Below are 72089 nucleotides of genomic sequence, written 5' to 3'. Positions count from 1 at the left end.
TCGAGTTACTAACACTTAGCAACTGAACCGGTATCTAATACCCTGGTGCTACTAGGAGTACTAGTAAAGTACACATTAACACAATGTATATCCAATATACTTCTATCGACCTTGCCAGCCTTCTCATCTACCAAGTATCTAGGGTAATTCTGCTCCAGTGGCTGTTCCCCTTATTACAGAAGCACTCAGTCTCGGGTTTGGGTTCAACCTTGGGTTTCTTCACTAGAGCAGCAACTGAATTGCCGTTTCATGAAGTATCCCTTTGTTCCCTTGCCCTTCTTGAAACTAGTGGTTTCACCAACCATCAACAATTGACGCTCCTTCTTGATTTCTACTTTCGCGGTGTCAAACATCGCGAATATCTCAAGGATCATCATATATGTCCCTGATATATCATAGTTCATCACGAAGCTCTAGCAGCTTGGTGGTAATGACTTCAGAGAACCATCACTATTTCATCTGGAAGATCAACTCCCACTCGATTCAAGCGATTGTTGTACTCAGACAATCTGAGCACAAGCACAACAATTGAGCTTTTCTCCTTAGTTTGCAGGCTAAGAAAATCGTCGGAGGTCTTATACCTCTTGACATGGGCACGAGCCTGAAATCCCAATTTCAGCCCTCGAAACATCTCATATGTTTTGCGACGTTTCAAAAACCGTCTTCGGTGCCTCAACTCTAAACCGTTTAACTGAACTATCACGTAGTTATCAAAACGTGTATGTCAGATGTTCGCAACATCCACAGACGACGTTCGAGGTTCAGCACACTGAGCGGTGCATTAAGGACATAAGCCTTCTATGAAGCAATGAGGACAATCCTCAGTTTACGGACCTAGTCCGCATAATTGCTACTATCAACTTTCAACTAAATTTTCTCTAGGAACATATCTAAACAGTAGAACTGAAGCGCGAGCTACGACATAATTTGCGAAGACCTTTTGACTATGTTCAGGATAATTAAGTTCATCTTATGAACTCCCACTCAGATAGACATCCCTCTAGTCATCTAAGTGATTACATGATCCGAGTCAACTAGGCCGTGTCCGATCATCACGTGAGACGGACTAGTCATCATCGGTGAACATCTTCATGTTGATCGTATCTACCATACGACTCATGCTCGACCTTTCGGTCTTCTGTGTTCCGAGGCCATGTCTGTACACATGCTAGGCTCGTCAAGTCAACCTAAGTGTTTCGCGTGTGTAAATCTGTCTTACACCCGTTGTATGTGAACGTTAGAATCTATCACACCCGATCATCACGTGGTGCTTCGAAACAACGAACTGTCGCAACGGTGCACAGTTAGGGGGAACACTTTCTTGAAATTTTTAATGAGGGCTCATCTTATTTACTACCGTCGTTCTAAGTAAACAAGATGTATAAACATGATAAACATCACATGCAATCAAATAATAGTGACATGATATGGCCAATATCATATAGCTCCTTTGATCTCCATCTTGGGGCTCCATGATCATCTTGTCACCGGCATGACACCATGATCTCCATCATCGTGTCTCCATGAAGTTGTCACGTCATCTATTACTTCTACTACTACAACTAACGGTTAGCAATAAAGTAAAGTAATTACATGACGTTTATGTTGACACGCAGGTCATAAATAAATTAAGACAACTCCTATGGCTCCTGCCGGTTGTCATACTCATCGACATGCAAGTCATGATTCCTATTACAAGAACTTGATCAATCTCATACATCACATATATCATTCATCACATCCTTTTGGCCATATCACATCACAAGGCATACCCTGCAAAAACAAGTTAGACGTCCTCTAATTGTTGTTTGCATGTTTTACGTGGCTGCTATGGGTTTCTAGCAAGAACGTTTCTTACCTACGCAAAACCACAACGTGATATGCCAATTTCTATTTACCCTTCATAAGGACCCTGTTCATCGAATCCGATCCGACTAAAGTGGGAGAGACAGGCACCCGCTAGCCACCTTATGCAACTAGTGCATGTCAGTCGGTGGAACCAGTCTCACGTAAGAGTACGTGTAAGATCGGTCCGGGCCGCTTCATCCCACGATGCCGCCGAATCAAGATTGGACTAGTAACGGTAAGCATATTGAAAAAAATCAACGCCCACAACTACTTTGTGTTCTACTCGTGCATAGAAACTACGCAATAGACCTAGTTCTGATACCACTGTTGGGGAACGTAGCAGAAATTCAAAATTTTCCTACGTGTCACCAAGATCTATCTATGGAGAGACCAGCAACGAGGGGAAGGAGAGTGCATCTACATACCCTTGTAGATCGCTAAGTGGAAGCGTTCAAGAGAACGGGGTTGATGGAGTCGTACTCGTCGTGATCAAAATCACCGGAGATCCTAGTGCCGAACGGACGGCACCTCCGCGTTCAACACACGTACAGCCTGACGATGTCTCCCACGCCTTGATCCAGCAAGGAGAGAGGGAGAGGTTGAGGAAGACTCCATCCAGCAGCAGCACAACGGCGTGGTGGTGGTGGAGGAGTGTGGCAATCCTGCAGGGCTTCGCCAAGCACCACGGGATATGAGGAGAAAGAGAGGGAGGGCTGCACCAACAAGAGAGATCAAATCGCGTGTATTGGGCAGCCCCATAGGCCTCATATATATAGGGGAAGGGGAGGAGGGTGCGCCCCCTCTAGGGTTCCCACCCCTAGAGGGGCGGCAGCCCTAGATGGGTCTTGGGGTGGCGGCCAAGAGGGGGCGCCCCCTAGGGTGGGCCTTAGGGCCCATCTAAGCCTAGGGTTTCCCCTTCTCCTCCTTTGCTGCGCCTTGGGCCTTGTGGGAGGCGCACCAGCCCACTCAGGGGCTGGTCCCTCCACCACTCTTGGCCCACGCAAGCCTCCGGCACTGGTGGCCCCACTTGTTGGACCCCCGGGACCCTCCCGGTGGTCCCGGTACGTTACCGATAAACCTCGAAACTTTTCCGGTGACCAAAACAGGACTTCCCATATATAAATCTTTACCTCCGGACCATTCCGGAACTCCTCGTGACGTCCGGGATCTCATCCGGGACTCCGAACAACATTCGGTAACCACATACAAACTTCCTTTATAACCCTAGCGTCATCGAACCTTAAGTGTGTAGACCCTACGGGTTCGGGAGACATGCAGACATGACCGAGACGTTCTCTGGTCAATAACCAACAGCGGGATCTGGATACCCATGTTGGCTCCCACATGTTCCACGATGATCTCATCGGATGAACCACGATGTCAAGGACTTAATCAATCCCGTATGCAATTCCCTTTGTCTAGCGGTACGATACTTGCCCGAGATTCGATCGTCGGTATCCCGATACCTTGTTCAATCTCGTTACCGGCAAGTCTCTTTACTCGTTCCGTAACACATCATCCCGTGATCAACTCCTTGGTCACATTGTGCACATTATGATGATGTCCTACCGAGTGGGCCCAGAGATACCTCTCCGTCACACGGAGTGACAAATCCCAGTCTCGATTCGTGCCAACCCAACAGACACTTTCGGAGATACCCGTAGTGTACCTTTATAGCCACCCAGTTACGTTGGGACGTTTGGCACACCCAAAGCACTCCTACGGTATCCGGGAGTTGCACAATCTCATGGTCTAAGGAAATGATACTTGACATTAGAAAAGCTTTAGCATACGAACTACACGATCTAGTGCTATGCTTAGGATTGGGTCTTGTCCATCACATCATTCTCCTAATGATGTGATCCCGTTATCAATGGCATCCAATGTCCATGGTCAGGAAACCGTAACCATCTATTGATCAACGAGCTAGTCAACTAGAGGCTTACTAGGGACATGGTGTTGTCTATGTATCCACACATGTATCTGAGTTTCCTATCAATACAATTCTAGCATGGATAATAAACGATTATCAAGAACAAGGAAATATAATAATAATCAATTTATTATTGCCTCTAGGGCATATTTCCAACACCAACATGGGTATCCAGATCCCGCTGTTGGTTATTGACCAGAGAGCGATCTCGGTCATGTCTACATGTCTCCCGAACCCGTAGGGTCTACACACTTAAGGTTCGGTGACGCTAGGGTTGTAGGGATATGTATATGCAGTAACCCGAATGTTGTTCGGAGTCCCGGATGAGATCTCGGACGTCACGAGGAGTTCCGGGATGGTCCGGAGGTAAAGAATTATATATAGGAAGTGCTATTTCGGCCGTCGGGACAAGTTTCGGGGTCACCGGTATTGTATCGGGACCACCGGAAGGGTCCCGGGGGTCCACCGGGTGGGACCACCTATCCCGGAGGGCCCCATGGGCTAAAGTGGGAAGGGATCCAGCCCAAAGTGGGCTGGGGCGCCACTTACCCTAGGGCCCATGCGCCTAGGGTGGGGGAAACCCTAAAGGGGGGGCGCTCCCTTGCTTGGGGGGCAAGCCCCCCACCCCTTGGTCGCCGCCCCCCTAGGAGATTGCATCTCCTAGGGCCGGCGCCCCCCCTAGGCCCCCCTATATATAGTGGGGGGGAAGGAGGATCTCTCAGCTTTGCCTTTGGTGCCTCCCTCTCCCTCTCCAACACCTCCTCCTCCTCCATAGAGCTTGGCGAAGCCCTGCCGGAGTACTGCAGCTCCATCACCACCACGCCGTCATGCTGCTGCTGGAGCCATCTTCCTCAATCTCTCCTTCCCCTTGCTGGATCAAGAAGGAGGAGACGTTACGCTGACCGTACGTGTGTTGAACGCGGAGGTGCCGTCCGTTCGGCGCTAGGATCTCCGGTGATTTGGATCACGTCGAGTACGACTTCCTCATCCCCGTTCTTTGAACGCTTCCGCGCGTGATCTACAAAGGTATGTAGATGCAATCCAATCACTCATTGCTAGATGAACTCCTAGATGGATCTTGGTGAAACCGTAGGAAATTTTTTGTTTTCTGCAACGTTCCCCAACAGTGGCATCATGAGCTAGGTCTATGCGTAGTTCTCTTGCACGAGTAGAACACAATTTGTTGTGGGCGTTGATGTTGTCAACTTTCTTGCCGCTACTAGTCTTATCTTGCTTCAACGGTATTGTGGGATGAAGCGGCCCGGACCAACCTTACACGTACGCTTACGTGAGACCGGTTCCACCGACTGACATGCACTAGTTACATAAGGTGGCTGGTGGGTGTCTGTCTCTCCCACCTTAGTTGGAGCGGATTCGATGAAAACGGTCCTTATGAAGGGTAAATAGAAGTTGACAAATCACGTTGTGGCTTTCACGTAGGTAAGAAAACGTTCTTGCTAGAACCCTATTTCAGCCACGTAAAACTTGCAACAACAATTAGAGGACGTCTAACTTGTTTTTGCAGCAAGTGCTTTGTGATATGATATGGCCAAAGTTGTGATGAATGATGAATGATATATATGTGATGTATGAGATGTTCATGCTATTGTAATAGGAATCACGACTTGCATGTCGATGAGTATGACAACCGGCAGGAGCCATAGGAGTTGTCTTTATTTTTTTGTATGACCTGCGTGTCATTGAGAAACGCCATGTAAATTACTTTACTTTATTGTTAAACGTGTTAGCCCTAGTAGTAGAAGTAATAGTTGGCGAGCAACTTCATGGAGACACGATGATGGAGATCATGATGATGGAGGTCATGGTGTCATGCCGGTGACAAGATGATCATGGAGCCCCAAGATGGAGATCAAAGGAGCTATGTGATATTGGCCATATCATGTCACTATTATTATTTGATTGCATGTGATGTTTATCATGTTTCTGCATCTTGTTTACTTAGAACGACGGTAGTAAATAAGATGATCCCTCATAATAATTTCAAGAAAGTGTTCCCCCTAACTGTGCACCGTTGCGACAGATCGTTGTTTCGAAGCACCACGTGATGATCGGGTGTTATATTCCAACGTTCACATACAACGGGTGTAAGACATATTTACACATGCAAACACTTAGGTTGACTTGACGAGCCTAGCATGTGTACAGACATGGCCTCGGAACACAGAAGACCGAAAGGTCGAGCATGAGTCGTATAGAAGATATGATCAACATGAAGATGTTCACCGATGTTGACTAGTCCGTCTCACGTAATGATCGGACACGGCCTAGTTAACTCGGATCATGTTATACTTAGATTACTGGAGGGATGTCTATCTAAGTGGGAGTTCATTGAATAATTTGATTAGATGAACTTAATTTTCATGAACTTAGTCTAATTTTTTTTACAATATGTCTTGTAGATCAAATGGCCAACGTTGTCCTCAACTTCAACGCGTTCCTAGAGAAAACCAAGCTGAAAGATGATGGCAGCAACTACATGGACTGGGTCCGGAACCTGAGGATCATCCTCATAGCTGCCAAGAAAGATTATGTCCTACAAGCACCGCTAGGTGACGCACCTGTTCTCCCTGTAGAACAAGACGTTATGAACGCTTGGCAGGCACGTACCGATGACTACTCCCTCGTTCAGTGCGGCATGCTTTACAGCTTAGAGCCGGGGCTCCAAAAGCGTTTTGAGAGACACGGAGCATATGAGATGTTCGAAGAGCTGAAAATGGTTTTCCAAGCTCATGCCCGGGTCGAGAGATATCAAGTCTCCAACAAGTTCTTCAGCTGTAAGATGGAGGGAAACAGTTCTGTCAGTGAGCACATACTCACTATGTCTGGGTTGCATAACCGCTTGACTCACCTGGGAGTTAATCTCCCGGATGACGCGGTCATTGACAGAATCCTTCAGTCGCTTCCACCGAGCTACAAGAGCTTTGTGATGAACTTCAATATGCAGGGGATGGAAAAGACCATTCCTGAAGTATTTGCAATGCTGAAATCAGCAGAGGTAGAAGTCAAAAAGGAACATCAAGTGTTGATGGTGAATAAAACCACTAAGTTCAAGAAGGGCAAGGGTAAGAAAGCCTTCAAGAAGGACGGCAAGGGAGTTGCTGCGCCCGGCAAGCAAGCTGCCGGGAAGAAGCCAAAGAATGGACCCAAGCCCGAGACTGAATGCTTTTATTGCAAGGGAAGTGGTCACTGGAAGCGGAACTGCCCCAAATACTTAGCGGACAAGAAGGCCGGCATCACAAAAGGTATATGTGATATACATGTAATTGATGTGTACCTTACCAGTACTCGTAGTAGCTCCTGGGTATTTGATACCGGTGCGGTTGCTCACATTTGTAACTCAAAATAGGAGCTGCGGAATAAGCGGGGACTGGCGAAGGACGAGGTGACGATGCGCGTCGGGAATGGTTCCAAGGTCAATGTGATCGCCGTCGGCACGCTACCTCTACATTTACCTTCGGGATTAGTTTTAAACCTTAATAATTGTTATTTAGTGCCAGCTTTGAGCATGAACATTGTATCAGGATCTCGTTTAATTTGAGATGGCTACTCATTTAAATCCGAGAATAATGGTTGTTCTATTTATATGAGAGATATGTTTTATGGTCATGCTCCGATGGTGAATGGTTTATTCTTAATGAATCTCGAGCGTAATGCTACACATATTCATAGTGTGAGTACCAAAAGATGTAAGATTGATAATGATAGTCCCACATACTTGTGGCACTGCCGCCTTGGTCACATAGGTGTCAAACGCATGAAGAAGCTCCATGCTGATGGACTTTTAGAGTCTCTTGATTACGAATCATTTGACACGTGCGAACCATGCCTCATGGGTAAAATGACCAAGACTCTGTTCTCAGGAACAATGGAGCGAGCAACCAACTTATTGGAAATCATACATACTGATGTGTGCGGTCCAATGAGTGTTGAGGCTCGCGGTGGCTATCGTTATGTTCTCACCCTCACTGATGACTTGAGTAGATATGGGTATATCTATTTAATGAAACACAAGTCTGAGACCTTTGAAAAGTTCAAGGAATTTCAGAGTGAGGTTGAAAATCAACGTGACCGGAAAATCAAGTTCCTACGATCAGATCGTGGAGGAGAATACTTGAGTCACGAATTTGGCACACACTTAAGAAAATGTGGAATAGTTTCACAACTCACGCCGCCTAGAACACCTCAGCATAATGGTGTGTCCGAACGTCGTAATCGCACTCTATTAGATATGGTGCGATCTATGATGTCTCTTACCGATTTACCGCTATCTTTTTGGGGCTATGCTTTAGAGACTGCCGCATTCATTTTAAATAGGGCTCCGTCGAAATCCGTTGAGACGACACCGTATGAATTATGGTTTGGGAAGAAACCTAAGCTGTCGTTTCTAAAAGTTTGGGGATGCGATGCTTATGTCAAGAAACTTCAACCTGAAAAGCTCGAACCCAAGTCGGAAAAATGTGTCTTCATAGGATACCCTAAAGAGACTATTGGGTATACCTTCTACCTCAGATCCGAAGGCAAGATCTTTGTTGCCAAGAATGGATCCTTTCTAGAGAAAGAGTTTCTCTCGAAAGAAGTAAGTGGGAGGAAAGTAGAACTTGATGAAGTATTACCTCTTGAACCGGAAAATGGCGCAACTCAAGAAAATGTTCCTAAGGTGCCTACACCGACTAGGGAGGAAGTTAATGATCAAGATACTTCTGATCAAGCTCTTATTGAAATTCGAAGGTCCACAAGGACACGTTCCGCACCAGGTTGGTACGGCAACCCTGTCTTGGAAATCATGTTGTTAGACAACGGTGAACCTTCGAACTATGAAGAAGCGATGGCGGGCCCGGATTCCGACAAATGGCTGGAAGCCATGAAATCCGAGATAGGATCCATGTATGAAAACGAAGTATGGACTTTGACTGACTTGCCCGTAGAACAGCGAGCCATAGAAAATAAATGGATCTTTAAGAAGAAGACAGACGCGGATGGTAATGTGACCATCTATAAAGCTCGGCTTGTCGCTAAGGGTTATCGACAAGTTCAAGGGGTTGACTACGATGAGACTTTCTCACCGGTAGCGAAGCTAAAGTCCGTTCGAATCATGTTAGCAATTGCCGCATTCTATGATTATGAAATATGGCAAATGGACGTCAAAACGGCATTCCTTAATGGTTCCCTTAAGGAAGAATTGTATATGATGCAGCCGGAAGGCTTTGTCGATCCTAAGTATGCTGACAAGGTGTGCAAGCTCCAACGCTCGATTTATGGGCTGGTGCAAGCATCTCGGAGTTGGAACATTTGCTTTGATGAGATGATCAAAGCGTTTGGGTTTACGCAAACTTATGGAGAAGCCTGTGTTTACAAGAAAGTGAGTGGGAGCTCTGTAGCATTTCTCATATTATATGTAGATGACATACTTTTGATGGGAAATGATATAGAACTTTTGGACAGCATTAAGGCCTACTTGAATAAGAGTTTTTCAATGAAGGACCTTGGAGAAGCTGCTTATATATTAGGCATCAAGATCTATAGAGATAGATCAAGACGCCTCATAGGTCTTTCACAAAGCACATACCTTGATAAGATATTGAAGAAGTTCAATATGGACCAGTCTAAGAAGGGGTTCTTGCCTATATTGCAAGGTGTGAAATTGAGCTCAGCTCAATGTCCGACCACGGCAGAAGATATAGAAGAGATGAGTGTCATCCCCTATGCCTCAGCCATAGGTTCTACTATGTATGCCATGCTGTGTACCAGACCTGATGTAAACCTTGCCGTAAGTTTGGTAGGAAGGTACCAAAGTAATCCCGGCAAGGAACACTGGACAGCGGTCAAGAATATCCTGAAGTACCTGAAAAGGACTAAGGAAATGTTTCTCGTTTATGGGGGTGACAAAGAGCTCGTCGTAAAAGGTTACGTCGACGCTAGCTTCGACACAGATCTGGATGACTCTAAGTCACAAAGCGGATACGTGTATATTTTGAATGGTGGGGCAGTAAGCTGGTGCAGTTGCAAGCAGAGCATCGTGGCGGGATCTACATGTGAAGCGGAGTACATGGCAGCCTCGGAGGCAGTGCATGAAGCAATTTGGGTGAAGGAGTTCATCACCGACCTAGGAGTCATACCCAATGCGTCGGGGCAAATCAAGCTCTTCTGTGACAACACTGGAGCTATTGCTCTTGCCAAGGAGCCCAGGTTTCACAAGAAGACAAGGCACATCAAGCGTCGCTTCAACTCCATTCGTGAAAATGTTCAAGATGGAGACATAGATATTTGTAAAGTACATACGGACCTGAATGTAGCAGATCCGTTGACTAAACCTCTCCCTAGAGCAAAACATGATCAACACCAGAATTCCATGGGTGTTCGATTCATCACAATGTAACTAGATTATTGACTCTAGTGCAAGTGGGAGACTGTTGGAAATATGCCCTAGAGGCAATAATAAAAGCATTATTATTATATTTCCTTGTTCATGATAATTGTCTTTATTCATGCTATAATTGTGTTATCCGGAAATCGTAATACATGTGTGAATAATAGACACCAACATGTCCCTAGTAAGCCTCTAGTTGACTAGCTCGTTGATCAACAAATAGTCATGGTTTCCTGACTATGGACATTGGATGTCATTGATAACGAGATCACATCATTAGGAGAATGATGTGATGGACAAGACCCAATCCTAAACATAGCACAAGATCGTATAGTTCGTTTGCTAGAGTTTTCCAATGTCAAGTATCTTTTCCTTAGACCATGAGATCGTGTAACTCCCGGATACCGTAGGAGTGCTTTGGGTGTACCAAACGTCACAACGTAACTGGGTGACCATAAAGGTATACTACGGGTATCTCCAAAAGTGTCTGTTGGGTTGACACGGATCAAGACTGGGATTTGTCACTCCGTATGACGGAGAGGTATCACTGGGCCCACTCGGTAATGCATCATCATAATGAGCTCAAAGTGACCAAGTGTCTGGTCACGGGATCATGCATTACGGTACGAGTAAAGTGACTTGCCGGTAACGAGATTGAACGAGGTATTGGGATACCGACGATCGAATCTCGGGCAAGTAACATACCGATTGACGAAGGGAATTGTATACGGGGTTGCTTGAATCCTCGACATCGTGGTTCATCCGATGAGATCATCGAGGAGCATGTGGGAGCCAACATGGGTATCCAGATCCCGCTGTTGGTTATTGACCGGAGAGCGATCTCGGTCATGTCTACATGTCTCCCGAACCCGTATGGTCTACACACTTAAGGTTCGGTGACGCTAGGGTTGTAGGGATATGTATATGCAGTAACCCGAATGTTGTTCGAAGTCCCGGATGAGATCCCGGACGTCACAAGGAGTTCCGGGATGGTCCGGAGGTAAAGAATTATATATAGGAAGTGCTATTTCGGCCGTCGGGACAAGTTTCGGGGTCACCGGTATTGTACCGGGACCACCGGAAGGGTCCCGGGGGTCCACCGGGTGGGGCCACCTATCCCGGAGGGCCCCATGGGCTGAAGTGGGAAGGGATCCAGCCCAAAGTGGGCTGGGGCGCCACTTCCCCTAGGGCCCATGCGCCTAGGGTGAGGGAAACCCTAAAGGGGGGCGCCCCCTTGCTTGGGGGGCAAGCCCCCCACCCCTTGGCCGCCGCCCCCCTAGGAGATTGCATCTCCTAGGGCCAGCGCCCCCCCCTAGGCCCCCCTATATATAGTGGGGGGGAAGGAGGATCTCTCAGCTTTGCCTTTGGTGCCTCCCTCTCCCTCTCCAACACCTCCTCCTCCTCCATAGAGCTTGGCGAAGCCCTGCCGGAGTACTGCAGCTCCATCACCACCACGCCGTCGTGCTGCTGCTGGAGCCATCTTCCTCAATCTCTCCTTCCCCTTGCTGGATCAAGAAGGAGGAGACGTTACGCTGACCGTACGTGTGTTGAACGCGGAGGTGCCGTCCGTTCGGCGCTAGGATCTCCGGTGATTTGGATCACGTCGAGTACGACTTCCTCATCCCCGTTCTTTGAACGCTTCCGCGCGTGATCTACAAAGGTATGTAGGTGCAATCCAATCACTCGTTGCTAGATGAACTCCTAGATGGATCTTGGTGAAACCGTAGGAAAATTTTTGTTTTCTGCAACGTTCCCCAACACCATGACGTTCAAAACGTCTTTGAAGTCCCGATTCTAAGTCGTTAAGCATGGTGCACTAAACTATCAAGTAGTCATCATATTGAGCTAGCCAAACGTTCATAACGTCTGCATCTGCTCCTACAATAGGTCTGTCACCTAGCAGTGCGTCAAGGACATAATTCTTCTGTGCAGCAATGAGGATAAACCTCAGATCACGGATCCAATCCGCATCATTGCTACTAACATTTTTCAACACAATTTTCTCTAGGAACATATCAAAATAATCACATAAAAGCAACAACGCGAGCTATTGATCTACAACATAATTTGCAAAATACTACCAGGACTAAGTTCATGATAAATTTAAAGTTCAATTAATCATATTACTTAAGAACTCCCATTTAGAAAGACATCCCTCTAATCTTCTAAGTGATCACGTGATCCAAATCAACTAAACCATGTCCGATCATCACGTGAGATGGAGTAGTTTCAATGGTGAACATCACTATGTTGATCATATCTACTATATGATTCACGCTCGACCTTTCGGTCTCCGTGTTCCGAGGCCATATCTGTATATGCTTGGCTCGTCAAGTATAACCTGAGTATTCTGCGTGTGCAACTGTTTTGCACCCGTTGTATTTGAACGTAGAGCCTATCACACCCGATCATCACGTGGTGTCTCAGCACGAAGAACTTTCGCAACGGTGCATACTCAGGGAGAACACTTCTTGATAATTAATGAGAGATCATCTTAAAATGCTACCGTCAATCAAAGCAAGATAAGATGCATAAAAGATAAACATCACATGCAATCAATATAAGTGATATGATATGGCCATCATCATCTTGTGCTTGTGATCTCCATCTTCGAAGCACTGTCGTGATCACCATTGTCACTGGCGCGACACCTTGATCACCATCGTAGCATCGTTGTCGTCTCGCCAATTCTATGCTTCCACGACTATCGCTACCGTTTAGTGATAGAGTAAAGCCTTACAGCGCAATTGCATTGCATACAATAAAGCGACAACCATATGGCTCCTGCCGGTTGCCGATAACTCGGTTACAAAACATGATCATCTCATACAATAAAATTTAGCATCATGTCTTGACCATATCACATCACAACATGCCCTGCAAAAACAAGTAAGACATCCTCTACTTTGCTGTTGCAAGTTTTACGTGGCTGCTACGGGCTTAAGCAAGAACCAATCTTACCTACGCATCAAAACCACAACGATAGTTTGTCAAGTTGGTGTTGTTTTAACCTTCGCAAGCACCGGGCGTAGCCATACTCGGTTCAACTAAAGTTGGAGAAACTGTCACCCGCTAGCCACCTTTGTGCAAAGCACGTCGGGAGATCCGGTCTCACGTAAGCGTACGCGTAATGTCGGTCCGGGCCGCTTCGTCCAACAATAACGCCGAACCAAAGTATGACATGCTGGTAAGCAGTATGACTTATATCGCCCACAACTCACTTGTGTTCTACTCGTGCATATAACATCAACACATAAAACCTAGGCTCGGATGCCACTGTTGGGGAACGTAGTAATTTCAAAAAAATTCCTAGGCACATGCAAGATCATGGTGATGCATAGCAATGAGAGGGGAGAGTGTGATCTACGTACCCTTGTAGACCGACAGCGGAAGCGTTAGCACAACGCGGTTGATGTAGTCGTACGTCTCCATGGCCCGACCGATCAAGCACCGAAACTACGACACCTCCGAGTTCTAGCACACGTTCAGCTCGATGACGATCCCCGGACTCCAATCCAGCAAAGTGTCGGGGAAGAGTTCCGTCAGCACGACGGCGTAGTGACGATCTTGATGTACTACCGTCGCAGGGCTTCGCCTAAGCACCGCTACAATATAATCGAGGATTATGGTGGAAGGGGGCACCGCACACGGCTAAGAATATGATCACGTGGATCAACTTGTGTCTAGAGGTGCCCCCTGCCCCCGTATATAAAGGAGAAAGGGAGGAGGAGGCCGGCCCTAGGAGGGGGTGCGCCAAGTGTGGAGTCCTACTAGGACTCCCTAGTCCTAGTAGGATTCCACCTCCCATATGGAATAGGAAAAGAGGAAGGGAAAAGGAGAAGGAAGGAAGGGGGCGCCCCCCTTCCCTAGTCCAATTCGGACCAGACCAAGGGGAGGGGTGCGGCCACCCTTGAGGCCCTTTTTCTTCTTTCCCGTATGGCCCAATAAGGCCCAATACGTATTCCCGTAACTCTCCGGTACTCCGAAAAATACCCGAATCACTTGGAACCTTTCCGATGTCCGAATATAGTCGTCCAATATATCAATCTTTACGTCTCGACCATTTCGAGACTCCTCGTCATGTCCCCGATCTCATCCGGGACTCCGAACTCCTTCGGTACATCAAAACTCATAAACTCATAATATAACTGTCATCGAAACCTTAAGCGTGCGGACCCTATGGGTTCGAGAACAATGTAGACATGACCGAGACACGTCTCCGGTTAATAACCAATAGCGGAACCTGGATGCTCATATTGGCTCCTACATATTCTACGAAGATCTTTATTGGTCAGACCGCATAACAACATACGTTGTTCCCTTTGTCATCGGTATGTTACTTGCCCGAGATTCGATCATCGGTATCTCAATACCTAGTTCAATCTCGTTACCGGCAAGTCTCTTTACTCGTTTCGTAATAAATCATCTGCAACTAACTCATTAGTTGTAATGCTTGCAAGGCTTATGTGATGTGCATTACCGAGAGGGCCCAGAGATACCTCTCCGACAATCGGAGTGACAAATCCTAATCTCGAAATACGCCAACCCAACATTCACCTTTGGAGACACCTGTAGAGCTCCTTTATAATCACCCAGTTACGTTGTGACGTTTGGTAGCACACAAAGTGTTCCTCCGGCAAACGGGAGTTGCATAATTTCATAGTCATAGGAACATGTATAAGTCATGAAGAAAGCAATAGCAACATACTAAACGATCGGGTGCTAAGCTAATGGAATGGGTCATGTCAATCACATCATTCTTTTAATGATGTGATCTCGTTAATCAAATAACAACTCTTTTGTTCATGGTTAGGAAACATAACCATCTTCGATTAACGAGCTAGTCAAGTAGAGGCATACTAGTGACACTCTGTTTGTCTATGTATTCACACATGTATTATGTTTCCGGTTAATACAATTCTAGCATGAATAATAAACATTTATCATGATATAAGGAAATAAATAATAACTTTATTATTGCCTCTAGGGCATATTTCCTTCAACATCATGAATGAATTCAACAATATAACCAGAACCTAAAGCATTCTTTTCATGATCTACAAGCATAGAAATTTTATTACTCTCCACATAAGCAAAATTCTTCTCATTCGAAATAGTGGGAGTATCATAAGAGACTTTAATACTATAAATTGTTTCCACGTTAAAGGAGTAATGTTCATAAAAGGGGTAACCATAATCATGACAAGTTTTATAAATATAATCACTACTTTTTATAGCATAAGTATCATCACAATAATCATCATAAGTAGGAGGCATGCTATCATCATTATAAACTTGCATATCAAAACTTGGGAGACTAAAAATATCATCTTCATTAATCATAGCTTCCCCAAGCTTGGGTCAAACATTAATTGCAGCAAATATATTCTCAAATATGTCATCCTCATCAAACATAGCTTCCCCAAGCTTGGGCCTTTTCATATCATAAGCACAATCACTCTCATCATTAATAGTATAGATAGCACCGATAGTATAGCAATTATTATATTCTTCCAAGCAAGTACCAAAAAGATTTTCAAGATCATAAGAAGTATCATTATCTTCCACAATTATATTTTCATGAGGCACAATAGTAATAGGGGCAGCATTATTTGGGAGAGACATCTTTTTACCTCTCCTCCTTTTTCTTTTCTTCTTCTTCACCACATCATGTGTGGGTTCAATCCTCTTTTTGGAGCTCCTTATTAATGAGATTGGTTGAATAGGAGGCTCCTCCTCGTTATCTGATTCATCATAAGAAATAATAGGAGGATATTGGGAAGTCTCTTCCCTTTCATTAGTATTCTCTTCATCTTCTATTTGTTTTCTTTTCTTTATGTAATTGGCAATATAAGGATTTTCAATGCAATTCACCGCACAAAACATATAAATCCTCTCTAGATCAAAATGAAGAACTTTATCAAGATTAAACTTTGGAATACCCTCAGTTATACGTTTCATTTCTTCATAACCCAAAAGAAGGCTAAGCTCTTTATGATGCTCAAGGGTAATCAAATTATCACAATGTTTGGACACGACTTGATCATGAAACAAATAGCATTGGAGCTTTAAATGACCATGTTCATTGCAAAGTTCACAAGGGGCACGAAAAATGTTGAATTTTTCAGCACATTCATCTAGCTCTTCTTGCAACAATTTGGTTTCTAAGTACTTATGCCTCTTGCAATATCTATCTTCCCTATTTGGTGTGTACTTGCATACCCAGTCTACTCCACAAAAATTGACATGTTTATAGGAGGCATTTTCATCATAACTAGTGCAATCGTCATTAGTATCATGGATATTCAAAGAATTCGTACTAACAACATTGCAATCATGCTCATCATTCAAAGATTTAGTGCCAAACATTTTGTAGATTTCTTCTTATAGCACTTGAGCACAATTATCCTTTCCATCATACTCACGAAAGATATTAAAAAGGTGAAGCGTATGAGACAAACGCAATTCCATTTTTTTATAGTTTTCTTTTATAAACTAAACTAGTGATAAAACAAGAAACTAAAAAGACTCGATTGCAAGATCTAAAGATATACCTTCAAGCGCTAACCTCCCCGGCAACGGCGCCAGAAAAGAGCTTGATGTCTACTACACAACCTTCTTCTTGTAGACGTTGTTGGGCCTCCAAGTGCAGAGGTTTGTAGGACAGTAGCAAATTTCCCTCAAGTGGATGACCTAAGGTTTATCAATCCGTAGGAGGCATAGGATGAAGATGGTCTCTCTCAAGCAACCCTGCAACCAAATAACAAAAAGTCTCTTGTGTCCCCAACACACCCAATACAATGGTAAATTGTATAGGTGCACTAGTTCGGCGAAGAGATGGTGATACAAGTGGTATATGGATAGTAGATATGAGTATTTGTAATCTGAAATTATAAAAACAGCAAGGTAGCAAGTGATAAAAGTGAGCGTAAACGGTATTGCAATGATGGTAAACAAGGCCTAGGGTTCATACTTTCGCTAGTGTAAGTTCCCTCAACAATACTAACATAATTGGATCACATACTATCCCTCAACATGCAACAAAGAGTCACTCCAAAGTCACTAATAGCGGAGAACGAACGAAGAGATTATGGTAGGGTACGAAACCACCTCAAAGTTATTCTTTCCAATCAATCCGTTGGGCTATTCCTATAAGTGTCACAAACATCCCTAGAGTTCGTACTAGAATAACACCTTAAGACACAAATCAACCAAAACCCTAATGTCACCTAGATACTCCAATGTCACCTCAAGTATCTGTGGGCATGATTATACGATATGCATCACACAATCTCAGATTCATCTATTCAACCAACACAAAGGACCTCAAAGAGTGCCCCAAAGTTCCTACCGGAGAATCACGATGAAAACATGTGCCAACCCCTATGCATAGGTTCATGGGCGGAATCCGCAAGTTGATCACCAAAACATACATCAAGTGAATCACGTGATATCCCATTCTCACCACAGATATCCACGGCAAGACATACATCAAGTGTTCTCAAATCTTTAAAGACTCAATCCGATAAGATTACTTCAAAGGGGAAACTCAATTCATTACAAGAGAGAAGAGGGGGAGGAGAAACATAAGATCCAACTATAATAGAAAAGCTCGCGATACATCAAGATCGTAACATCTCAAGAACACGGGAGAGAGAGAGAGATCAAACACATAGCTACTGGTACATACCCTCAGCCCCGAGGGAGAACTACTCCCTCCTCGTCATGGAGAGCGTCGGGATGATGAAGATGGCCACCGGTAAGGGTTCCCCCCTCCGGCAGGGTGTCGGAACAGGGTCCGTGACTTTTGGTGGCTACGGAGGCTTCTGGCGGCGGAACTCCCGATCTATCTTGCGTGCTGGAAGTTTTAGGTCATGTAGGTATATATGAGTGGAGGAGGTACGTCAGGGGAGCCACGAGGGCCCCACGAGACAGGGGTGCGCGCCCTAGGGGGGTCCACCCTCGTGAGCACCTCGTTCCTTCCTTGACGTGGGGTCCAAGTCCATCAGGTGTGTTTCGTTCCAAAAATAACTTCTCTAGTTGATTTCATTCCGTTTCGATTCCGTCTGATATTCCTTTTCTTCAAAACACTGAAATAGGCATAAAACAGCAAATCTGGGTTGGGCCTCCGGTTAATTGTTAGTCCCAAAAATAATATAAAAGTGGAAAATAAAGCCCAATATTGCCCAAAACAGTAGATAATATAGCATGGAGCAATCAAAAATTATAGATACGTTGGAGACGTATCAGTCAGCGGCGCTGCTCTAAGTCCCGCCAAGTCAAAAGTGGTGATACCGACACCGGAGATAATAGCACTCCGTACAGTGCCGAAGACAACAACAATCCCCTCCAGCAAGATTTTGAGCAGGAGGATGGAGAAGCCAGCCCTCCTGAGAGAGAGCGGTAGATGGGGAGGCGGAGGATGATAATTACATGCCTCCCTCCGAAGACGAGGCAAGCCTCGACGATGACGAATTCGTCGTGCCAAAGGATCCCGTCGAACAAGAGCGCTTCAAGCGCCGGCTTATAGCCACGGCGAATAGCCTTAAGAAAAAGCAGCAGCAGCTTCAAGCTGATCAAGATTTGCTAGCTGACAGATGGACTAAAGTCCTAGCAGCCGAGGAATATAAACTCGAGCACCCCTCCAAGAGTTACCCAAAGTGCAGGTTGCTACCCCGACTGGAGGAGGAAGCACCGAAACCTACATCCCCAACGTACAACGCGGCTGATCGGCTACCTCATGGCAATGGCAGAGAGGCATTCCAGCAAAAAGCTCAGCCTACACCCCGACGCCATTCAAATAAAAAGGCATGGGGAAATACGCCAGACCTATGAGACGTATTGGAGGACAAAGCAAAACATGCAAGATCGAGCTACGGATCACGAGAGCGCGCCGCGAGACGATAATCGTCACGCCGGATACAGTAAAAGTAAGTCCGGCTGGGCTGAACACAACGGGCAAGACTCATTTGAGCTGCGTCGCGATATAGCCCAATACAGAGGCGCCGCACACCCCTTATGCTTCATAGACGAAGTAATGGATCATCAAATCCCAGAGGGTTTTAAACACGTAAATATAGAATCATACGACGGCACAACAGATCCTGCGGTATGGATCGAGGATTTCCTCCTGCACATCCACATGGCCCGCGGTGATGACCTACACGCCATCAAATACCTCCCACTCAAACTCAAAGGACCAGCTCGGCATTGGCTCAACAGCTTGCCAGCAGAGTCCATTTGCTAGGAAGATCTGGAAATCGCATTCCTCGACAACTTTCAGGGCACTTATGTGCGACCACCAGATGCCGATGACTTGAGCCACATAATTCAGCAGCCAGAGGAATCGGCCAGGCAATTCTGGACACGGTTCCTAACAAAGAAAAATCAAATCGTTGATTGTCCGGATGCAGAGGCCCTAGCAGCTTTTAAGCACAACATCCGCGACGAATGGCTCGCCCGGCACCTTGGCCAGGAAAAGCCGAAATCTATGGCAGCCCTCACGACACTCATGACCCGCTTTTGTGCGGGAGAGGACAGCTGGTTGGCTCGCAGCAATAACATATCAAAGAACCATGGTACTTCGGATACCAAGGACGGCAACGACATGTCACGTCGCAACAAACATAAGTGCCGCATTAACAGTGACAATATCGAGGATACGACAGTCAATGCCGGATTCAAAGGCTCCAAACCCGGTCAGCAGAAAAAGACATTCAAAAGAAGCACTCCGGGCCTGTCCAGTTTGGACCGTATACTCGATCGCTCGTGCCAAATACACGTCACCCCCGACAAGCCAGCCAACCACACCAACAGGGATTGTTGGGTGTTCAAGCAGGCCGGCAAGTTAAATGCTGAAAACAAAGATAAGGGATCACATAGCGATACGAGGAGGAGCCCCGGCAGCTGAACGCCGGAGGACAGAAGAGGTCTCCCCCACAAGTGCGGACAGTGAACATGATATACGCAACCCACATCCCCAAGAGGGAGCGGAAGCGTGCGCTCAGGGACGTATATGCGTTGGAGCCAGTCGCCCCAAAGTTCAACCCATGGTCCTCCTGTCCGATCACCTTCGATTGCAGGGACCACCACACTAGTATCCATCATGGCGGATTCGCCGCACTGGTCTTAGACCCAATCATTGACAGATTTCACCTCACACGAGTCCTTATGGATGGCGGCAGCAGCCTGAACCTGCTTTATCAGGACACGGTGCGCAAAATAGGTATAGACCCCTCAAGGATCAAACCCACAAAAACGACCTTTAAAGGCGTCATACCAGGTGTAGAGGCCCATTGTACAGACTCAGTCACACTGGAAGTGGTCTTCGGATCCCCGGATAACTTCCGAAGCAAAGAGTTAATCTTCGACATAGTCCCGTTCCACAGTGCCTACCATGCACTGCTCGGGCGAACCGCATTTGCAAGATTCAATGCGGTACCGCATTATGCATATCTCAAGCTCAAGATGCCAGGACCTCGGGGGGTCATCACAGTCAATGGAAACACAGAGCGCTCTCTCCGCACGGAGGAGCACACCGCGGCCCTTGCAGCAGAAGCACAAAGCAGCCTCTTAAGGCAATCCACTAGTTTGGCGATTAAGGACCCGGACACCTTCAAGCGCGCCCGGAGTAATCGGCAACTGGACCGGCTGGCACGTTCCGAGCTCGCATAGCAATGCGGCCCCCACCCCGGTCCTAGCCGAACGGCGAAATCCGTGCCACACGTACATAATTACGCATTAAAAATACCATGGGCATAGGTGGGGATGGGGGCACGACTATGGCACGCTCCAAGACGCGGCTTAAACCGCACTAGGGGCTTCCCGCTTTGTTATTTTTCTCTTTTAGGACGTTAATCTATGGAAACCTTGTCCGGCAGCATGATTGCCGAACACATGATGCAACAACCAAGGAGGCAGAAAGCTACGTCACACCGCAAAACTCCCAGGTGGATTACGATAACGAGTGAAATACTTGCTTTAATACTAATCCTCAGCTTGCCCTTGGAAGGGACATGTCAAATAGTCCTACTTTCTGCTTATCGCACTACTTGTATCATTCCGCTTTAACGCACCTTTTTGAATAAACAATCATAGCATTAAGACTATTATTGCATTCTTCCTTATATATGTATATATATATATATGTTCATTCATGACATCTAGCACCCGTACACTCTGGTATGGCCAATACGCTAGGGGCTTAAGCATACCCCATAATACGGCGTGAGAAGTCCGAACACTTTCGATAGTGCGGCACCCCGAACTTATAGCATTATATGCATCAGCTCTGAATCATGTCTTGGGTCAATATTTGGGTTTGCCCGGCTCCCATGTTTTGGTACCTTACGTTCCGCTATATCGGCTAAGGTAGCACTAGAAGAACTACTGCGATTGTGCCCCGGTTCTGTTGGGCTAAGCACCTCAGTAGAGAAAGCTAAAACTGACTGTCATGATAAGGCGAGAGATTGGTCGCTATTCGAGAGGTTTCAAGTCCCTAAAGACTTATGCCGCTTAGAGCGAGGAGTCGGCCCTGTCCGGCTTAAGGCGTGTATAGCGCCCCGAATTCAGCCTTCCGAATACTAGGGGCTTCGCCGAAATTTTAAATTATAGAATTCTATGGCTAAGTGAGAGTGATAACACATTATAGTCCGATTGTCTTGTTCGTTGTGCTGAGCACCTCCCTCGAAGGACCAAAAAATGGGAACAAGAGTGCTCAGGTTTATCCCGAACACCCCAGCACTCGTGGCATGGGGGCAGAAGCCGACGACTAGTCATCTCTCAGATTTGATAAACAACCAAACAGAAGGTAATATTTTAAATTCCAACAAGCGTTGCATAGTGCATATGAACAAGTTTTCATAATACAGGATTACACGAGCAAGTTTACTCAAATATTACATCTTTCGTACACTCGTCCGCTATGAGACGGGCACCCTTCAGGACACCCTCATAGTACATCTCGGGGTGGCGATGCTCCTTGCCCGCTAGCGGCCCTTCCTTCACCAGCTTCATGGCGTCCATCTTGGCCCATTGCACCTTCAGACGGGCGAAAGCCCGGCATGCACCTTCGATGCAGATGGACCGCTTGATGACTTCCAGCCGTGGGCAGGCATCCACAAGCTGCCTCACCAGGCCGAAGTAGCTATTGGGAAGGGCGTCGCCAGGCCACATCTATACTATAAAGCCCTTCAAGGCCTGTTCGGCCGCCTTGTGCAGCTCGACCAGTTGCTTCAGCTGGTCGCTCATAGGCATTGGGTGTTCGGTCCCAGTATACTGAGACCGGAACAACTTCTCCTTTGAGCTTTCCTCCTCGGCCTGGTAGAACTTGGCGGCATCCGACACACTGCGGGGCAAATCTACGAATGCTCCTGGAGAGCTCCGGACTCGGGTAAGTAACAAGTAATTTACATTCACATGCTTGCCTTTGCATATTGAATGCCTTACCTGCCGCTATCTCCCTCATCGCCTCAATCTCCTGGAGGGCCTTTTGGGCTTTAGCCTTGGCATTCTTTGCGCTCTCGAGGGCCGCAGCAAGCTCGGACTCTCGCGTCTTCGAGTCAAGCTCCAAAGCCTCGTGCTTCGACATGAGAGCTTGGAGCTCTTGCTGCACCTCGCCCACCCGGGCCTCTTGTTTCTCCCGCTAGGTGCGCTCCTTGACCACTTTATCTTCGGCTTTGGATAGCGCTTGCTTCAGGGTTGCCACTTCGGTCGTGGCCCCTAGCAAATTAAAGATGATCCTGTCATTTTGCAATCGCATCCTTTTTGTATATATACATATCTATAGACTAGGTACTACTTACCTTTGTTCTCCTCGAGCTGCCTCTTTGTAAGGCCGAGCTCCTTCTGGGACCCTTCGAGGTCCTGCTTCAGTGCGGTAACCTCCGCAGTCAGTGCGGCAGAGGCCAGCAGCGAAGCCTGCATACGCATATAGACATACTTATGTTAGACTCCTGCGATATTGTTTGATCCTCTATTCGGCTTTTCTTTGTGAACACCGAACAAAGCATCAGGGGCTACTGTCTATGCGGTAATATTTTTTCTATATACTTACCTCAAAGCCTGTTAGAAGGCTGGTACAAGCTTCAGTCAGTCCGCTCTTGGCGGACTGAACCTTCTTGATCACCGCACTCATAATAGTACGGTGCTCTTCGTCGATGGAAGCGCCGTGAAGCGCTCCCAGCAGGTTGTCCGGTGCCTCTGGATGGACAGAGGTCACCGGCACGGGCATCTTACCCCTTTTGGAAGGGGGCCGCCTGCCCGAGTCCGGAACCACTGGAGGTTCCGGCACAGTGTCCGGCTGAGTGCCGGACTTGGAGCCCCCGGGAGCCTTGCTCCCTTTGCTCCTGGAGTCTGAAAGGTCACCTTGAGGCGCCTCCGAGACTGCCTCTCCCCGGCTCGGCGCCCCTTGGGACAATACCTCGGCATTGTCCGCAGGGCAAGGGGAGGAGGTGGTCGGAAGTGGATCGCTATCCATATCCGATGAATCCAAGGAGCCGTCCGATGAACATACGTCGATGCGGGCTTGGGGCGGTCTGCATAATTATATCCGGCGTTAGGAGAAGCAGCGCGACGACGGTATGCTATGAGTTACTCTGGTAACAAACACTTACGATTTTGCCAGGGGCTTGGCCCTGAGCAGCCACTCGTCTTCGCCGTCGGCGGCGGTGGTGGAGCAGTCCGGAAGGAGAGTCCCTCCCTTCTTGGACCGTTCGGCCTCCCCGGTTGGGGAGGCCTTCCTTTTCTTGTCTCCCTCGACTGGAGGGGGAGCATCTTCATCTTCCTCCTCGTCTTCGGGGGAGGAGTGCGTCGCGGAGTTATCGAACGATGAATCCGATACCACCTGGCGCCGGGAACTCTTTCGGGTTCCCTTGGCCTTCTTGGTATTCTCCGGCACCTTATAAGGAGTCGGAGTCAGCATCTTTGTCAGGAGAGCGTCCACGGTGTTTTCGGGCAGGGGGGCGGATAGTTGATCTTCTCCGATGCCCCCACCCAGTCCTGTCAAAGGCATGGGAGCTCAGACCCCGCGCGTGGTTAAGCTATGGGAAGTAAAAATCCTACCAGATGTACAAAACTTACCGGATTCGCAGGGTGCTTCGCGCTTAGCCCGCGGTCCTCGGTGAGAGAGGGAGGGACCTCGGCACCCTTGAACAGCACCCTCCAGACGTCCTTGTGCATCATGTCGAAGAGCTCGCTCAGAGTCTGGTGCTGGGCCGGGTCGAAATCCCACAAGTTGAAATCCCGTTGTTGACGCGGGAGGATCCGGCGGAAGAGCATGACCTGGACTATGTTGACAAGCTTGAGCTTCTTGCTTGCCATATTCCGAATACATTTCTGGAGTCCGTCCAGCTCCACCGATGAACCCCAGGATAGGCCCTTCTCTTTCCAGGAGGTGAGCCGCGTGGGGATTCCGGATCGAAACTCGGGGGCCGCCACCCAGTTGGTGTCACGCGGCTCGGTGATGTAGAACCACGCCGATTGCCACCCCTTTATGGTCTCCACGAAGGAGCCTTCAAACCATATAGCATTGGGCATCTTGCCCACCATGGCTCCACCGCACTCTGCTTGTTGGCCTCCCACCACCTTCGGCTTGATATTGAAGGTCTTCAGCCACAGGCCGAAGTGGGACCGGATGCGGAGGAAAGCCTCACACACGACGATGAACGCCGAAATGTTGAGGATGAAGTTTGGGGCTAGATCATGAAAGTCCAGCCCGTAGTAGAACATAAGACCACGGGCGAATGGATGGAGGGGAAACCCCAGTCCGCGGAGGAAGTGGTGGAGGAAGACTACCCTCTCGTGAGGTTCCGGGGTTGGGACGATCTGCCCTGCGGCGGGCAGCCGATGCGCGATATTCGCAGATAAGTATCCGGCTCCGCGCAGCTTTTTGATGTGTCCCTCCGTGACGGAGGAAGCCATCCACTTGCCTCCCGCTCCGGACATGTTTGGAGAAGGTTGAGGAGAAGGATGTGGACTTGGGCGTTGGAGCTCGAGTGCGCGAGAATGAATGAGGAAGGAGGAAGAAGGCGTCGGTAGAAAAAGGATAAACCTCATCCCTTTATAAGGGCGGTCGAAACTATGTGCCCCCACTAGCCTGGTAAAACTCGCTTATCCTCCAAGCGCCGTAATTGATGGCGCGGTTGGGTTACCCACGCCCGTATTGATGAGAATCCCGTAATAAAGGGGACATGATCTCTGCTTTGACAAGACATGTCAAGAAACTGCCTCGCGTTATGTGCGGGGCTAGTTAAAGAAAAATGGTTCGAATGATCACCGCGTCATGGCATGATGTCATGTTGCCAAAACGTGTCAGTAGATTAGATTTGTGGAAATATTATTCTCTCTACGATGGTATGTGGAACTTATTTTGCAGGGTTGGACACTATCCTTTTATTCGAACTCTTCTGTGGTGTATCCGGAGGAGGAACCCGCCTTGCAATGCCGAAGACAACACTGCGCGCCGGATTCATAGTCATTGAAGCCTGGTTCAGGGGCTACTGAGGGAGTCCTGGATTAGGGGGTCTCCGGACAGCCGGACTATATCCTTTGACCAGACTGTTGGACTATGAAGATACAAGATTGAAGACTTCGTCTCATGTCCGGATGGGACTCTACTTGGCGTGGAAGGCAAGCTAGGCAGTACGGATATGGATATCTCCTCCTTTGTAACCGACCTTGTGTAACCCTAACCCCTTCCGGTGTCTATATAAACCGGAGGGTTTTAGTTCGTACGACAACATACAATCATACCATAGGCTAGCTTCTAGGGTTTAGCCTCCCCGATCTCGTGGTAGATCAACTCTTGTAATACCCATATCATCAAGAATAAATCGAGCAGGATGTAGGGTTTTACCTCCATCAAGAGGGCCCGAACCTGGGTAAAACATCATGTCCCCTGCCTCCTGTTACCATCCGCCTTAGACGCACAGTTCGAGACCCCCTACCCGAGATCCGCCGATTTTGACACCGACAGGTATTTATTGATAACGATTGGGCTTATCCCATGAGCGCATACATAACTTGGAGTACAAGAGAGAATAGATAGAGATGAGAGTTTAAACTAGATACTAGTATATCTCTAACTAACTAACCCTATACCAGAATTATATGCGCCGGCCCATAGGCCTACATGAGATATTTCAACACACCCCCTTAATCACAACTTGATCAAGTTGAGATTACGTCTAAAATTCTCAAAGCTCCTTGTAGGCAACGCCTTGGTGAAACCATCTGCAATCTGATCTACAGAATGAATAAACCGAACGTCCAACTCCTTGTTGGCAACACGTTCTCTGACAAAGTGAAAATCTATCTCGATATGTTTTGTTCTGGCATGAAACACTGGATTAGCAGAAAGATAAGTGGCTCCAAGATTATCACACCATAAACAAGGAGCTTGCACTTGTATCACTCCAAGTTCCTTCAGCAAAGACTGAAGCCAGATAATTTCTGTAGTAGCATTAGCCAGTGCCTTATACTCAGCTTCTGTACTAGACCTGGAGACAGTGGCCTGTTTCTTTGCACACCATGATATCAAATTTGGACCAAGAAAGACTGCAAAACCACCTATGGACCGTCTATCATCAACACTGCCAGCCCAGTCAGCATCAGTAAATGCACTGACAAGTGTGGATTGAGACTTGCTGAATAATAGTTCAACATTTACTGTATACTTCACATATCTCAAGATATGCTTAGCTGCAGTCCAGTGCAAGGTGGTAGGTGCATGCAGAAACTGACATACCTTATTTACGGCAAAGTATTGAAGTGCACCAATCATACTTCTGTACCGAGTGCTATCTTCCTGACTTAGGATCTCTCCTTCATACAAGGACAGTTTCTCTGAACTAGATAATGGAGTTGGCGAAGGCTTGCAATCCTGCATTCCAACCCTTTTCAAGAGATCATTAGCATATTTTTCCTAAGACAAGACAATACCATCTTTGTTCCTTTTGACTTCAATGCCGAGAAAAAAGTTCAAATCTCCCAAGTCCTTTAAGGCAAACTCAGAACCCAGGTCCTTTAGGAGTGATGTCATTGCTTCATCAGATGAGCTTGCAATGATAATATCGTCAACATATATGAGCATGTACATTGTTATTTTGGACTTGTTGAAAATAAACAATGAAATATCAGACTTGGAAGGAACAAAACCAATAGCTTGCAACTTCAAACTCAAGCGATGATACCATGCTCTTGGGGCCTATTTCAGACCATAAAGGGCCTTATCAAGTTTACGCACATGAAAGGGTGCATTCTTGTTTTCAAACCCAGGTGGTTGTTTCATGTAAACCTCCTCTTCCAGAACACCATGCAAAAACATGTTTTGCACGTCCAACTGTCATAGGCTCCATCCCCTAGACACAACAACAGATAAAACCAACCTGATAGTAGCAGCTTTGACAACCGGACTAAAGGTATCCTCGTAATCTATTTCATACCTCTGTTTAAAACCTTTTGCCACTAGCCTGGCCTTGTATCTATCAACCGTGCCATCTTCTTTCCTTTTAATTTTATAAACCCACTTATAGTCTATCAAATTCTTACCTTGACTACGTGGAACCAAGTGCCATGTCTCATTTTTCCTCAAGGCCATATATTCTTCTTCCATGGCCTTCTTCCAGTTTGGATCTGTTAAGGCTTCATCAACCGAACGTGGCTCCCCTGTTGTACAGGTTAAACCAAATTTCAAAATATTTTTGTAATTGACAGGCTGAATTTTTCCTGTTTGAAGTCGCGTGCTGGTGCGTGTAGCGCCCCCTAGTCTGGGCGAAGAAGATCCCACACCCGATCGTGCAGGCCTGCGTGGTGGCGATCTCGATGAGGATCCTTCGTCTGGCGAACCAGAGGGAGATCCCCGATCGGACTGGACGGGCGAGACAGCGACCGCATCGCCGTCTGACACAGCCTCGTCTGCATGCGCATCGGGACCCACCTCAGGCGCATGAGTGGGGGACAGCCGCGGACCCGCAGCACGCGTGGCGGGTGGAGAGCGGCCCGCTTCAGCCCCGCATGGGCCGTTGCCGCCCGTGCGTCCCGAGGCCGAATCATGCCGCGCTGGTGGCGGCGTATCTACATGGGATCGCTCGCCTGCGGATCCCGAGGCATGCACAGGCGAATCGTCCTCGTGTCCCGTGCATCCGTCCTCTTCCGGAGCATGAAATATGGGCTGATATGCACTGTTTTCAGCGCCATTTTCTGCACCAAAAAATCCCGTACTTTCTGCATCATCAACAGGATTAGTAGCATGAGAATTATTCATGTGATCAATAGTATTATTACCCCCTTGATCTAAGACGGAAAGATGAGCAGGAAGAAGGAGAATCTCCTTTTGTAAGAGAGCGCCGGCATTTGGATGGAGATCTTTGAACGGAAAAACTGTCTCATCAAAAACAACATCACGGGACATATACACCCGACCGGTGGAAACATCAAGGTGATGGGTTTCGTAGTAATTTCAAAAAAATTCCTACGCTCACGCAAGATCATGGTGATGCATAGCAACGAGAGGGGAGAGTATGATCTATGTACCCTTGTAGATCGACAACGGAAGCGTTTGGTTGATGTAGTCGTACGTCTTCACGGCCCGACCGATCAAGCACCGAAACTACGGCACCTCCGAGTTCTAGCACACGTTCAGCTCGATGACGATCCCCGGACTCCGATCCAGCAAAGTGTCGGGGAAGAGTTCCATCAGCACGACGGCGTGGTGACGATCTTGATGTACTACTACAGCAGGGCTTCGCCTAAGCACCGCTACAATATTATCGAGGACTATGGTGGAAGGGGGCACCGCACACGGCTAAGAATATGATCACGTGGATCAACTTGTGTTTCTCTGGGGTGCCCCTGCCTCCGTATATAAAGGCTCAAGGGGGGGTGCGGCCGTCCTAGGAGAGGCGCGCCAGGAGGAGTCCTACTCCCTCTGGGAGTAGGATTCCCCCCCCCCCCAATCCTAGTTGGAATAGGATTCGCGGAGGGGGGAAAAGAGAGAGGGGGGCCGGCCCCCTCTCCTTGTCCTATCTGGACCAAGGGAGGGGAGGGGCACGCGGCACATCTTGGGCTGCTCCTTCTCTTTTCCACTAAGGCCCACTTAGGCCCATATAGCTCTCGGGGGGTTCCGGTAACCTCCCGGTACTCCGGTAAAATCCCGATTTCACCCGGAACACTTCCGATATCCAAACATAGGCTTCCAATATATCAATCTTTATGTCTCGACCATTTCGAGACTCCTCGTCATGTCCGTGATCACATCCGGGACTCCGAACAACCTTCGGTACATCAAAATGTATAAACTCATAATATAACTGTCATCGTAACCTTAAGCGTGCGGACCCTACGGGTTCGAGAACAATGTAGACATGACCGAGACACGTCTCCGGTCAATAACCAATAGCGGAACCTGGATGCTCATATTGGCTCCTACATATTCTACGAAGATCTTTTATTGGTCAGATCGCATAACAACATACGTTGTTCCCTTTGTCATCGGTATGTTACTTGCCCGAGATTCGATCGTCGGTATCCTATACCTAGTTCAATCTTATTACCGGCAAGTCTCTTTACTCGTTCTGTAATACATCATCCTGCAACTAACTCATTAGTTGCAATGCTTGCAAGGCTTAAGTGATATGCATTACCGAGAGGGCCCAGAGATACCTCTCCGACAATCGGAGTGACAAATCCTAATCTCGAAATACGCCAACCCAACATGTACCTTTGGAGACACCTGTAGAGCCCCTTTATAATCACCCAGTTACGTTGTGACGTTTGGTAGCACACAAAGTGTTCCTCTGGCAAATGGGAGTTGCATAATCTCATAGTCATAGGAACATGTATAAGTCATGAAGAAAGCAATAGCAACATACTAAACGATCGGGTGCTAAGCTAATGGAATGGGTCATGTCAATCAGATCATTCAACTAATGATGTGATCCTGTTAATCAAATGACAACTCTTTGTCCATGGTTAGGAAACATAACCATCTTTGATTAACAAGCTAGTCTAGTAGAGGCATACTAGTGACACTCTGTTTGTCTATGTATTCACACATGTATTATGTTTCCGGTTAATACAATTCTAGCATGAATAATAAACTTTTATCATGATATAAGGAAATAAATAATAACTTTATTATTGCCTCTAGGGCATATTTCCTTCAGTCTCCCACTTGCACTAGAGTCAATAATCTAGATTACACAGTAATGATTCTAACACCCATGGAGCCTTTGTGCTGATCATGTTTTGCTCGTGGAAGAGGCTTAGTCAACGGGTCTGCAACATTCAGATCCGTATGTATCTTGCAAATCTCTATGTCTCCCACCTGGACTAGATCCCGGATGGAATTGAAGCGTCTCTTGATGTGCTTGGTTCTCTTGTGAAATCTGGATTCCTTCGCCAAGGCAATTGCACCAGTATTGTCACAAAAGATTTTCATTGGACCCGATGCACTAGGTATGACACCTAGATCGGATATGAACTCCTTCATCCAGACTCCTTCATTTGCTGCTTCTGAAGCAGCTATGTATTCCATTTCACACGTAGATCCCGCTATGACGCTTTGTTTAGAACTGCACCAACTGACAGCTCCACCGTTTAATGTAAACACGTATCCGGTTTGCGATTTAGAATCGTCCGGATCAGTGTCAAAGCTTGCATCAACGTAACCGTTTACGATGAGCTCTTTGTCATCTCCATATACGAGAAACATATCCTTAGTCCTTTTCAGGTACTTTAGGATGTTCTTGACCATTGTCCAGTGATCCACTCCTGGATTACTTTGGTACCTCCCTGCTAGACTTATAGCAAGGCACACATCAGGTCTGGTACACAGCATTGCATACATGATAGAGCCTATGGCTGAAGCATAGGGAACATCTTTCATCTTCTCTCTATCTTCTGCAGTGGTCGGGCATTGAGTCCGACTCAACTTCACACCTTGTAACACAGACAAGAACCCTTTCTTTGCTTGATCCATTTTGAACTTCTTCAAAATCTTGTCAAGGTATGTGCTTTGTGAAAGTCCAATTAAACGTCTCGATCTATCTCTATGGATCTTTATGCCTAATATTTAAGCAGCTTCACCGAGGTCTTTCATTGAAAAACTTTTATTCAAGTATCCCTTTATGCTATCCAGAAATTCTATATCATTTCCGATCAGTAATATGTCATCCACATATAATATCAGAAATGCTACAGAGCTCCCACTCACTTTCTTGTAAATACAGGCTTCTCCAAAAGTCTGTATAAAACCAAATGCTTTGATCACACTATCAAAGCGTTTATTCCAACTCCGAGAGGCTTGCACCAGTCCATAAATGGATCGCTGGAGCTTGCACACTTTGTTAGCTCCCTTTGGATCGACAAAACCCTCCGGTTGCATCATATACAACTCTTCTTCCAGAAATCCATTCAGGAATGCAGTTTTGACATCCATCTGCCAAATTTCATAATCATAAAATGCGGCAATTGCTAACATGATTCGGACAGACTTAAGCATCGCTACGGGTGAGAAGGTCTCATCGTAGTCAATCCCTTGAACTTGCCGAAACCCTTTTGCGACAAGTCGAGCTTTGTAGACAGTTATATTACCGTCGGCGTCAGTCTTCTTCTTGAAGATCCATTTATTCTCAATTGTTTGCCTGTCATTGGGCAAGTCAACCAAAGTCCATACTTTGTTCTCATACATGGATCCCATCTCAGATTTCATGGCTTCAAGTCATTTTGCGGAATCTGGGCTCACCATCGCTTCTTCATAGTTCGTAGGTTCATCATGATCTAGTAGCATGACTTCCAGAACAGGATTACCGTACACTCTGGTGCGGATCTTACTCTGGTTGATCTACGAGGTTCAGTAGTATCTTGTTCTGAAGTTTCATGATCATTATCATTAGCTTCCTCACTAATTGGTGTAGGTGTCACAGAAACAGTTTTCTGTGATGCACTATTTTCCAATAAGGGAGCAGGTACAGTTACCTCGTAAGTTCTACTTTCCTCCCACTCACTTCTTTCGAGAGAAACTCCTTCTCTAGAAAGTTTTCGAACTTAGCAACAAAAGTCTTGCCTTCGGATCTGTGATAGAAGGTGTATCCAATAGTCTCCTTTGGATATCCTATGAAGACACATTTCTCCGATTTGGGTTCGAGCTTATCAGGTTGAAGCTTATTCACATAAGCATCGCAGCCCCAAACTTTCAGAAACGACAACTTTGGTTTCTTGCCAAACCATAGTTCATAAGGCGTCGTCTCAACGGATTTGATGGTGCCCTATTTAACGTGAATGCGGCCGTCTCCAAAGCATAACCCCAAAATGATAGCGGTAAATCAGTAAGAGACATCATAGATCGCACCATATCTAGTAAAGTACGATTACGACGTTCGGACACACCATTACGCTGTGGTGTTCCGGGTGGCGTGAGTTGCGAAACTATTCTGCATTGTTTCAAATGTACACCAAACTCGTAACTCAAATATTCTCCTCCACGATCAGATCGTAGAAACTTTATTTTCTTGTTACGATGATTTTCAACTTCACTCTGAAATTCTTTGAACTTTTCAAATGTCTCAGACTTATGTTTCATTAAGTAGATATACCCATATCTGCTTAAGTCATCTGTGAAGGTGAGAAAATAATGATATCCGCCACGAGCCTCAATATTCATCGGACCACATACATCTGTATGTATGATTTCCAACAAATCTGTTGCTCTCTCCATAGTACCGGAGAACGGTGTTTTAGTCATCTTGCCCATGAGGCACGGTTCGCAAGTACCAAGTGATTCATAATCAAGTGGTTCCAAAAGTCCATCAGTATGGAGTTTCTTCATGCGCTTTACACCGCTATGACCTAAACGGCAGTGCCACAAAAAAGTTGCACTATCATTATCAACTCTGCATCTTTTGGTTTCAACATTATGAATATGTGTGTTACTACTATCGAGATTCAATAAGAATAGACCATTCTTCAAGGGTGCATGACCATAAAAGATATTACTCATATAAATAGAACAACCATTATTCTCTGATTTAAATGAATAACCGTCTCGCATCAAACAAGATCCAGATATAATGTTCATGCTTAACGCTGGCACCAAATAACAATTATTTAGGTCTAATATTAATCCCGAAGGTAGATGTAGAGGTAGCGTGCCGACTGCGATCACATCGACTTTGGAACCGTTTCCCACGCGCATCGTCACCTCGTCCTTAGCCAATCTTCGCTTAATCCGTAGTCCCTGTTTCGAGTTGCAAATATTAGCAACAGAACCAGTATCAAATACCCAGGTACTACTGCGAGCATTAGTAAGGTACACATCAATAACATGTATATCACATATACCTTTGTTCACCTTGCCATCCTTCTTATCTGCCAAATACTTGGGGCAGTTCCGCTTCCAGTGACCAGTCTGCTTGCAATAGAAGCACTCAGTTTCAGGCTTAGGTCCAGACTTGGGTTTCTTCTCTTGAGCAGCAACTTGCTTGCTGTTCTTCTTGAAGTTCCCCTTCTTCTTCCCTTTGCCCTTTTTCTTGAAACTAGTGGTCTTGTTGACCATCAGCACTTGATGCTCCTTTTTGATTTCTACCTCCGCAGCTTTCAGCATTGTGAAGAGCTCGGGAATAGTCTTATTCATCCCTTGCATATTATAGTTCATCACCAAGCTCTTGTAGCTTGGTGGCAATGATTGGAGAATTCTGTCAATGACACAATCATCTGGAAGATTAACTCCCATTAGAATCAAGTGATTATTATACCCAGACATTTTGAGTATATGCTCACTGACAGAACTGTTCTCCTCCATCTTGCAGCTATAGAACTTATTGGAGACTTCATATCTCTCAATCCGGGCATTTGCTTGAAATATTAACTTCAACTCCTGGAACATCTCATATGCTCCATGACGTTCAAAACGTCGTTGAAGTCCCGGTTCTAAGCCGTAAAGCATGGCACACTGAACTATCGAGTAGTCATCAGCTTTGCTCTGCCAGACGTTCACAACATCTGGTGTTGCTCCAGCAGCAGGCCTGGCACCCAGCGGTGCTTCCAGGACGTAATTCTTCTGTGCAGCAATGAGGATAATCCTCAAGTTACGGACCCAGTCCATGTAATTGCTACCATCATCTTTCAACTTTGCTTTCTCAAGGAACGCATTAAAATTCAACGGAACAACAGCACGAGCCATTTATCTACAATCATACATAAACAAGCAAGATACTATCAGGTACTAAGTTCATGATAAATTTAGGTTCAATTAATCATATTACTTAAAGAACTCCCACTTAGATAGATATCCCTCTAATCCTCTAAGTGATTACGTGATCCAAATCAACTAAACCATGCCCGATCATCACGTGAGATGGAGTAGTTTCATTGGTGAACATCACTATGTTGATCATATCTACTATATGATTCACGCTCGACCTTTCGGTCTCCGTGTTCCGAGGCCATATATGTATATGCTTGGCTCGTCAAGTATAACTTGAGTATTCTGCGTGTGCAACTGTTTTGCACCTGTTGTATTTGAACGTAGAGCCTATCACACCCGATCATCACGTGGTGTCTCGGCACGAAGAACTTTCGCAACGGTGCATACTCAGGGAGAACACTTCTTGATAATTTAGTGAGAGATCATCTTATAATGCTACCGTCAATCAAAGCAAGATAAGATGCATAAAAGATAAACATCACATGCAATCAATATAAGTGATATGATATGGCCATCATCATCTTGTGCTTGTGATCTCCATCTCCGAAGCACCGTCATGATCACCATCGTCACCGGCGCGACACCTTGATCTCCATCGTAGCATCATTGTCGTCTCGCCAATCTTATGCTTCCACGACTATCGCTACCGCTCAGTGATAAAGTAAAGCATTACAGCGCGATTGCATTGCATACAATAAAGCGACAACCATATGGCTCCTGCCGGTTGCCGATAACTCGGTTACAAAACATGATCATCTCATACAATAAAATTTAGCATCATGTCTTGACCATATCACATCATAACATGCCCTGCAAAAACAAGCTAGACATCCTCTACTTTGTTGTTGCATGTTTTACGTGGCTGCTACGGGCTTAAGCAAGAACCAATCTTACCTACGCATCAAAAACCACAACGATAGTTTGTCAAGTTGGTGTTGTTTTAACCTTCGCAAGGACTGGGCGTAGCCACACTCAGTTCAACTAAAGTTGGAGAAACTGTCACCCGCAAGCCACCTATGTGCAAAGCACGTCGGGAGAACCGGTCTCGCGTAAGCGTACGCGTAATGTCGGTTCGAGCCGCTTCGTCCAACAATACCGCCGAACCAAAGTATGACATGCTGGTAAGCAGTATGACTTATATCGCCCACAACTCACTTGTATTCTACTCGTGCATATAACATCAACATATAAAACCTAGGCTCTGATACCACTGATGGGTTTCGTAGTAATTTCAAAAAAATTCCTACGCTCACGCAAGATCATGGTGATGCATAGCAATGAGAGGGGAGAGTATGATCTACGTACCCTTGTAGATCGACAACGGAAGCGTTTGGTTGATGTAGTCGTACGTCTTCACGGCCGGACCGATCAAGCACCGAAACTACGGCACCTCCGAGTTCTAGCACACGTTCAGCTCGATGATGATCCCTGGACTCCGATCCAGCAAAGTGTCGGGGAAGAGTTCCGTCAGCACGACAGCGTGGTGACGATCTTGATGTACTACTGCAGCAGGGCTTCGCCTAAGCACCGCTACAATATTATCGAGGACTATGGTGGAAGGGGGCACCGCACACGGCTAAAAATATGATCACGTGGATCAACTTGTGTTTCTCTGGGGTGCCCGTGCCTCCGTATATAAAGGCTCAAGGGGGGGGGGTGCGGCCGGCCTAGGAGAGGCGCGCCAGGAGGAGTCCTACTCCCTCTGGGAGTAGGATTCCCCACCCCCCAATCCTAGTTGGAATAGGATTCACGGAGGGGGGAAAAGAGAGACGGGGGCCGGCCCCCTCTCCTTGTCCTATTCGGACCAAGGGAGGGGAGGGGCGCGCGGCACATCTTGGGCTGCTCCTTCTCTTTTCCACTAAGGCCCACTTAGGCCCATATAGCTCCCGGGGGGTTCCGGTAACCTCCCGGTACTCCGGTAAAATCCCGATTTCACCCGGAACACTTCCGATATCCAAACATAGGCTTCCAATATATCAATCTTTATGTATCGACCATTTTGAGACTCCTCGTCATGTCCGTGATCACATCCGGGACTCCGAACAACCTTCGGTACATCAAAATGTATAAACTCATAATATAACTGTCATCGTAACCTTAAGCGTGCGGACCCTGCGGGTTTGAGAACAATGTAGACATGACTGAGACACGTCTCCGGTCAATAACCAATAGCGGAACCTGGATGCTCATATTGGCTCCTACATATTCTACGAAGATCTTTTATCGGTCAGACCGCATAACAACATACGTTGTTCCCTTTGTCATCGGTATGTTACTTGCCCGAGATTCGATCGTCGGTATCCTATACCTAGTTCAATCTCGTTACCGGCAAGTCTCTTTACTCGTTCTGTAATAAATCATCCCGCAACTAACTCATTAGTTGCAATGCTTGCAAGGCTTAAGTGATATGCATTACCGAGAGGGCCCAGAGATACCTCTCCGACAATCGGAGTGACAAATCCTAATCTCGAAATACGCCAACCCAACATTCACCTTTGGAGACACCTGTAGAGCTCCTTTATAATCACCCAGTTACGTTGTGACGTTTGGTAGCACACAAAGTGTTCCTCCGGCAAACGGGAGTTGCATAATCTCATAGTCATAGGAACATGTATAAGTCATGAAGAAAGCAATAGCAACATACTAAACGATCGGGTGCTAAGCTAATGGAATGGGTCATGTCAATCACATCATTCTTCTAATGATGTGATCTCGTTAATCAAATAACAACTCTTTTGTTCATGGTTAGGAAACATAACCATCTTCGATTAACGAGCTAGTCAAGTAGAGGCATACTAGTGACACTCTGTTTGTCTATGTATTCACACATGTATTATGTTTCCGGTTAATACAATTATAGCATGAATAATAAACATTTATCATGATATAAGGAAATAAATAATAACTTTATTATTGCCTCTAGGGCATATTTCCTTCACAAGGCACTTGACGCCTTTATGTTGGGGGCTATACCCGATGAACACACACTGTTTTGACCGAAAAGAGAGCTTTCTCGAATCATATGGCCGTAAGTTTGGCCAACACGCACACCCAAAAACACGGAGAGAAGCATAGTTTGGTGTACTGTGTAGGAGATGTTTGGTGGGTGTTTCAAAGTTGATAACTCGACTAGGCAGAATGTTTATAAGATGAGTGGCAGTGAGAAAAGCTTCATCCTAGAACTTGAGAGGCATAGATGCATTCGCAAGTAGGGACAAACCAATCTCAACGATATGTCTATGCTTACGTTCTGCCGAGCCATTTTGTTGATGAGCATGAGGGCAAGAAACATGGTGAGAAATCCCTAATTTTTGGAAGAAAGGGTTCAATTTTTCATGGTTCAATTTTTCATACTCACACCCCAGTCCGACTGAAATGAGATAATCTTACTATTGAATTTTCGTTCAACGAGTGCTTGGAAATTTTGGAAGACTTGAAACACATCAGATTTATTCTTCATAAGATAGATCCAAGTATACTTGCTATAGTCATCAATAAAGCTTACATAATATTTGTATCTGCCAACAGAAAGAGGTGCTTGCCCCCATACATCAGAAACAATGAGTTCTAATGGTTTGGAAGAAACACTAGTTGACACGGGATAAGGAAGCTGATGACTTTTTCCTTTCTGACATGAATCACAAACTGTTTCATTGCTAGGCTCGCCAACAAAAGGGAGCTTATTTTTCCTAAGCACACGATGAACAATAGTAAAAGAAGGATGCCCTAGACGATCATGCCACCTTGCCGAAGATAATGTGGTGACACCAAGACCTTGTTTATTGGAACTCCTAACACGCGGAATCAACGGATAGAGCCCACCAACGCATCTACCTCTGTAGAGAATTCTCCTCGTTGTTTGGTCCTTAATCAATAAGAAAAAAGGATGAAACTCAAGAAAAACATGATTGTCCAAAGCAATACGATGAACAGAGAGGAGATTTGTTCTAGCATGAGGTGAATAAAGATTTTTTTAAAGATGAATGGGTCGGCTAGAGGTATGTAATACTGACTGACCAACATGATCTATTCTCGTACCTGTCCCGTTTGCACCATGGATTTGATCTTGCCCGCGATACTTGTCACGGACAGTTAGCTTCTCCAGCTCTCCTGTGAGGTGGTCGGTCGCCCCACTATCGACGTACCAGTTTGTATCCACCCCGTATTGGGCACCAGCAGTAACTTTTTCTTCCAGTGCATCATCATCGAACCTGTACCAGCAATCTTTGGCACTATGGCCAAACTTACCACAGATCTGGCACTGGATGGGATCATTCCCCCTTGCATTGTTTTTGCCAGGTGCAGGGCCACCGGGGCCTCCTGGACCTCCGGGACCGCCTGGTGCACCACCTGATCGGGCACCCTTGTTGTTGTAGAAAGGATGCCCGCCGCCGCCCTGCTTCTTCTTGTTGTAGCCACCGTAGCCGCCGCCGTACCCGCACCGTTTGGCTTCTGCTGCTGCTTGCCGCGAGGAGGCGGCGGACCACCATGACGTGCGGCGGTGTTAGCAGAGGACTTGAATCCTCCAGCACCGGCGCCGCCCGTGAAGAGCTCCACTCGTTGATCAAAGTTGCAGATCTGCGAGTAGAGGAGGTCGACGGTGACTGGTTCGGTGCGGGCGTCCAGGGCTGAGACCACAGAGTTGTAGTCGAGGTCCAACCCCGCGACAATGAAGGAGACGAGTTCATCTTCCTCCAGTGGCTTCCCGGCCGCAGCAAGTTCATCTGCGAAGCCTCGCATCCGGGAGAAGTACGCCGCAGCAGATTGGGTACCTTTCTGAGCATTGGCGAGGGAGATGTGAAGGTTATTGATGCGTGAACGGGACTGTGAAGCAAACATGTTACCGAGGCTTGTCCAGAGTGCGTGTGCAGTCTGGATGGAGGCGACGGAGATGAGCACATCTCTTGTCAGGTTGTTCAGGATGTGCCCGAGGACCTGCTGGTCCTGCCTGATCCATGCATCATATGCTGGGTTTTGGATCGTCTGTTCCTTGCCGTCCTTGTCCTTGACGACGGCGAGCTTCTCTGGCGTGGCGATGGAGCCGTCGAGGTAGCCATAGAGCCCTGCGCCGAGGAAGTGGGGGAGGATCTGTGCCCTCCACAGGAGATAGTTCTCCCTGGCCAGCTTCTCCGAGACCCGAGAACCAAGGCCGGAACCAGCTGGGGTTGATGATGAAGACGCCATCGGGTTTTTGGTGTAGATGGGATTTTTTTTCTAGGGTTCAGAACGTGGGGGAAGAGGTTGTTCTGATTACCATGTAGAAATTATGATGGAAGCATTCTACCCTCTCGAGAGAGGGCCGCGGGTATTTATTGATAACGATGGGGCTTATCCCATGAGCGCATACATAAGTTGGAGTACAAGAGAGAATAGATAGAGATGAGAGTTTAAACTAGATACTAGTATATCTCTAACTAACTAACCCTATACCAGAATTATATGCGCCGGCCCATAGGTCTACATGAGATATTTCAACATATGGAACGGGGAAAGACATTAAGACATCATTGTCAAACTCATGAAAAGACAATGAGAGGTGAGGATGAAGAGGGTGAGATAGTACGAAAGAGGAGAGGTGTGGCAAAACAGGCTGTGCCTTAGGGCGAGGATTGACCTAACAATCTATTTCCCGTATATATGATCGTTTTATTCCGTATGATCTGGAGCGTTCGTTCCTGATCCGACGTCGCCAGATATAGGGCAGGCGCCGCCTAGGTAGGTTTTTCGTCCCCGTGAGCTCTCGACACAAGTCTCGCCCGCAGCCGCCGTCGGAGCGCAACGCACGCCCGCGAGCCCACCGAAGCCCAGGCGCGCGGAGACCCTAGCCAAGCGAGTCCTCGCCGCAGATGGCAGTCCCCGGCGGCCGCAACGGCCTCGTCGAGGACGACGACGTCGCCGACCACGCCGGCGCCTTCGTCGCCCCCTCCGACGACGAGGAGGCGCCGCTGCCTCCCCACCTCCAGGCCCTCTCCGACGCCGCCCAGAGCGGCGACGTCGACGCCCTCCGCACCGCGCTCGGTACCGTCTTAATTCCGCCCCCCCCCCCCCCCCCCCCCCCCTGTATCTGGATTATACTTTTAGGGTTCTACGAGGTTATTATTTGATTAGAGCAGAGTACGCGTACTGTATCGATTAATTCACTAGCCAGACCGCCGCTTTTCATGACGCCCCCGTGAAAATTGCAGATGTTTCAGCATATAGTTTAGTGATACTGCCTGAACCTATGGCCTTGTCAGCGGATCAGGTTGTATTTTCTACCTGGATCTTCCTGGTGCATGTCTTGTGTTGGATGATTGCGATGTATGGGTTGTGTTTGGGTCGCTTCTGCACACGCCCTCTGTGTGCTTCCATCAGCTCAGTGACCCAGGAGCAAAGGCTTCACTTAGTCCAGTAGCACTAGGATGCATTTCTGCGTGTGGGAGCACCACATATATGTATGATAAGTTATAAATATTGTTGCTGGAATCTAGGACATGTGACTTAACCTGGAGTGGCATCTCTTATTATTGCAATCTGTTTAGAGCCATCGGTGTAATGCTGTATTTTTTATTTTATTTTTGTGGAGACAGGGGATGCTGTATTATGCCAAGGAAGCAACTAAATGTTAGTTGGAGAAAAAAAAACGTTTGTTAGTGTTTAACGGAATGAAACAATTTGCTGTATGGCTCTTGAGATGATATTCCCTCCGTCCGGAAATACTTGTCGGAGAAATGGATGTATCTAGACGTATTTTAGTTCTAGGTACATCCATTTTTATCCATTTCTCTGACAAGTATTTGTCTGTCAGTTGGTTTTCTGAAAGTAGCAAAACACAAGCATTTTTTAAAAGCCATCTTATGTCAAACACAACTTAAATTTCCTTGCCTAACCCTAGAAAATTTGAAGGACAACTCTAGTTTGGGAATCTTATCTTGTTTATTGAAACTGCTTGCTATGCTTCCTTGGCTGGCATGTCGGCTGTGTTTGGTTGATGCCCACACTAGCCTACCATTGGCTTGCCAATTCTTTGGCCAAGGAATTTCTCACCCTCATTTGGCCAACTATTTGGCAAAAATCTGTGAGAAGAATGGTGGACACCCATTGGCAACCAAAATTTTGGCAGGAAGCCAGACAATGACCAAGATTTGATAGGCACCCAATTTTTTGGCAGGGCTAGTATAGTATGGGCAGCAAACCGAACAGGCCTTCTTCCCCATGAAGTTAATCAACCTTCATCGGGTCTCATCTCACTCTTCAGAACACCCCCTTGTGGTGTTTTTTATGGTTTCCTTGAAAATTTGTAAGGACATAATCTCCATTTTTTAAATATATATTCGTAAAAAAAGCACTTCTATGTTTTGTATTCTTGTAGCATACATAAATTAATAGTTCTTAAACTGAAACATAAACAAGGGAAATGCTATTGCTGTGGTATAGCTGGGATGCACATCATTCATGGTTATTGTCAATGTTCTCTCTTCAAGTTTGTCTAAGTGATCGTTATCAGATCTCACTCTTGCAGTGGTACAATCATATAATGATTAGTTGAGGTCTGTATGGTGATTGTCTAACCATCTGTATGTCGGGGCCATATTGCTGCACTGGTTCAAAAGTCTTGTTGCTAAAATTATTTTGTCTTCATACTTTACTTTTCTTGGTCAGTATAACCTGTTTTTAATGCTGGTGTTTTTGGCAATTATTTGCAACAGAAAAAGCATGCCTGCATATGTGTCTGACGTTGATGGAGCTCTTTATTTAGATTCTACTGTTATGTTTACGCAGATAACTATGGTGGCAGCATTGATGATCCAGTTGAAGATGGTGATACTGTGCTTCACCTGGCATGCTTATATGGCCATCTACTTTGCGTGCAGGTTTACATTGCTATCTTGCATAATTTTCTCCGCCTTCTTGGAAATTTTTCTCTGCTTAATGGTTGTATATAACCATGTTCATCTTGTCAGCTACTGCTGGAACGTGGAGCAAGCTTAGAGTCCAAAGATGAAGAAGGGGCAATTCCTCTCCATGATGCTTGTGCTGGAGGTATGCATTCTTTTACTTGCAGTGGGCTTATTTTTTCCTTTTTGCACTCAATGTGTTTAGTCTATTTACTGACACTCTTTGTACAGGCTTCACCGAGATAGTTCAGTACATTCTCAGTTTTGCTGCAAATGCTGAGGGTTGTGCAACACGAATGCTCAACACCGTTGATGCTGAAGGCGATACTGTAAGCCCTCTTGACCACTTGATCATATGCCAACCATGTTGCATTTACAGCTTTGTGCTATCAGTGGTCTATAACCTTAAATGTTTGCTCCGTGCAGCCACTCCACCATGCTGCCAGAGGGGAACACATGGACACCGTCAAGCTTCTGCTCGAGGCTGGCGCATGTCCCAAGAAGGAGAATGCCTACGGGCAGGCAGCCGCCGAGATGGCCGATCAAGATACCGAAGTCCGGGCCCTGTTAACTGCCAAGCAAGTCGAGGCCAGCGTACACATGGCAAACTGATGGACCTGTCGGAGGGAACCCTTGGTTGAAATCGTTCAAATGATGAGTGGGTGGTAAAATGAGTGGTAGTATTAGACTATTAGTATCTCCATACACAGCTTGCCTACTATGAGAACTGCGTTTCTGTTATCATGAGAACTATGGAGTTTATGTGCAGAGAGGAGGACATGGCGCTTCTCCATTTGCCCTTTGTATCTGTATTTTTCAAGTTATATCAAAGGCTCAATTAGTTGAACTCTATGCCCTGCTTTTCCAGCATGATGATTGCTCTTACCCTTGCGAGAACTTTGAAGAAGGAAATATTTCGTCCATGACAACCTGAGACTGAATTGCTTAAGTTACTTGGGGCGTGTTTGGTGGAGTCTATGGGAATTTTGAAGGAGGCTTGAATGTTCAATAGCTTGCATTCTTGTGTGTTTGGTGGCAAAACAATGAATTTCTGCAACAACAATTTTTTTTTTACAATTCTTACTCAGTTTATATTGTAGATCGTTGCAATTCTAAATGGCAGCGAGTAGAGCTCGTCCGTTTGTGTCATTGATCTATGCAAATTCTACATTGTTAAGAGCAGTAATGTTTTTGCCTTGTTCTTTGATACTTGGTTCAATGTTTTCCATGTTGAAATCTTGCTAGAACTGTGTATACAATCCTTTTTTTTTCATTGTTACTCCATCTGTAAATTAATATAAGACATTTTAGATCACTAAAGTAATGATTCAAAACGTCTTTTATTAGTGTACAGAGGGAGCAGATGATTGTGGTGGCATTCTGGCAATATCAGGAATGAGGTAACCACACTGAACTCATATAGTACATGCTATCAAACAGAAAAATCTCAGGTTAGCATGTCGTCTCATTAGATGGATGCTACTACATAAATACTGTAAGGTATGTACTCGGGCATGTCTAGAGCCAGCGTGTCTCGGTGGAGAACAAGGGTGAGAAGGCTACCAAACACACCCTCGCGTTCACCAGGCGTGGAGTCTGTTGCTACGCTTTTACCATGGTATAAGAAATTTTTTTTGAGACACTGGTTTAAGAGGATGGAACTGTGATTTTGTCTTCTACAAAGTACAAAGATATGATTATGTTTTTTTTGACTGAAACACCGTGCATTCCAATTACCAAGGACCAACCAGATCGGTGGTCACCACACGAGTTACAATATCAGGGAGATTTGAAAGCCAAACAAATTGGTTCCCATAGACACCACTACAGCCTAAAGCAGCCAGTTCATGGGCTGGGGCATTACAAGCGCGTGGACAGTGGTAGACATTCCACTTAATAAAACCGAACTGGAGCAGGTATTTGAGCTCGCGAAAGATGGCACCCAGTGGGGATCGATCAAGAGTTCCAGAATTGATGGTCTGCACAAGAGCCAAGCAATCGGTCTCAAAAACAACACGACCCATGCCATGGTCTTCAGCAAACCGGACCGCATGCAGCAGGGCAGAAGCTTCAGCATGAAGAGCATCGGACATGTTTTCCAACACGCCGGCGGCCGCGAAGAGGACGTCTCCAGCATGGTCCCGAGCAATGCACCCTCAGCCACCAGGTTGTGACAGGCCCCTAAAAGCTGTATCAATGTTGATTTTAACCACATCCAGAGCTGGCTTGACCCATTTCTGAATCCTCTGCACTCTTGGCTGTACATGTTTTGCATTGTATTCCAGCCATTCAGTGACATGTCTGGTAACTGAAGACTGAAACTCCTCCGCTGATGCTCTATTTTGGTTATGATTCGCTTTGTTCCTCTCTGTCCACCACAACCACATGAGGCAAATTGCTCTTAGTTTTACATCCTCGGGTGTACGAAAGAGTTCCTCCAGCAGCCGGCGAGATGTTTGGCATTCAAGTAGGCTTTGACGAACACCCTCCAGACCACAAGCACTCCACATTTTCTTTACCTCTTTGCAGCGCAGAAACAAGTGCCCTCCGTCCTCCGGCAGACGATGGCACACCACGCAACTTGTGTCCAATTCAACTCCAATGTGCTCCACGTTTCGCAGCAAAGGATGACTATTGTGTGCCAATCTCCACATGAAGTGATGTACCTTCCCGGGGCAATTCACTTGCCAGAGGTGCCGCCACATTTTCTTTTCCTCCTCCCGCCCTGACGAGCATTCACCAGTTTGCCGCTGGCATTGGCGCCGAAGAAGGTCGACATGAATCCTATATGCTGAGCGGACAGAGAATAACCCCTTCCTGTCAAACTGCCATGCCATATGTTTTTGATATGGCGTGATACAAATCTTTCTCAAAATTGAATACCAAAGAAACCTAATGTACATTAATTGTATATTTTTTTAATTTCACGGCGTAGGGATTTTTATTACAAAATCACGAAAACGCGCCGCTGTGTGCGCTTTGCATGCTGGGGTCGGTAAGTAGCACTACTGGCACGAACCGGGGCCGGGCTGCCGATCTACATATAGCTGAACGCGAACCCACCAGCGAACGCGGAATTCCCCCACTCCCATTCGACCGATCGCCGCCTCTCCTCCATGGCGGCCGTGCAGCGCCGCCAACCCCTCCTCCCGCCCGCCTCGCATCAGCTGCGCCGCGGCGACACCGCGTGTTCCGGCACCGCGCCGCCGCCCGTCTGCCGCTACTGGAAGTCCGGCCACTGCGGCCGGAACCCCTGCCGGTTCCTCCACGCCGATCCGGCGGAGAGGCCGCCGGCCGTCGTCGTCGTCGCCAAGAAGCGCAGCAACACCTGGGTCAACACTTCCTCCAAAATCGCCAAGCCCAGCGCCACAACCGATGAAGGAGAGGCCGCGGTTCCTCCGGTGTCGCCGCCGCCGCCGACCAAACCCAGCCCCGCAACCAATGCCCGCGAGGCGGCGGTCCCTCCGGCGGCTTCTGATCGCGTCCAGGAACCACCGGTCGGCGGCGCATGGTGCGTCGGCGACGGCATCCGCGGCGTCGCCCGGCTCGAGGGCCACTCCAAGGCGGTCACCGGCGTCGCCGTGCCCGAAGGGTCCGGCAAGCTCTTCTCCGGCAGCCTGGACGGCACGGTGCGCGCCTGGGACTGCGCTACCGGGCAGTGCGTCCGCGGCGCGCCGGTGCAGGAAGGGGAGGTGGGCCGCCTGATCGCCATGGGCCCGTGGGTGCTCGTCGGCGTCCGCGGCGCCGTCAGGGCGCTCCACGCGGGGAGCGGCAATGAGCTGCGGCTGCGGCTGCCCGCCGACGGCGCGCAGGTGACCGCACTCCTGGCAGAGGACGACGAGCGCCTCTTCGCCGGCGCGGAGGACGGCGCCATCTACATGTGGAGGCTGGGCCGAGAGCACCAGCGCTTCGACGAGGTCGCCGCGCTCGCGGGCCACGGCGGGCACGCCGTCGCGTCGCTGGCCCAGGGGAAGGGCGCGCTCTACTCTGGTGCGTCGGACGGCGGCATCAGGGTCTGGGACCTCGAGACGCGCCGGTGCGTCTGCAGATTCGCCGGCCACGCGTCCATGGTCACCGCGCTGCTGTGCTGGGACCGGTTCCTGCTCTCCTCGTCCGTCGACGGCACCGTCAAGGCCTGGAGGTCCAAGCCGGACCGTGACGACGTCGAGCCGGAGCTGGAGGTGCACTACACCCACAGGGAAGAGGGCGAGCGGGTGGTCGCCATGGACGGGACGCACGACGCCGACAAGAAGCCCGTCCTGCTGGTCTCGCGTGGCGACGGCATCGTTCGTGTCTACGACCTCCCGTCGTTCAAACCCAGAGGCCAGATTCACTGCAACGGCGAGGTCACGGCAATGTCGCTCAGGACCCCCGGCATGGTCTTCACCGGAGACGCGTCCGGCGAGGTCAGAGTGGTGAAGTGGACGCCGGCAGCTGCAGCCTGAATTATTCATTAGGTGCACCACTGGCCTCTGCAAACCGACCCCGTCGACCACAGGCAGCTTCGATTGTAGGCCAGTGAGCAATCAGTAGGATACCAGTTCAATGTGAAGATACCAGTGGCAATGCTTAGTACTCCATTATACAGTATGGATCAGAGATATTCAGAATCTGAAGAACTGCAATCACTTCATTCTTACTGTACTTGTCACAAAACCATGTCTCAGATGTTAACAGGAGAACAAAATGCGAAGGTTTTTCAGGATTTTTATCTGCCATGTCAAAGGAGCACATGCTGCAGAACGCATCAAGAAAAAGACTGGCAAGGAAGCAAAACTACACACTCTTGACAAGTCCAGAAACGAATTTCCATACGCTAAGGAAGTCTGGTGCTAAGGTTTTTACTGATCATCTCTCTCTCTCTCTTTCTCTCCCCATGATGTTGCCTAGTGCTTGGGCTTCACTAAGGTCTGGCAGCATGAAGCTAGAGCATCTGATGCGTCGAGGATTGGTGGTAGCGTGAAAGGGGGGAGGACGCCGCCTTTCCCGTGCCCAAAGGTCAGAGCGTTTCCGCCGAGCGTGTGGGCCATTGCAGCCTGCTGCTTGTTCAGCCCCTCCATTATGCAAGAGAACGCTGCGAAGGTGGCGCAGCTCTGAATCAACGCTTGAGGTGTTCCTGGGTTAAGAGAACCAACCACATGAGAAATGATGTAACCAAAGCTCTGATAGTAAAGAGATAAACTGTCGCTGGTATCAATAATTTATTCTAAAGAGCAGCTTGGCGCACATGCACAAATGATCCCCACAAACAAAAATCCAATCTTCAAACATCCTTCCAATGTGCCAGCTATAGACTCATGCCTCCTTGGACACTTGAATATTACAGAGAAAAGCTATGCAGGTAAAACATATGTGCCGGTAAAGCGACATAGTGGTGCAGTTTGAGCTAACAAGAGATGCATGCATAACAATGTGTCCAGCTAGCCACTAATATTACTGACCTTTTTCAGGTAACGTATTACCCATGAGCACTAACTGAAACTGAACATTGCAGCGAATTGTTCTTAATAAAATGTGCTAATCAGCACCACAGATGCATGAGTGATTCAGTTTCTACATGATGTGTTAGACATGAATATAGCTCGACTTTTTTTCAAGTGTCATTACAGTTAATTTGGATCCTGTCCCGTCTTATCCAGTGTGTGCAAGATTCCAACGACAAGCAAAACACGCACTCAAGTGTCTCCTGAGTAAGAACAAGGTATCTTGATTTTGTTAATTTCTTAGACATGATACTGAACTGCTTGGAAACCAGCTTTGATAAAGTATACTCCCTCCCTCCCAAAATAAGTGTCTCAAACTAAAGCTGAGACACTTATTTTGGGACGGAGGGAGTAACAATTAGAGGAAGCAATTCAGTCATGCATTTATAGGCAAAATTCAGTTTACATTCACACCCGATCTCTCTAAATAAATATCAGTTGAAATCCAATTCAAGAACTACAAGCACACAACATATAACTTACGCTCAATGGAGTACCTACATACTACACAGTTTACCAAATGCAAATTATTGTCCTAACCATACAGTTTTAGGAAGTAAAGAGTTTTTTACAGATTGCCAACCAGGAATTTACACATAGCAATTCAGGGTCGCTAGATTTTCAGAAAAATAACTGTTGAACAATCAAGTAGCCAGAGCACCAAATATTTGGTACACTATAAACCAAAACATGTTTGCCACTAGTAAGTACTAACAAAAAATGATAATGACACCCAATATCATACACCATCCTTTTTCATATGAGGTACAGTAACCAGACAATACCATTGTCACGTACACTAGGTGAGCTGTGAAAGTAACATTAGTTCAACACAAATGTACCTGGAAAGCTCAAGGCAAGGCCAGTGCAACATCCAGCAATGCCAGAATTGACAACTGTCAAAGGAACATGTCAGTTGAGTTCATACTATATGTTCAACCATCGAGATTCCAACACACAAATAGAAAGATAAAAATGTAAACTTACGATCATCTTTTCCGCGTAGCTTTTTCAATAAGCACACAATAAAACTCTGGACGCCGGAGAGAACTGCAAAAGTCTAATTCAAGAAATTTCTATCATGAGCATTCTGTCTGGAAAAGGATAATGCATCTCAATTTGAGAGAACATATCCCCACAAGCATTATGAACAACAAACCTTGGCAGCAGAGCCTGCATTGCTGAGTGAGCCCTTGAAGCCCTTCTTAGTGATCAAACCTTGCCCTGAAAAAAGAACCGAGTGAGCCACATAAGGATTTTATATGCGAGGGGAATAACTAGGGTTCACAGGTTCTTTAAGTTAGTGAAACCATATCAACGCAGTATAAGAACATTCAGACTAGCAGAAACTATTAAAAGATCCAGGCTACCAAACTAAAGGTATCGCGTGCAACGTGCAATTATCTGCAAAGCAATATATCCAGCAACACTGTATAACCTTATCTAGGAATTTCCGTAAGCTTGGATTCGAGTGAGAATTGCACGCGTCAGTGCAAGGGAAATTCCTATCACTATCTGCCCTAATAAGAGCTGACCACGAAAACTGAAAATTTGGGGACAGCAACAGCAGATAGATAATGAATGCAGCGACGCGTAATAGAGTTATCTGGGAGAAGAAAAGGGCGGGGTTGGGGAATGGGGATAATACCGTATCCAACGACGCCTCCAACGAAGGCGCCGGCGCCGAAGTCCCCGGCAGACCGGAGGAGGCAGACGACCGGAGCGGCGTACAGAGGCGACGGAGGCACGCCTCCCTCGGCTCCGAGCCCGTCGCCGTCCGACCCGTTCTCGCGCCTTGACGACATCTCCCTGAACGAACTCGCAGGCGGGGGCGCGGTGGACGGGGGAGGTCACCGGCGAGGCGATGGGCGATGGCTGAGGATGAAGCGGCAGCGGCGGGGGAGACAAGGTAAGAGAGGAGGCGACGGGATGCGGTGGCGAGCTTTGGAGGACGATGCGATGGGCGTGGGCCGTGGGCCGTGGGCCGTCGGCAGTGATATGGACTTCTGTTAGGCAGGGCGGGCCGCGGGAAGGCAGGAATGCATTTTTTTCTCGCTCTGTGGATGTCCGCTCGATATGGAAAATGCAACATTTTTAGCTGCGATATTGTTTGCATTACTTTTTTTTATTCTGAATGAACACGAGGTGCGGTTTCAGTATTAATAGGCACAAGGAGAAAGAGGTTAATCTTGATGGACAGGTGTTGCCTTAGGAGGGCACCTTTCAATATTTTGGGTCAATGCTGCAGAAGGATGAGGATATTGATGAAGATGTGAACCATCGAACCAAAATCGGATGGATGAAGTGAGGCCAAGCTTCTGACGTTCTCTATGACGAGAGTGCCATACAAGCTAAAAGGCGGGTTACATAAGACGACGATTTGACCCGCAATGTTGTATAGCGCTGAGTGTTAGCCGAGTAAAAGGTGACATGTTCAACAGCTAGGTGTAGCGGAGATGCACATGTTGAAATGAATGTGTGGTCACACAAGAAAGGATCAAATGAGAAATGATGATATATGGGATAGAGTCGGGGTAGCATTGATTGAAGAAATGCTTATTCAACATTATATAAGATAGTTGCCTCCATAAACTCCAGTGCATAGCGGATGATGAAAGTGTACTGATAATTTCAAGAGAGGTCGGGATAAACTGAACTTGACATGTGAGGAGTCTGTAAAGAGATATTTGAAGGACTGGAGTATCACCAAAGAAGTAGTCATGGATAGATGTGCCTAGAGCCTTATCATCCATGTGCCGAAACCATGAGTTGGTCGCAAGATATTATGGGTTTCAACTCTAATCTACCCCAATTTGTTTGGGACAGAAGTATGTGGAAGCTCATCATCCATAATCTTGCTGGTGCTGGTGCTGTTGCTAGTGTTGTTGTTGTTGTAAACATTACTCCCTCTTTTTCGGTTTATAAGGCTCAATTCAAAAATCTCACCATCCAAGGTAGATGATGAGTGGTGGAATATTTTTTGTAGTTTGCAAAAGCACCCAATTAATGCTCTTGTTTTCCTCAAAAAATTATATTTACGAATGCATTAATTGCAATGCATGCATGCATAAAGTGCATGCATTGGTCAGTTTTCTCTTAATACTTGCATGCAATAATTTAATGCACCTTGAAGTCTGAACATGTGATGGAGAACAACCAAATTGAGCCTTATAAGATGGAAAAACTAAAATTTTGAGATAAGCCCTATAAACCGAAAAGGAGGGAGTACATAACAATTAATAATACTATAAACAAGTGAATTTTGGTGCCAAAATATGATTAAATACTTCCTGCACACACACGAAAAGAAATCAAGACGGCCTTATTGCCATTCTTACATCATGCATATAGGCATGTTGTGTCACTAAAATTCACTACGATTTGGTAGCTTGTCATGCACTGATCTATCACTATAAACATGATTTTTTTTCACGGCTTTCGAAAGGGGTGGGTAATAGGATTTTTTTACCAATATATGTGTTGTATGAAATATTAGCGATCCATACAAAGCGCTATGACGTCGCATCCAGACACGGAGAAGACACGGCGAAAGTAGATGATCACACACCAGCAGCATGAAAAATATATTACTTTCCTCCTCGCTGTTCTTAGTTTTATATCCTTGAAAGATTGGCGATAGAAATGTCAAACCACAATTATTTCGTCGAGACTCTTATCTTTCTTTTGTTTAACGAAGATGGCGATGAGGGCCAATATGTCCTCGTTTCATGACATCTTGAGTAAAGTAACGCCAATGATTAAGTGTTTCTTTTCCGAAGAAATGATTAGTAAACGTTTCAAGGTCAACCCTCGGCTGCACCATACGCTATGATAATGCTAGTTTCGGGACATCCATGTACGTAGCTGTGTTGGACAGGGAGCATCATTCCGTACGATTTGTCCTTTGGTGTACTTTGGCGTGCACAACCGAAAACTTAGCGCGGCTATGCATGTGCTTTGTTTGACACAGGGCTCATTATTGTGTTGGATGAAAAGTACTTCCTTTGTAAATTAATATAAAAGCGTTTAGATCATTAAAATAGTAATCTAAATACTGTTATAATTAATATAAAAGCGTTTAGATCATTAAAATAGTAATCTAAATACTGTTATATTATTTACAGAGGAAGTACTATCGTATGAGAGTCATTTTCTGGAACGGGCGTCTCAGTTGGTCAGGAGTGTTTGCATTTTTTTTTGAATTTATTCTAGGTTTTACAGTGCTGTCTGTGTAGTGATATATGATGTTCCTGTCGACTATGATGTATATAATGACTTTCTCAATCTCATGATATGCCGTCTTAGTCTCTCGAAGGTGCTCATACGGATAACGTGCGCCTCAACTACAAGGTGCATGTGATGACTGCGTCAATTTTGAGATGTGTTGACTTAATCTCTCGGAAGTGTTCGTAGGGATAAGTGTACCTCAACTACATGGTATCTCTCGAGATATGTCGGTAGATTGTCATAGGTGTTCCTAGGATATGTGTGTGCGCGCACATGTGTTCAAGTAAGTAACATGTGTATATGAACATCTATGTTTGTACTTTTTTTCGAGTCACTTTCACAAGGAAATCTAAACCAAGTATATCACACCGTATGTGCTCCTGCCTTACCGCAATTATCACCCAAATGTAGTACCCCACATGAAGTGAAATTCATATCCAAAATTTTGTTAAAATTTAAAACACCAATAGTTTTACTAGATGCCGAGTTTTACGTATTGACGACAGGCAAGCATATTTTACCCTTTTTTTCGACCGTGTTTTTTTTATCGACTTATAAAACAAGCCCCAGGTCATACGAGCAGTGAACTCACACCGGCATATGCGTAAGCATAACTGAGGTCACATGTACAAGTAAAAAAAAGGTGAAACGCGATGCCAAAACGATCCGGAGACCACACCGTCGCGTTAAGTAAAGGCATTATTTGTCGACGTAATTAAAAAAGACATTATTTGTCGACGTAATTAAAAAAAGACATTATTTGTCGCCTACTCCATATATACACACCTAAGTACTACATCGGCAAGTAACCTACCTTGGAGAAGATGAGTTCTCTGATCTGGTTAAAATAGCACCAATGATTGGGATTTGTTTATCTGGCGGCTAAGTCAATGGACGCAAGCAATCTCGGCAGCCGCAAACCGAGGCCTCATTTGCTAAGTAACCAATCTTCTTTGATCTGGTGGCAGCATTCGTTTGAATATGTTTTACCCGCGTGAACACGAGAGAGACACCAATGACTTTTAAGTGCTCATGAGGCTTGGATTAAAATAGCACCAATTATCACCCAGGTATGATAATGTACCAGCTGCTGGGTGTACGGTCAGTGCCACCTCAAGCAAACGAAAGCTTCATGTCAACTCTCAGGAGCAACCTCATGTGCTAGCTCAAATCTGCACCGCTCTATTTAAACAAGCCCTCACCTTCTTCCTCCAACGGGAGCTAGCTACCTGCAGCTGCAGACCTTCGCCGCTAACCCGGAGTAGAACTGCAAGCTGCAACACCCCCTGAAGGAGATGTCGGCCCAGGCGGAGGAGCCGCGGGGCACGGAGACGGTGCCTGCCCCGCTCAAGCGCCATGACTCGCTGTGGGGTGATGCAGAGAAGGTGTCCCATTCCAACCACCATGGCTCCCGGGTATGTATATCATGTGTCGTCCTTCCCCTGCAATTCAGACGGCCATGTCAATTCGCCGGCAGCAATGGTGCAATCTATCTGACGGAGCAGTGTGAGTACCCTACTTAACTTCCTCTGGGCGACGCATGCATGATATATATATGCAGGTGAGCTGGGTCCGGACGCTGAGCCTCGCGTTCCAGAGCGTCGGCATCATCTACGGCGACATCGGGACGTCGCCGCTCTACGTCTACTCCAGCACCTTCCCCGACGGCATCAAGCACAACGACGACCTCCTGGGCGTCCTGTCGCTCATCATCTACACCCTCATCATCATACCCATGCTCAAGTACGTCTTCATCGTGCTCTACGCAAACGACAACGGAGATGGTATGCAGACGCAATTACGCATATATAACCCCAATTAGTTCCATCAAATTAGCGTACGTACCTGCTTGCTGGATTGCTGAAGCTGGACTGCACGCTGCTCTTCTTGCTGGCTCGCTGTTGTTTGCAGGTGGCACGTTTGCGCTTTACTCGCTGATATCGCGGTATGCGAAGATCAGGATGATACCGGACCAGCAGGCCGAGGATGCTGCGGTGTCGAATTACCGGATAGAAGCGCCCAACTCGCAGCTGAGGAGGGCGCAGTGGGCCAAGCAGAAGCTCGAGTCTAGCAAGGCGGCCAAGATCGCGCTCTTCACCCTCACCATCCTCGGCACATCCATGGTGATCGGCGATGGAACCTTGACGCCCGCAATCTCTGGTAATCAATCAATCAATCAATCATGTATCAAAGAGTCAACGCCTATTAATTATATACAGTATTAATATTCTCATGCATAAAAGGAGAAGTAATACTAACATACATATATTTTGTTCATGGCAGTGCTGTCTGCAGTGAGTGGGATCAGAGAAAAAGCGCCAAGCCTGACTCAAAGTATGTGAATCCAAGGAAGGATTAGTAGCTAAGATGTTTGCTTATATTTCTTACCCATCAGTCCATCACACCGATCTGACGGCCTTCCGTGGTTGTTTGAACAGCACAAGTGGTGCTCATCTCGGTGGCGATCCTGTTCATGCTCTTCTCGGTCCAGCGTTTCGGGACCGACAAGGTCGGCTACACGTTTGCTCCGGTCATCTCGGTGTGGTTCCTTTTCATTGCGGGCATCGGGTTGTACAACCTCGTCGTTCATGATGTCGGTGTCCTACGGGCCTTCAATCCGATATATATCATACAGTACTTCAAGAGGAATGGCAAGGAGGGATGGGTTTCACTTGGTGGAGTCATCTTGTGTGTCACAGGTAACCAACAATTTAACCTTTTCTGACTCACTGAAAAGACCTTGTGTTGCCTGCCTGCCTGCCTGCATAGGCTGTAATATAATAGTTAATCTGACATGATGAATTCACTGAATGTACAGGCACAGAAGGTATGTTTGCTGACCTGGGACATTTCAACATCAGGGCTGTTCAGGTACTTCAATGTTTATTAGATATAGATTCATTCTGGAAGTCAACTATCTTTCCCTAGCCACAAGTCATAACAGAACCATGCATATATATCCCACAGATCAGCTTCAACGGCATCTTGTTCCCGGCTGTTGGGCTGTGTTACATCGGCCAGGCGGCTTACCTGAGGAAATTCCCAGAGAACGTGGCAAACACCTTCTATAGATCTATCCCGGGTAGGTACAAGAACAAATAAGCATATTCCCAGCAAATATATGTACTTGGTAAATAAATAGATAAATATGTGTGCATGTTCCTCCTGCAGCACCCATGTTCTGGCCAACCTTCATCGTTGCCATCCTTGCTGCCATCATAGCAAGCCAAGCTATGCTGTCCGGCGCATTTGCCATCCTCTCCAAGGCTCTGTCTCTGGGTTGCATGCCCAGGGTTCAAGTCATCCACACATCACACAAGTACGAGGGGCAGGTGTACATTCCTGAAGTCAACTTCATAATGGGATTGGCGAGCATCGTAGTCACCGTCGCCTTCAGAACCACCACCAGCATCGGACATGCTTATGGTAAGTTGGTACCCACCACTCCCACTTCAATGGTTTGTGTTTGATGATCCTTTCAACAGCCTGATGGGTCAAAATTTGATGTGATACGTATGTTGGTGGCTCGCAGGGATCTGTGTTGTTACTACATTCATCATCACCACCCACCTGATGACCGTCGTGATGCTCCTCATATGGAAGAAGCACGTCATCTTCATCGCGCTCTTCTACGTCGTGTTTGGCTCCATAGAGTTGATCTACCTCTCTTCCATACTGTCGAAATTCATCGAGGGCGGGTACCTCCCCATCTGCTTCGCGCTGGTCGTGATGAGCCTGATGGCGGCATGGCACTACGTCCAAGTCAAGAGGTACTGGTACGAGCTGGATCACATCGTGCCCACCAGTGAACTGACAGTGCTGCTCGAGAAGAACGATGTGAGGAGGATCCCTGGGGTTGGCCTCCTCTACACGGAGCTGGTCCAGGGCATCCCTCCGGTGTTCCCTCGGCTGATCGAGAGGATACCATCCGTGCACTCCATCTTCATGTTCATGTCCATCAAGCACCTGCCCATCTCGCGTGTCCTGCCCGCAGAGAGGTTTCTCTTCCGGCAGGTCGGCCCGAGGGAGCAGCGGATGTTCCGCTGCGTGGCGCGGTATGGATATACCGACACGCTGGAGGAGCCCAAGGAGTTTGTGGCCTTCCTCATGGATGGGCTCAAGATGTTCATTCAGGAGGAGAGTGCATTCGCACACAACGAAGTGGAGGAGATCACCGCTGGTGGTGAAGCTTCCAGTGATCAGCCATCTATGGCATCGGGGCGATCCACGCGCAATGCAGTGCACAGCGAGGAGACGGTCCAAGCCAGGGTGAGCAGCCACTCGTCGGGGAGGATCGCTAGCTTCCGTTCCAACCGGACAGTCGAGGAGGAGAAGCAACTGATCGACAGAGAGGTGGAACACGGGATGGTGTATCTGATGGGTGAGGCCAATGTCACCGCCAAAGCCAACTCGTCGGTGTTCAAGAAGATGGTGGTCAACTATGTTTACACATTCTTGAGGAAGAACTTGACGGAGGGGCACAAGGCACTAGCCATTCCGAAAGATCAGTTGCTCAAAGTTGGGATCACATACGAGATATAGTGATTTCACCCCAAGCGTGTACGTATGATCGGGGATGTGCGTGAGCTAAACCATGTGATTCTGGCTGTATGGTAGTACTAGTTTGAAGGGCGAAGAGGATATGCGTGTGTGCCCGCACACCTTTTTTCTTTGGGTTTGGATTTGATGGTTTTCTTCATGCTTTGGTTTCTATGTACAGTGTACCGTTATCTGAGCTGAATACAAGGGTGTTTTTTTTATGAACTAAGTTATAGGGATGATATTGCAAGCACAACTTCAACTGGTGAGTGTGCTCCCTTGTCATAAGCAAGGTTCATGATTCTTTTTTGACTGGTCGGAATGCAGTTGTGGAGCCAGGATTCTCAACATGAATGTGGGGAGTTAAAAAAAAACACTATCTTAGAACAATAATACGACATGGAGATTCACAATTAACGACAATGAAAGTACAACAAACTGTTACACAGTACACCCTCCGTCCCAAAATAAGTGACTCAACTTTGTACTGGGACGGAGGGAGTATGTAACAATAACATCTCCTGTAGTTGAGTTACATCGCAAAATCACGGAGAAATCACAAGTTAACTCTACAATCCTCTTTTAGAAAAGGGGAATAACGGCACCATCTTTTACTTGCATGGATAAATTAACGTTCAAGAAAAGTAACCAGGCAAGGCAAACCATGGAAGCACGCACAAGAAAAGTAATGCATAGATTTCACCTTGCTCCTTCCTCCCTCGACCAAATGCAAATTGCAGAGAAGGTTGCTGAAACTCGATTGGCTTCTAGAAGCTTGCGGCAGACAGATCAATAGATGTGGGTCACCCTCTGTTCTTGGTTGGAGAAATACAGAAACCTAGAAGAAGAAGAAGATTAGAGAACTCACAACAGACGCCGATGTCGAGGCCGCGCCGTCCTGCCTGCCGCCGAGGAGTGGCGCGGGATAACGTGACGAGGACGATGCGGGTGCCCGAGCGGCCGTGTGACAGAGAGTACTGGAGTGGGAGATCAGGCAGACGGGGTGCGGCCGTGTGGCGGCGCCGGCGCCTGGGGCCTGGAAATGGGAGAAGCAAGAGGGAAGCGGGGTTGTTATTACCGGGGGACTAGAATGACTCTGCACCCCATCCCACCCCACCCCACCCCACCCCACCTACCCCCCCTCTCCGGCGACGCCTCCCGCTTGGACCGTTGGGCAGATTTCGCCGGTGACGCCGCGCCCCTCGCGACCTACGTTCCTCGGAGCAACTCGGAGCCTGATCGAGTTCCTTCACCCCGGGCGGCAGGTGCGTTTTTCTGCGGCGGGGTTTGGGATTGGAGCTGCGCTGGAGGAGGCGGAGGGCGGCGGACGGGGAGCGTTGGCGGTGGGCGGCCGACAGGATGAGTGCAGCGGGAGCCCGAGATGTGGCGTCAGATGCAGAGATCCAAGTGCTGGTGTTCGCGAGGAATCATGCAGAGAGAAATCTGCGCGATGCCAAAAGGACTCTGGCTCTACGAGCAATGTCGAGGACCGATGCGAACGAGCGAGAGCTCTACGAGCAATGTCGAGGACCGATGCGAACGAGCGAGAGAGGATTTTCGCCATGGCACCTGTGCTGACAGTGGATCTGATTTTGCGGTGGGCGGAGGAGGAGGCATGTTCAACCTCAAGGGCACAGAGAGCGAAATGGAGGCTGTTCAGAAGGGATTGAGAGGTGATCAGACTGGGGAGAGAGGAATTCGTGTCCTGGACCCCAACAGGACGAAGGATTCAGGGGTTTCATCGCCATTGCTAGTGCTTGGGGAGCATGGAGGCTTCAGCTTCGAGCTGCGCATGGAGAGGAGTTTGGTCAGGAGAGATTTGGGCCCTGGTGACTTACAGGTGGCCCCCGTTGTCAATGAGTGGGAGGAGGTGGATGCCACCTACTTTGGACAGCTGTGGGGGGAGCAGTTATCAACACCCCCCCCCCCCACACACACAACCCGTGCTGCACGGCGCCCGTGTGAAAAAAGCAAACCCTAGAGAAGGGGGAGCCATAGTCTGGATCCGTAGGGGTTTGTGGGAGGAGAAGAGTTTTGATGTTGATGATTGTTTTCCTACAGCAGAAAGAGATTTGAGGTTCAAAGATCCGATCGTTTTCAGCTGGTCCACCTTAGTTTCTAGAGGGGTGAGATTGGCCAGAGATCTGCGGGAGAGGAAGAAAGAAATGGCTGATAACGCAAGAGGTCGAGGCAGGGGGAGAGGTGCGGGAAGACCTCTACCTCCGCAGCAGATGCAGGGTGCGCCGATCAGGGGGGATGGGACCCTTTGGATACCCGCCGCCTTTCTTCGGCTATCCAGGGGCTCCTCCTCCATGGATGTTTGCGGGTGGCTTTCCGCCTTATCCTTCACAGGGGATGTTTCCTCAACAGGGGCAGTGGGGATATGGAGGAGGGCAGCAAACAGAAGGGCAAATGCATCAACAGAAGCCTCGAGGCCAGAATCAGGTTCAGGGAAAAGAGGGGAAGCAGAAGAAAGGGAAAATCAAAGTGACTGCAGGTCCTGGGACAGTGGATAGGAGTGAGCAAGGGGGTCATGCTGTGGAATTTACTGAATATGCTCAGGTCACTTGCTATAACTGTGGGGATCCGGGACATCATCGAGCTATATGTGAAAAACCCCAAGAAGTGTTTCATTTGCAAAGCTACAGCACACCAGGTTGATGCTTGTCCTGTCAAGAAGAGACCTCACCAGGTGGCAAAGTACATTGGGAGTGCTGCTCCAGGTTTGGGTTTTTATCACCTGGAGGCAGCCGATATGGGTGTAAATTCCATTGGTGTTCTGAAAAACTGTGGTGTGGTCTATGTTGAGGAGGGGGAGATTAGTAAGGAGGGGCTGGCTAAAAGAATTCTCATCTATATACAAGACCAATTGGCCTTGGCAAATCAGGGCCTTGGATGAGTGGTCATACCTGGTGAAGTTTCCACCACACATTTCAGTGGAGCAAGTAGCTGGGTATCCAAGCTTTGGACTTACGAAAAAGGATGTGGTGGTTAATGTGGAGGTCTGGAAAGAAGAGATAGGAGATATGGAAGAACTGGCTGAGGTCTGGATTCAGATAAGGGGTTTACTCCCCATGGTGTGAATGGGCTGTGGTAGACCAATGCACATCCTCGTTTGGGCTGCTTCTCGACATGGACTGGCAAGGAATGTTCCAGAACATGTTTGAGTATGTTAGGGTGAAAGTCCATTGTAGAGATCCATCTAAAATCCCTACAGAAAGAATGTTTAAAATGGAAGGCATAACCTTTAAAGTGAAATTTGCTATGGAGGTCCCTGTGCGGGATAGATCAAACAAAGGGCAGAGCTCTGAGGCAAGGAAAGATGGGGATGATGATGCTAGTGAACAGGACAATATGGAAACTGATAAAAGAGAGAATCTGGGAGGTGGAGCTCCTAAAGCTGGAGGCAAGCAAACTAATGCTGACACCCATCCTGCAAAAACTGCTAGTAAAGGGAGTGGAAATCAGAAAAAGGTGGCGATGCAGGAGGAGGGTACAGGAGAAGATTCTGGACTGGAGGTGATAACCCACAAGTATAGGGGATCGCAACAGTTTTTGAGGATAGAGTATTCAACCCAAATTTATTGATTCGACACAAGGGGAGCCAAAGAATATTCTCAAGTATTAGCAGCTGAGTTGTCAATTCAACCACACTTGGAAACTTAATATCTGCAGCAAAGTATTTAGTAGCAAAGTAATATGATAGTAGTGGTAACGGTAGCAAAAGGTAATGATAGTAAAAGTAATGTTTTTGGTATTTTCTAGTGATGATAGCAATAGCAACGGAAAAGTAAATAAGCGAAGAACAATATATGGAAAGCTCATAGGCAATGGATCAATGATGGAGAATTATGCCGGATGCGGTTCATCATGTAACAGTCATAACCTAGGGTGACACAGAACTAGCTCCAATTCATCAATGTAATGTAGGCATGTATTCCGAATATAGTCATACGTGCTTATGGAAAAGAACTTGCATGAAATCTTTTGTCCTACCCTCCCGTGGCAGCGGGGTCCTTACGGAAACTAAGGGATATTAAGGCCTCCTTTTAATAGAGTACCGGAACAAAGCATTAACACATAGTGAATACATGAACTCCTCAAACTACGGTCATCACCGGTAAGTATCCCGATTATTGTCACTTCGGGGTTAACGGATCATAACACATAATAGGTGACTATAGACTTGCAAGATAGGATCAAGAACTCTCATATATTGATGAAAACATAATAGGTTCAGATCTGAAATCATGGCACTCAGGCCCTAGTGACAAGCATTAAGCATAGAAAAGTCATAGCAACATCAATCTTAGAACATAGTGGATACTAGGGATCAAACCCTAACAAAACTAACTCGATTACATGATAGATCTCATCCAACCCATCACCGTCCAGCAAGCCTACGATAGAATTACTCACGCACGGCGGTGAGCATCATGAAATTGGTGGAGGATGGTTGATGATGATGATGATGGCGATGGATTCCCCTCTTCGGAGCCCCGAACGGACACCAGATCAGCCCTCCCGAGAGGTTTTAGGGCTTGGCGGCGGCTCCGTATCGTAAAACGCGATGATTTCTTCTCTCTGATTTTTTTCTCCCCGAAAGCAAATATATAGAGTTGGTCTTGAGGTCGCAGGAGCTCCAGGGGGCCCACGAGGTAGGGGGGCATGCCCCCCACCCTCGTGGACAGGTGGTGGGCCCCCTGGTCTTCATCTTTTGTAGGTATTTTTATATTGTCTGAATAGATGTTCCGTGAAGTTTCAGGTCATTCCGAGAACTTTTGTTTCTGCACATAAATAACACCATGGTAATTCTGCTGAAAACAACGTCAGTCCGGGTTAGTTCCATTCAAATCATGCAAGTTAGAGTCCAAAACAAGGGCAAAAGTGTTTGGAAAAGTAGATACGACGGAGACGTATCAACTCCCCCAAGCTTAAACCTTTGCTTGTCCTCAAGCAATTCAGTTGACAAACTGAAAGTGATAAAGAAAATTTTTTACAAACTCTATTTGCTCTTGTTGTTGTAAATATGTAAAGCCAGCATTCAAGTTTTCAGCAAAGATTATAACTAACCACATTCACAATAACGCTTAGGTATCAAGTTTACTCATATCAATGGCATAATCAACTAGCGAGCAATAATAATAAATCTCGGATGACAACACTTTCTCAAAACAATCATAATATGATATAATAAGATGGTATCTCGTTAGCCCTTTCTGAGACCGCAAAACATAAATGCAGAGCACCTTTAAAGATCAAGGACTGACTAGACATTGTAATTCATGGTAAAAGAGATCCAGTCAAGTCATACTCAATGTAAACTAACAGTAATGAATGCAAATGACAGCGGTGCTCTCCAACTGGTGCTTTTTAATAAGAGGATGATGACTCAGCATAAAAGTAAATAGATAGGCCCTTCGCAGAGGGAAGCAGGGATTTGTAGAGGTGCCAGAGCTCGGTTTTGAAATAGAGGTGAGTAATATTTTGAGCGGTATACTTTCATTGTCAACATAACAACCAAGAGATGGCAATATCTTCCATGCTACACACATTATTGGCGGTTCCCAAACAGAATGGTAAAGTTTATACTCCCCCTTCCATCAACAAGCATCAATCCATGGCTTTCTCGAAACAACAAGTGCCTTCAACTAACAAGAGTCTCAGGGGGGGTTTTGTTTGCAATTATTTTGATTTAGTTTGCATAAAGCATGGGACTAGGCATCCCGGTGACCATCCATTTTTCTCGTGAGTGAGGAGCGGAGTCCACTCCTCTTGAGAATAACCTGCCTAACATGGAAGATACGGACAGCCCTAGTTGATACATGAGCTATTCGAGCATACAAAACAGGATATTTATTTGAAGGTTTAGAGTTTGGCACATACAAATTTACTTGGAACGGCAGGTAGATACCGTATATAGGTAGGTATAGTGGACTCATGTGGAATAACTTTGGGGTTTATGGAGTTGGATGCACAAGCAGTATTCCCGCTTAGTACAAGTGAAGGCTAGCAAAAGACTGTGAAGCGACCAGTTAGAGGGCGACAACAGTCATGAACATGCATTAAAATTAATCAACACCGAATGCAAGCATGAGTAGGATATGATCCACCATGAACATAAATATCGTCAAGGCTATGTTGATTTTATTTCAACTATATGCGTGAACATGCACCAAGTCAAGTCACTTAAATCATTCAGAGGAGGATACCACCCTATCATACCACATCATAACCATTTTAATAGCATGTTGGCACGCAAGGTAAACTATTATAAGCTCCCAGCTAATCAAGCATGGCACAAAAAGCTATGATCTCTAGTTGTCATTGCAAACATTTAGAAATATTATAACCGAGCACTTTTCCAGCCGTCTCAGACCATTATCGTTTTCGACCATCTAATATGCTCTTCTAAGCGTTTCAGGCCGTTGGATGTGAGTGCAATCCCCTATGGGTTTCAGTTGCGAACAGAGAGAGCTAGACGGGCTGGGCCGCTGCTCCCAGAACAAAATTGGAGCTCTACTATTGTCTGGGTATATGGGCTTGACACCCACGAGTAACAAAGCCCGTGAAAAAATACAGCTTTCCGGAGCGAGCAAGGCTCCCGGTGTGCGTCGTCCAGTACTTGTCTCGTGAACGACGGATCTATACGATGCGAGCGACCGCACCTCCAACGACGCCATGGTCGCCTCACTTGGCGACGCCAAGGGAAAGCGGGGCCGAAGCGTCGGCTGCAATTAGAATCCACTTGCCGTTGATTTAGCACGTAGTCAATCGCAGTTGCTGCGGGCATTAACCGCGATTGATGTGCGCCACTCTTTCCGGCGCCCGATTATTGCATATCGCTTATGACTCTTATTCAGTTTCTTCCTTTATGTGATTCATCTTCTTCCTTTATTAGATGCGCGAGGACGCTCACAATTCTGGTTCAGTTTCTTCCTATAATCGTTGCGCGTCTACATAATCTCCACCCACCCTGCTACTGCTCATTCCCCAACTTTGTTTGGCAGGGTCACATCTTCTAGCCATGCTTCGCCAGGTTGCCACTGCAGGCCTATCGCTCCTCCTTCCTCACATCTTCCATCCAGTTACTAGTGATACCGAGTCCCTTCTGATTCATGACAGGCACTTGTTCTGCTGCAGGTGCTCTCACATCTCAGTTGATGTATTGGAACTGCCGACGGGTTCTGGTGGTTATTTCGGGCACTTCTAAAGCTCATGATTTGCAATGGTTGGCGCCCAGGTTAGTATACATGTACTCACATGTCTTATTGTACATATGTATGGAAGCCCACGATTTGTAAAATTTGATGCTACTGAATGTCTAATTGTGTATACACTTCCAGAGTCTCACTCACATATCTTATCATCCATATATGTATGTGTGCCTACAATTTGTAAAATTTGATGCTACTGACTGTGTTTACAGTTCCAGAGTCTCAAACACTGCTACTATTGACTATTGTTGTTGAGGATTAGCTCTAAACAACATATGCGATTTACTGATGCACACTAATTAGATGTTGTAGGACTTACAATGCCTCATCTTCCTTACACCAAGACAAGTTCTTGCATGGATAAAGCCAGTAGGAATAACGTAGAGCTCTGATTGAAAGTCACTTCAATAATTAGAATATCTATGTTGCTGAAACACAGCAGTATAACTTGAATTTGGTCCATCCTACCGGAATTGGTTATGAAAATATAAGTTTAGCTTAAATTGTTTCATGTAAATTCTGGGACGATGATGCATGTGATGTTGGTGTGGTTGTGAGATTTAGGGTTATGGTTTCTTGGTTCTGATTCTCGATATCATGATCAGTTTGTTGTTACTATACAGGACATAATCTTGGGTGTCCATGTGGTGGAAATAAGCTACTGATATACAGTTTTAGTGTTCTATTTCAAAAAGATATCTTAGTTTCTGACTGTTATTAATCCCCGTTCATTTGTTCCATGGCTACCGATGTATTGATCAAATACTATATGTACCGTACCAGCATTAAGAGTCTGTGATGTCATACCATGTTCATAAATTTAATTGCCTTATTTGTATCCTCTGTTGTTCTTCTACTCATATTCATGTTAACCGGTGAATATTTATACCATCCCTTTTTGCATTAAAATGTAAACCACTATTTTCTACAGCCAAGGTTGAGAAATCGATTAAACCAAACAACCATCAGAATTTGCAATGCATATGACATCCTCCCAAAAGTGCAAGATTGATTTGCAGTCGTCTGAAACCACAGTTGATGTTGCATATTAATTCAGTTTTTATAATGGTTTATTAAGACATGTTTTTCAGTTTTTAATTAAATTTCTCACATGTTTGTATGTATTACGAGGCATATTTGTCATTTTGCATAGTCTGAAATTATTTATTGATTTATCTTTCAGTCTATTTTTACTTTTGCATATTGCTAACTTATTAAGAGGCCATATTCCTTAACCTTTTTTACTGTTATTACTGTTCTACTGTAATAGGGCATTGCGTCTACCGTGCACTGTCCTCTTCATCATGTTTGAGGGTGATCAGATCTCCAGCCAATTGGTATACTCTCGATATACTACTGATGTCCGTGGTTTGGCGACTTTAAAAAAATGTGAAATGCACTTCTGTACTCTAAGCGTCTTCCTCTCTATTTATATGGGTAATATATGTGAACATGTTTAATTGTTGGGACAAAAAAGTTTCAGTTGATTGTAACCGCTTCTTCATCATAGAAAAAAGCAAACCATATGTTACTTCAATCCACGTGGGGATTTTATTAATGCTATTGTAGCTTCGAATTGTCTACTAAAGTCTTGTGAACCTACCATCCAGTTCTACATTTGGCCAAAAATACCTCCAGATAGTTCGAATGTCGGCTTTTGATATTCTCGTATGGCCTACCATATGGGTAACTTTATTGTTACAAGCTATCTGTACATCAAAGATTAGTCTCTCACCCTGATGCCAACAAATCATGTTATCCTCTTTATATATATAGATAGCCATTATACATCCATACATTTCTTTACTTGATCTCTAAGTTTCAACGTTTTTTGGGGGATGCACAGGGTCTGCATGTCTCCACGAAGAGAAAATTGAAAAATGACGACTATTAAAGCATCAAGTGTTAGTATATTTTTGGTTCTGCGGACGGATGTGATATTGTGGATGCGTCTGCTTTCAAGGTTTTTTTAACCGAGTTATTTTTGTGTGCAAAAGCTAGATCTCAAGCTTTCAACATTGTTCAGTTTCACGCGTAAATGCAGGCTTGCTTTTCTTAAAGAATAAATTTTTTATAAGGCAGAAGGCTTTCAACATTGTTCAGCTTCATGAATAAATTGAGAATTGTTTTTCTTAAAGAATAATTTTGTTGCTGTCAAAATTGCTCGAATTATGCATAAATTCATGTAATAGATCAAAATTGAGACCACGAAGGCCTTTGATGTTCTGGCCAACGATCACCCTGTTGCATTGCTCCTGTAGTGTACCAACTATTACATCATGCTATTTATATCACCTTGATGTTTCATTATTCTGAAATATAACAGATATAATCTTAGTGTTATGTCGTATGCCATGTATTTTTAGAAATACCTACCATTTTATTGTAAAAATGTACGGGCGCAGCAACGCGTGCCATTAATAATCTAGTGTTTATTCATAATAGGCTGAATCAGGAACGATGAACTAATCATATTTACAAAAACAAAAGAGGTCGAGTTCATACCAGCTTTTCTCATCTCAGTCAATCCATCATATATCGTTATAATTGCCTTTCACTTGCACGACCGAATGATGTGAATAATAATAATAGTGCGCGTGCATTGGACTAAGCTGGAATCTACAAGCATTCAATAAACAGGAGAAGACAAGGCAATATGGGCTCTTTTGTCAGATCAACAATTATGCATATAAGAGCCACTTTAACAATTTAATTATGGTCTTCTCCTATCGACCCCTAAAGAAAAGAAAAGAAATAAAACTATTTACACGGGAAAGCTCCCAACAAGTAAAAGAAGAATAGGAAATCTTTTTGGATTTTCTTTTTAGTTACTACTACAAGCATTGAAAGTAAACTAATTAAAAGCTACAACTAATTTTTTTAATTTTTCTTAAGGTTTATTAAACACACAAGAAGAAAGCATAAAAAGACAAATAAACTAGCATGGATGATATAATGAAAAAGTATGAGCACCGACATGTCGCAATGAGTATGTGAACATAAATGTAATGTTAGTGAGAAATACGTACTCCCCAAAGCTTAGGCTTTGGCCACGGCTGGCCTGGCGGATATCCATAGTAAAAGTTGGGATCATACTGAGATGCAGCGGCTATCGCCTCCTGAGCTGCAACGTGGAGACGAGCGGCCTCAGCCATCCTCTCGTACTCGTCTGCCTCCTCTCTGGTAATAACATATATTCCTTTTACCTGATAATCAAAGAAGGCAGGAGCAGGAAGAGTAATACGGACAGCACGCCGTCTGTCAAAGATTAGTCGATACTGGAGAGGTGATTCATTCCTCTCGACAAATTGGTGGTGAACCATAGCATTAAAGTCTAGGTAAGCAGGAGGTAATTTAATATCATCTTCACGTATGGCTATACGAAGAAAATTAGCTATGCGGGTTGCATAAATTCCACCAAAGAAATCTCCATTAAATCTATTAAGATGCAACTTACGTGCAACAATGGCTCCCAAATTATAATATTTGTCTCCTAACACAGCACTCCTAAGAATACTGAGGTCAGGAACACACATATGACATGCTTCATCTTTACCATTTATGCATCTACCTATGAAGAGAGCAAAATAATGTATAGCAGGAAAATGAATGCTCCCTATGGTAGCTTGTGTTATACCTCTGGATTCCCCCATAATTATACTAGCAAGAAAATCTCTAAATTCAGATTTGCAAGGTTCCCTGATACTACCCCATTGTGGAAGTTTGCAAGTAGCGGTAAAATCCTCTAAGTCCATAGTGTAAGAATTTTCATAAAGATCAAACAGGACAGTTGGAGAATTACGTGAAGATGAAAATTCAAACCTCCTCACAAAGGAACTAGTGAGATAGTGATATTGGCTGCACTTCTCTTCCTCGAAGCTCACAAGATCAGCGTTACGCAAATATGCGTTAAATTCTTCCTTAATTCCCGCTCGATACATAAAGTTTTCAGAAGGCCATTCACAAGGACGCACCGGAGCGTCTCTTGGTGGCTCTTCATCAGCATCACGCATTGCAAGCGTGGGTCCTTGCTTTCTTGAAGAACCACCTTGGAACATTTTCCTAAGCATATTTCTTCCTCTGAAAAATTCTGAAATTTTTTAATAACTTCAAAATAAAAGTAAACCAAACTCAATAATATTGATAGCAACTACTCCTACAAGTGCCTAGAGCCTATATCATGCATCAAAACTACTTGGAACCATATAAATTTGACATGCAAGCTCAAGAACATGGTCACCTAGGCAGAACAAATTTGCAATGAATAAATCACTAGAATAAAAACTAATTGGACCAATGGAGGAGTCACATACCAAGAAACAATCTCCCCAAGCAGTTTTGTGAGAGGTGCTTTGAGCAAGGAGATCGAAAATGGCAGCAAAACGAGCTTGGACTCGGGTTTGAGCTAGTTATTCGTGTTTGTGGGAGGAAGGAGTGTTTGGGTGAAAGGATAAGTGGAGGAGGGCCACCGTGGGCCCACGAGGCAGGGGGCGCAACCAGGGGGGTAGGGCGCGCCCCTGACCCTCGTGGCCAGGTGCCAGCTCCTCCTGCTGTGTTCTCAGTGCCAAATATTCTCAAATATTCCAGAAATAATCATATTTAAATTTCAGGGCATTTGGAGAACTTTTATTTTCGGGGTATTTTTATATTGCACGGATAATTCAGATAACAGACATAAAATACTATTTTTATTTTATTTAATATAAATAACAGAAAGTAAAAGTGGGATACAGAAGGTTGTGCCTTCTAGTTTCATCCGTCTCATGCTCATCAAAAGGAATCCACTAACAAGGTTGATCAAGTCTTGTTAACGAACTCATTCCCAATAACATGGAGCTGGAGAAATTTCGAATAACACTATGTTACCTCAACGGGGATATGCACATCCCCAATAATAAGAATATCATATTTCTTCTTGACAGTTGGAAGAGGAAATTCAAAACCTCCAAATATAATCGATGGAATTTTTCCAATAGAGTTGATACTATGAACTTGAGGTTGTTTCCTCAGAAAGTGTACAGTATGCTCATTACCATTAACATGAAAAGTGACATTGCCTTTAGTGCAATCAATAACAGCCCCTGCAGTATTCAAAAAGGGTCTTCCAAGAATAATAAACATACTACCGTCCTCGGGAATATCAAGAATAACAAAGTCTGTTAAAATAGTAACGTTTGCAACTACAACAGGCACATCCTCACAAATACCGACAGGTATAGCAGTTGATTTATCAGCCATTTGCAAAGATATTTCAGTAGGTGTCGACTTATTCAAATCAAGTCTACGATATAAAGAGAGAGGCATAACACTAACACCGGCTCCAAGATCACATAAAGTAGTTTTAACATAGTTTCTTTTAATGGAGCATGGTATAGTGGGTACTCCTGGATCTCCAGGTTTCTTTGGTATTCCACCCTCAAAAGTATAATTAGCAAGCATGGTGGAAATTTCAGCTTCCAGTATCTTTCTTTTATTAGTAACAATATCTTTCATATACTTAGCATAAGGATTCATTTTGAGCATATCAGCCAATCGCATACGCAGAAAGATAGGTCTAATCATTTCAGCAAAGCGCTCAAAATCCTCATCATCCTTTTTCTTGGATGGTTTGGGAGGAAAAGGCATGGGTTTCTGAACCCAAGGCTCTCTTTCCTTACCGTGTTTCCTAGCAACAAAGTCTTTCTTATCATAACGTTGACTCTTTGATTGTGGGTTATCAAGATCAACAGCAGGTTCAGTTTCTATATCATTATCATTACTAGGTTGAGCATCATCATGAACATTATCATTAACATTATCACTAGTTTCAGGTTCATTACCAGATTGTGTTTCAGCATCAGAGATACAAATATCATTTGGATTCTCAGGTGTTTCAGTGATAGGTTTACTAGAAGCATGCAAAGTCCTATCATTTTTCTTTTTCTTCCTTTTAGAAGGACTAGGTGCATCTATATTATTTCTCTGAGAATCTTGCTCAATTCTCTTAGGGTGGCCTTCAGGATACAAAGGTTCCTGAGTCACTCTACCAGTTCTAGTAGCCACTCTAACAGCATTATCATTATTCTTACTATTCAATTCATTGAGCAAATCATTTTGAGCTTTAAGTACTTATTCTACTTGAGTGGTAACCATAGAAGCATGTTTACTAATAAGTTTTAGTTCACTTTTAACATTAGCCATATAATCACCCAAGTGTTCAAGCATATTTGAATTATATTTCAATTGTCTACCAAAATAAGCATTAAAATCTTCTTGCTTAGCCATAAATTTATCAAACTCATCTAAGCATGGGCTAGCAAATTTAGTAAATGGGATTTCAGCTTTATCATATCTATAGAGAGAATTTACCTTTACTACCTGTGTTGGGTTATCAAGACCATGAGTTTCTTCAATAGGTAATGGATTAAGATCATATGTTTCTTCAACAGGCGGTAAATTAAGGCCATGTATTTCTTCAATAGGAGGTAAATTCTTAACATCTTCAGCTTTAATACCTTTTTCTTTCATAGATTTCTTTGCCTCTTGCATATCTTCAGGACTGAGAAATAGAATACCTCTCTTCTTCGGAGTTGGTTTAGGAATAGGCTCAGGAACTGGCTCAGGAGGTGTCCAATTATTTTCATTTGTCAACATATTATTCAATAGAATTTCAGCTTCATCCGGTGTTCTTTCCCTGAAAACAGAGCCAGCACAACTATCCAGGTAATCTCTGCAAGCATCGGTTAGTCCATTATAAAAGATATCAAGTATTTCATTTTTCTTAAGAGGATGATCAGGAAAAGCATTAAGTAATTTGAGAAGCCTCCCCCAAGCTTGTGGGAGACTCTCTTCTTCAATTTGCATAAAATTATATATATCCCTTAAAGCAGCTTGTTTCTTATGAGCAGGGAAATATTTAGCAGATAAGTAATAAATCATATCCTGGGGACTACACACACAACCAGGATTAAGAGAATTAAACCATATCTTAGCATCACCCTTTAATGAGAACAGAAATATTTTAAGGATATAAAAGTAACGAGTTCTCTCATCATTAGTGAACAGGGTAGCTATATCATTTAATTTAGTCAGATGTGCCACAACAGTTTCAGATTCATAGTCATGAAAAGGATCAGATTCAACCAAAGTAATTATATCAGGATCAACAGAGAATTCATAATCCTTATCGGTAACACAGATAGGTGAAGTAGCAAAAGCAGGGTCAGGTTTCATTCTAGCATTTAGAGATTGCTGATTCCATTTAGCTAATAACCTCTTGAGTTCGTATCTATCTTTGCAAGCTAAAATAGCTAAAGAAACTTCTTTATCAAAAACATAACCCTTAGGAATAACAGGCAAGTCTTCATCATCACTTTCAACAGTATTATTAGATTCAATATTTTCATTCTCTCTAACCCTAGCAAGTTGTTCATCAAGAAATTCACCAAGTGGCACAGTAGTATCAAGCATAGAAGTAGTTTCATCATAAGTATCATGCATATCAGAAGTGGCATCATCAATAACATGCGACATATCAGAATGAATAGCAGAAGCAGGTTAGGTGTCGCAAGCTTACTCAAAACAGAAGGTGAATCAAGTGCAGAGATAGATGGCAGTTCCTTACCTCCCCTCGTAGTTGAGGGATAAATCTTAGTTTTTGGATCTCTCAAGTTCTTCATAGTGATAAGCAGATATAAATCCCAAGTGACTCAAAGAATAGAGCTATGCTCCCCGGCAACGGCGCCAGAAAATAGTCTTGATAACCCACAAGTATAGGGGATCACAACCGTTTTCGAGGGTAGAGTATTCAACCCAAATTTATTGATTCGACACAAGGGGAGCCAAAGAATATTCTCAAGTATTAGCAGCTGAGTTGTCAATTCAACCACACCTGGAAACTTAATATCTGCAGCAAAGTATTTAGTAGCAAAGTAATATGATAGTAGTGGTAACGGTAGCAAAAGTTAATGATAGTAAAAGTAATGTTTTTGGTATTTTCTAGTGATGATAGCAATAGCAACGGAAAAGTAAATAGGCGAAGAACAATATATGGAAAGCTCGTAGGCAATGGATCAGTGATGGAGAATTATGCTGGATGCGGTTCATCATGTAACAGTCATAACCTAGGGTGACACAGAACTAGCTCCAATTCATCAATGTAATGTAGGCATGTATTCCGAATATAGTCATACGTGCTTATGGAAAAGAAGTTGCATGACATCTTTTGTCCTACCCTCCCGTGGCAGCGGGGTCCTTACGGAAACTAAGGGATATTAAGGCCTCCTTTTAGTATAGTACCGGAACAAAGCATTAACACATAGTGAATACATGAACTCCTCAAACTACGATCATCACCGGTAAGTATCCCGATTATTGTCACTTCGGGGTTAACCGAT

At 45.7% G+C, this 72089-nt stretch overlaps 4 protein-coding genes and 1 long non-coding RNA gene across 5 annotated transcripts; 3 read left to right on the top strand and 2 right to left on the bottom strand.

The window, feature by feature from the left end:
* The first annotated feature begins 40082 nt into the window (after positions 1-40082).
* Positions 40083-43095, top strand: LOC125554294 (Ankyrin repeat family protein). The gene is made up of 5 exons (XM_087519039.1): positions 40083-40389; positions 42133-42224; positions 42315-42393; positions 42480-42577; positions 42675-43095. The coding sequence occupies exons 1-5, from the start codon at positions 40218-40220 to the stop codon at positions 42858-42860; spliced, it is 627 nt and encodes a 208-aa protein (XP_087375165.1). The 5' UTR covers positions 40083-40217; the 3' UTR covers positions 42861-43095.
* Positions 43096-45122: 2027 nt separating this feature from the next.
* On the top strand, positions 45123-46957 carry LOC125552927 (zinc finger CCCH domain-containing protein 48-like). Its single transcript, XM_048716653.2, has one exon. The coding sequence runs from the start codon at positions 45365-45367 to the stop codon at positions 46691-46693; it is 1329 nt and encodes a 442-aa protein (XP_048572610.2). The 5' UTR covers positions 45123-45364; the 3' UTR covers positions 46694-46957.
* Positions 46861-49679, bottom strand: LOC125552928 (mitochondrial import inner membrane translocase subunit TIM22-3). The gene is made up of 5 exons (XM_048716654.2): positions 49380-49679; positions 48891-48955; positions 48719-48791; positions 48574-48627; positions 46861-47364 (listed from the first exon to the last, which is right to left on the bottom strand). The coding sequence occupies exons 1-5, from the start codon at positions 49534-49536 to the stop codon at positions 47135-47137; spliced, it is 579 nt and encodes a 192-aa protein (XP_048572611.2). The 5' UTR covers positions 49537-49679; the 3' UTR covers positions 46861-47134.
* Positions 49680-53241: 3562 nt separating this feature from the next.
* Positions 53242-56722, top strand: LOC125552926 (potassium transporter 1). Its single transcript, XM_048716652.2, has 9 exons — positions 53242-53373; positions 53520-53742; positions 53870-54118; positions 54242-54292; positions 54397-54657; positions 54777-54829; positions 54926-55040; positions 55130-55384; positions 55491-56722. Exons 1-9 carry the CDS (start codon positions 53254-53256, stop codon positions 56498-56500), a joined length of 2337 nt encoding a protein of 778 aa, XP_048572609.1. The 5' UTR covers positions 53242-53253; the 3' UTR covers positions 56501-56722.
* On the bottom strand, positions 55941-58304 carry LOC147976761 (uncharacterized). The gene is made up of 3 exons (XR_015601686.1): positions 57634-58304; positions 57366-57533; positions 55941-57271 (listed from the first exon to the last, which is right to left on the bottom strand). It is a non-coding gene; the product is annotated as an uncharacterized LOC147976761 (long non-coding RNA).
* Positions 58305-72089: the final 13785 nt, after the last annotated feature.

Source organism: Triticum urartu, chromosome 4A, assembly GCF_056163025.1.
Source record: "Triticum urartu cultivar PI428250 chromosome 4A, HENAU_Tu73, whole genome shotgun sequence".
Classification (NCBI taxonomy): domain Eukaryota; kingdom Viridiplantae; phylum Streptophyta; class Magnoliopsida; order Poales; family Poaceae; genus Triticum; species Triticum urartu.
This window is presented reverse-complemented; position numbering and strand designations above follow the sequence as displayed.

Coding starts and splice junctions, on each gene's coding strand:
- LOC125552927 (XM_048716653.2), top strand. CDS start 45,365: ATGGCGGCCGTGCAGCGCCGCCAACCCCTCCTCCCGCCCGCCTCGCAT.
- LOC125552926 (XM_048716652.2), top strand. CDS start 53,254: ATGTCGGCCCAGGCGGAGGAGCCGCGGGGCACGGAGACGGTGCCTGCC. Junction 53,374..53,519: donor CCAACCACCATGGCTCCCGG/GTATGTATATCA, acceptor ATATATATGCAG/GTGAGCTGGGTCCGGACGCT. Junction 55,385..55,490: donor CAGCATCGGACATGCTTATG/GTAAGTTGGTAC, acceptor GGTGGCTCGCAG/GGATCTGTGTTGTTACTACA.
- LOC125552928 (XM_048716654.2), bottom strand. CDS start 49,536: ATGTCGTCAAGGCGCGAGAACGGGTCGGACGGCGACGGGCTCGGAGCC. Junction 48,792..48,890: donor ATGCAGGCTCTGCTGCCAAG/GTTTGTTGTTCA, acceptor TTCTTGAATTAG/ACTTTTGCAGTTCTCTCCGG. Junction 48,628..48,718: donor GCTACGCGGAAAAGATGATC/GTAAGTTTACAT, acceptor TTCCTTTGACAG/TTGTCAATTCTGGCATTGCT.
- LOC125554294 (XM_087519039.1), top strand. CDS start 40,218: ATGGCAGTCCCCGGCGGCCGCAACGGCCTCGTCGAGGACGACGACGTC. Junction 42,225..42,314: donor GCCATCTACTTTGCGTGCAG/GTTTACATTGCT, acceptor TCATCTTGTCAG/CTACTGCTGGAACGTGGAGC. Junction 42,578..42,674: donor TTGATGCTGAAGGCGATACT/GTAAGCCCTCTT, acceptor TGCTCCGTGCAG/CCACTCCACCATGCTGCCAG.